General features: G+C 51.0%; 1 protein-coding gene across 3 annotated transcripts; it reads right to left on the reverse strand.

The window, feature by feature from the left end:
• Nucleotides 1-6,178: 6,178 nt before the first annotated feature.
• On the reverse strand, nt 6,179-50,213 carry LOC142246475 (uncharacterized). Of its 3 annotated transcripts, none has more exons than XM_075319535.1 (10): nt 49,917-50,213; nt 35,539-35,592; nt 22,984-23,167; nt 22,678-22,787; nt 21,772-21,979; nt 19,305-19,411; nt 15,425-15,644; nt 14,863-14,967; nt 6,494-6,578; nt 6,179-6,396 (listed from the first exon to the last, which is right to left on the reverse strand). In XM_075319535.1, the coding sequence occupies exons 3-10, from the start codon at nt 23,159-23,161 to the stop codon at nt 6,294-6,296; spliced, it is 1,116 nt and encodes a 371-aa protein (XP_075175650.1). In that variant the 5' UTR covers nt 23,162-23,167; nt 35,539-35,592; nt 49,917-50,213; the 3' UTR covers nt 6,179-6,293. The 3 variants fall into 3 exon arrangements, with proteins under 3 accessions (XP_075175650.1, XP_075175651.1, XP_075175652.1); XM_075319536.1 differs by lacking the exon at nt 49,917-50,213 and adding an exon at nt 49,738-49,781; XM_075319537.1 differs by lacking the exon at nt 49,917-50,213 and adding an exon at nt 49,552-49,731.
• Between the last annotated feature and the right edge of the window lie 8,015 nt (nt 50,214-58,228).

Raw genomic sequence — 58,228 nt, forward strand, 5'->3', positions numbered from 1 at the left:
GATCCAGGACTCAATGGCCACACAGTCAGGTTGAGGGCCGCAGAATTCAGATGGAAAAACGGCCCTTGAGATAGCAAGTCTGGTCGGTCTGGTAGTGCCCACGGTTGGCCGACCGTGAGATGCCACAGATCCGGGTACCACGACCTCCTCGGCCAGTCTGGAGCGACGAGGATGACGCGGCGGCAGTCGGCCCTGATCTTGCGTAACACTCTGGGCAACAGTGCCAGCGGAGGAAACACATAAGGGAGCTGAAACTGCGACCAATCCTGAACTAAGGCGTCTGCTGCCGCCATAGCTCTGGGGTCTTGAGACCGTGCCATGAACGTCGGTACCTTGTTGTTGTGCCGGGACGCCATGAGGTCGACGTCCGGCACCCCCCAGCGGCAACAGATCTCCTGAAACACGTCCGGGTGAAGGGACCATTCCCCTGCGTCCATGCCCTGGCGACTGAGATAATCTGCTTCCCAGTTTTCTACGCCTGGGATGTGAACTGCAGAGATGGTGGAGGCCGTGGCTTCCACCCACATCAAAATCCGCCGGACTTCCTGGAAGGCTTGCCGACTGCGTGTGCCGCCTTGGTGGTTGATGTATGCCACCGCTGTGGAATTGTCCGACTGAATTCGGATCTGCTTGCCTTCCAGCCACTGCTGGAACGCTTTCAGGGCAAGATACACTGCCCGTATTTCTAGAACATTGATCTGAAGTGAGGACTCTTGCTGGGTCCACGTACCCTGAGCCCTGTGGTGGAGAAAAACCGCTCCCCACCCTGACAGACTCGCGTCCGTCGTGACCACCTCCCAGGATGGGGGTAGGAAGGATTTCCCCTTCGATAATGAAGTGGGAAGAAGCCACCACCGAAGGGAAGCTTTGGTCGCCTGAGAGAGGGAGACGTTCCTGTCGAGGGACGTCGGCTTCCTGTCCCATTTGCGTAGGATGTCCCATTGAAGAGGACGCAGGTGAAACTGCGCGAAAGGGACTGCCTCCATTGCTGCCACCATCTTCCCCAGGAAGTGCATGAGGCGCCTCAAGGGGTGTGCCTGACCTTGAAGGAGAGATTGTACCCCTTTCTGTAGTGACCGCTGCTTGATCAGCGGAAGCTTCACTATCGCTGAGAGGGTATGAAACTCCATGCCAAGATATGTCAGCGATTGGGCCGGTGTCAGATTTGACTTTGGAAAATTGATGATCCACCCGAAACTCTGGAGAGTCTCCAGAGTAGCGTCGAGGCTGTGTTGGCATGCCTCTTGAGAGGGTGCCTTGATCAGCAGATCGTCCAAGTAAGGGATCACCGAGTGACCCTGAGAGTGGAGGACCGCTACTACAGTAGCCATAACCTTGGTGAAAACCCGTGGGGCTGTTGCCAGGCCGAACGGCAGTGCCACGAACTGCAGGTGTTCGTTTCCTATGGCGAAGCGCAAGAAGCACTGGTGCTCTGGAGCAATCGGTACGTGGAGATAAGCATCTTTGATATCGATCGATGCAAGGAAATCTCCTTGGGACATTGAGGCGATGACGGAGCGGAGGGATTCCATCCGGAACCGCCTGGTCTTTACGTGTTTGTTGAGCAGTTTCAGGTCCAGGACAGGACGGAAAGACCCGTCCTTCTTTGGGACCACAAACAGGTTGGAGTAAAAACCGTGACCCTGTTGCTGAAGAGGAACAGGGACCACCACTCCTTCTGCCTTCAGAGTGCCCAGCGCCTGCAGAAGAGCCTCGGCTCGCTCGGGAGGCGGGGATGACCTGAAGAACCGAGTCGGGGGACGAGAGGTGAACTCTATCTTGTAACCGTGAGACAGAATGTCTCTCACCCAACGGTCTTTTACCCGTGGCAGCCAGGTGTCGCAAAAGCGGGAGAGCCTGCCACCGACCGAGGATGCGGATTGAGGAGGCCGAAAGTCATGAGGAAGCCGCTTTGGTAGCGGCACCTCCGGTGGTCTTTTTAGGACGTGACTTAGACCGCCATGAATCAGAGTTCCTTTGATCTTTCTGAGGCCTTTTGGACGAGGAGAATTGGGACCTGCCCGCGCCCCGAAAGGACCGAAACCTCGACTGCCCCGTCCTCTGTTGGGGTATGTTCGGTTTGGGCTGGGGTAAGGATGTATCCTTTCCCTTGGATTGTTTGATTTCATCCAAACGCTCGCCAAACAATCGGTCGCCAGAAATTGGCAAACTGGTTAAGCGCTTTTTGGAAGCAGAATCTGCCTTCCATTCCCGTAGCCACAAGGCCCTGCGGAGTACCACCGAATTGGCGGATGCAACCGCCGTACGGCTCGCAGAGTCCAGGATAGCATTAATAGCGTAAGACGCAAATGCCGACGTCTGAGTGGTTATGGACGCCACCTGCGGCGCGGACGTGCGTGTGGCTGCGTCAATTTGCGCTTGACCTGCTGAGATAGCTTGTAGCGCCCATACGGCTGCGAATGCTGGGGCAAAAGAAGCGCCGATAGCTTCATAGATGGATTTCAACCAGAGCTCCATCTGCCTGTCAGTGGCATCTTTGAGTGAAGCCCCATCTTCCACTGCAAGTATGGATCTAGCCGCCAGTCTGGAGATTGGAGGATCCACCTTGGGACACTGAGTCCAACCTTTGACCACGTCAGGGGGAAAGGGATAACGTGTATCCTTAAGGCGCTTAGAAAAACGCTTATCTGGACAAGCATGGTGATTCTGGACTGCCTCTCTGAAATCAGAGTGGTCCAGAAACATACTCGGTGTACGCTTGGGAAACCTGAAACGGAATTTCTCCTGCTGAGAAGCTGGCTCCTCCGCCGGAGGAGCTGAGGGAGAAATATCCAGCATTTGATTGATGGACGCAATAAGATCGTTCACTACGGCGTCCCCGTCAGGAGTATCAAGATTGAGAGCGGACTCAGGATCAGAATCCTGATCAACTGTCTCCGCTTCATCAACCAGAGATTCCCCCCGCTGAGACCCTGAACAATATGATGATGTCGAGGGAAATTCCAAGCGAGCTCGCTTAGTCGGTCTGGGGCTGGGGTCTGTGTCAGAGCCCTCAGCCTGGGATCTATGAGACACCCCGGGAGGACATTGTTGGTCCAACTGAGGGGGGCCAGGGAACAATGATTCAACAGAGTCCCTGTGCTGAGATACCGGTCTGGACTGCAAGGCTTCTAGTATCTTAGCCATAGTCTCAGAGAGTTTATCCGTAAAGACTGCAAACTCCGTCCCCGTCACCTGGACAGTGTCAGCAGGTGGCTCCCCCTGGGCCCCTCTTAGCAGAGGCTCTGGCTGAGTAAGTGCCACAGGGGCCGAACAGTGCACACAATGAGGGTCAGTGGAACCTGCCGGTAGCGGGGTCGTACATGCGGCGCAGGCAGCATAATAAGCCTGTGTTTTGGCACCCCTGCCTTTTGTGGGCGCCATGCTATTGTCTTCCCTGAGCAACACAATAGGGTATATAGCCAGAAATCAACTGTGCACCATACAGTGTAAAGTATATACCATAAACATATAATGTATAATTACACTACTGCACAATGGGGCTAGCACCACAGGTGCTGCTTACCACCCGCTTAAAGCGGTTGTGAGGCCACCAGAGTCCCTGCCTGGGTCTCCCAGAATTTGACCCCTCTGCAGCGTCCGAGGAGCTGACAGGAATGGCTGCCGGCGTCCTGAGGAGAGGAGGGAGCCGTGGGCGTGACCCAGAAAGTGCGGGAACTGGTGCCCCACTGTGCACATTGAGAGGGGTGGAGTATGCAAAGCATGCTCCAGCCCTCAGTGCTGTTCGTTCTGTGCAGCGTCCCGCCCTTCCCCTGCCTGTCAGGGCCGGGGGTGGGAGGAAAAAAGACTAGGCCGCAAAAGCCGGGGACTCGAGTAATAAGCGCGGCCGCTGTATAAGCGCGGCCGGCGCGGAAGTCCCCGGCGCACTACAAGTCCCAGCCGCGCCGCAGTGTTTCCATGGCAGCGGCGGTCAGCGCGGTAGTCCCTATACATAAACACACTCAGCGACGCTGAGTGTGTAATGGCACATTTAACCCGGTCAGCGCCGCGGTCCCCGGTGCACTAGCACACCCAGCAATGCTGGAGTGTTGCTGTGCGCGGTCCCCACAGGGACACAGAGTACCTCCACGTAGCAGGGCCATGTCCCTGAACGAAACCCGGCTCCTATCCAGCAGGCTCCACAGGAGTTGTGGATGAAGCACGGTCTCAGTGCCTGGAGACCGATAGGATCCCACTTCACCCAGAGCCCTAAGGGGGATGGGGAAGGAAAACAGCATGTGGGCTCCAGCCTCCGTACCCGCAATGGATACCTCAACCTTAACAACACCGCCGACAAGAGTGGGGTGAGAAGGGAGCATGCTGGGGGCCCTATATGGGCCCACTTTTCTTCCATCCGACATAGTCAGCAGCTGCTGCTGACCAATCTGTGGAGCTGTGCGTGCATGTCTGCCTCCTTCGCACAAAGCATAAAAACTGAGGAGCCCGTGGGAGCACGGGGGGTGTATAGGCAGAAGGGGAGGGGCTTTACACTTTTAGTGTAATACTTTGTGCGGCCTCCGGAGGCATAGCCTATACACCCAATTGTCTGGGTCTCCCAATGGAGCGACAAAGAAAATGTAATTTTGGCATTTGGAATTTTTTCTCGCCCCACCATGTACCGATTAGAATACAGTGGTACCTCTCTTAGCGAGTAACCCAGTTAACGAGAATGTCGCTTAACAAGCAAAGATTTCTGTAAATTTGTAACTCGGTTTACAATAAAGCCTTGCTGTGCGAGCAAAATCCTCACCGCACACACTTCCGGTTCCATTCATCCACCGCGCTCTGACCCGCTCTTGTAGTCCACACAAACACACACAAGCATGCACAAAACACACACAAACGCACACACATATTATGCTCACCTTACCTTCCGTTCTGTCGCTGGCCTCATGGTTCTTGTAGTTCGCCGCTCCAGGATGTGTATCGGCAAGCATCGCGACGAGGCAGGAACTTCCCGTCAGCCGCTACCCAAAGACAGCGCTCTTGCCTTTGACGTCAGCGCTCTGGGTACGGAAATTCCTACCTCGCCATGATGGTTACCCGATACACAGCCCGTACTAGCGAACAGCAAGTCCCAGGAGGCTAATTCTTTCTTTTTTTTTTCGTTTTTATAATCCACTACAGTGCTTCATCACTACAGTGTATTATATCTGTACAGTTCACCTCACACAAAATGCATACAGGATGGTCTGTGAGGCTCTCTGTAGCTCAGTAACCAGTTGCCGTGATGGGGACGACCCATGGTTGCAATCGGGTCCCGGTGATCGCATTACAGGGACTCGATTGCCAAGGAGAGGTAAGCGATCCCTCTCCCTGCCTCCTAAATGGTGCAATCGCATTGATAGTAGCATTCAGGGGGTTAAACTGCCAGGAGCGGTGCAGGCACCACTCCTGGCAATGAGACCCGGCGGCGATCATGGGGTACAGTGCCTGAAACCCCCCACGATGGCCATGACTAAAAATGAAAGCAAAATACAGTATGGAAAAAAAACACGCAACCGCGATAAAAAAATGCACGTTTTTTTCAGCTGCTTTTTTCCCTCCGATAACATGCTTTATGTCCAGAAAATCTGCACACAAAAAAGCAATGTGTGCACATAGCCTAACTTTTATTTTCAATCTGATGAAAGGGGGCTGATTTGAACTTTTAGGATTTTTTTTTAACATTTTTCCTACATTCTGTTAGTCCCTCTAGGGGACTTTATAACTGCACAGTCCATTTGCCTGTGCATTTCTGCTGATCAGAGCAGCATCGCTCTGATCAGCAGAAATGCTCATCTCCTGTGAGTGTTGACATCTCTGTCGGCTCTCACATGAAGTGAGTCATGGTGGCGTTAGGGGTCATCAGCCGATCTCGCACTACCATGACAACACATTGGCGCCCCGTTATTGCGTCACGGGGCGCCAATGGTGGTGGAGGATGATGCGGCCCCTGCCGCAGACCTTTAAATCGCACTCTGTGTTTGACAGCGTGGTCTGAGGGGTTAACAGGCGTGGGTGGATCTCTCCACCCACGCCTGTTAGCCACACATCTCTACTGATCAGATCAGCAGATATAAGCAGGGAATATTACGGGCTTGCCGCCGGAGTCCGCGGTAACCGGAGGTAGGCGACCAAGTACATCCTTAGTCGCTAATGGGTTAAAAGGCGAGTCATGAGTGAGGCAGACCAACACTACAGAACAGATTTTAATTACTTCACAAAGAAATTCCAAAAAAAACCGCAACAATGAAAACAAAGATGTGAAACTTTACAGGTAGATTATGAAAATGAGACCCCGGTCACTGCCTCTACGCCTCCTCTCTTCTCTGGAACAAGGGAGGGCCGATCAGGGGTTCGTCTTGTGTCCGGATCCATTTGTAGACGTGTGAAGAAAACCACGGAGGCCTTTCGCTGTGGGATTAAAGAGGACGAGAAAACGTCACCGAGTCGTGGAGGTTGTGTGCGGCGGAGACGTGGATAACGCTTCACATTAATCTCTTCCACTTACTTGTTTGGGTTCAAAATGTCAGCCGAGGGAAAATCCTCCCAAAGCCTCCACGGAGAGCGGGTGGTCAGGAGCTCGGTCATCCCACCTGCAACATCAGTAGGACAACCCCTCTAAATGACTTTTACATTTTCCACCCTTTCCCAACAGGGCACGTTTCCAATTTTTCTTTATTGTCCTCCCCTTCTTCCAAAACCCTGAACATTCCCCCACCCGTCCTTCTTATCGTATCACCATTTTTTTTTTTTGCGGGACAAATTGCTATTTTGAATGAAGTCTGTCGTAAAATGTACTGAAACGGGTGGGAGGTGGGGAGAAGAAGGGAATTTTGTTTACTTACCGTAAATTCCTTTTCTTCTAGCTCCAATTGGGAGACCCAGACAATTGGGTGTATAGCTATGCCTCCGGAGGCCACACAAAGTATTACACTAAAAGTGTAACGCCCCTCCCCTTCTGCCTATACACCCCCCGTGCTCACGGGCTCCTCAGTTTTGGTGCAAAAGCAAGAAGGAGGAAAAAATTATAAATTGGTTTAAAGTAAATTCAATCCGAAGGAATATCGGAGAACTGAAACCATTCAACATGAACAACATGTGTACACAAAAAACAGGGGCGGGTGCTGGGTCTCCCAATTGGAGCTAGAAGAAAAGGAATTTACGGTAAGTAAACAAAATTCCCTTCTTCTTTGTCGCTCCATTGGGAGACCCAGACAATTGGGACGTCCAAAAGCAGTCCCTGGGTGGGTAAATAATACCTCATAATAGAGCCGTAAACTGCTCCGTCCTACAGGTGGGCAACCGCCGCCTGAAGGACTCTCCTACCTAGGCTGGCATCTGCCGAAGCATAGGTATGCACCTGATAGTGTTTCGTGAAAGTGTGCAGGCTCGACCAGGTAGCTGCCTGACACACCTGCTGAGCCGTAGCCTGGTGCCGCAAGGCCCAGGACGCTCCCACGGCCCTGGTAGAATGGGCCTTCAGCCCTGAGGGAACCGGAAGCCCCGAGGAACGATAAGCTTCGAGAATTGGTTCCTTGATCCACCGAGCCAGGGTTGATTTAGAAGCTTGTGTCCCTTTACGCTGGCCAGCGACAAGGACAAAGAGTGCATCCGAGCGGCGCAGGGGCGCCGTACGAGAAATGTAGAATCTGAGTGCTCTCACCAGATCTAACAAGTGCAAATCCTTTTCACATTGGTGAACTGGATGAGGACAAAAAGAGGGTAAGGAGATATCCTGATTGAGATGAAAAGGGGATACCACCTTAGGGAGAAATTCCGGAACCGGACGCAGAACCACCTTGTCCTGGTGAAACACCAGGAAAGGGGCTTTGCACGACAACGCTGCTAGCTCAGACACTCTCCGAAGTGAAGTGACTGCTACTAGGAAAACCACTTTCTGCGAAAGGCGTGAGAGAGAAATATCCCTCATTGGCTCGAACGGTGGTTTCTGAAGAACCATCAGCACCCTGTTCAGATCCCAGGGTTCTAACGGACGCTTGTAAGGAGGGACGATGTGACAAACCCCCTGCAGGAACGTGCGTACCTGTGGAAGTCTGGCTAGGCGCTTCTGAAAAAACACAGAGAGCGCAGAGACTTGTCCCTTAAGGGAGCCGAGCGACAAACCCTTTTCCAATCCAGATTGAAGGAAGGACAGAAAAGTGGGCAAGGTAAATGGCCAGGGAGAAAAACCCTGAGCAGAGCACCACGACAGGAATATTTTCCATGTCCTGTGGTAGATCTTGGCGGACGTTGGTTTCCTAGCCTGTCTCATAGTGGCAATGACCTCTTGAGATAATCCTGAAGACGCTAGGATCCAGGACTCAATGGCCACACAGTCAGGTTTAGGGCCGCAGAATTCAGATGGAAAAACGGCCCTTGAGACAGCAAGTCTGGTCGGTCTGGTAGTGCCCACGGTTGGCCGACCGTGAGATGCCACAGATCCGGGTACCACGACCTCCTCGGCCAGTCTGGAGCGACGAGGATGGCGCGGCGGCAGTCGGCCCTGATCTTGCGTAACACTCTGGGCAACAGTGCCAGAGGAGGAAACACATAAGGGAGTTGAAACTGCGACCAATCCTGAACTAAGGCGTCTGCCACCAGAGCTCTGTGATCTTGGGACCGTGCCATGAATGTCGGGACCTTGTTGTTGTGCCGGGACGCCATTAGGTCGACGTCCGGCCTGCCCCAGCGGCAACAGATCTCCTGAAACACGTCCGGGTGAAGGGACCATTCCCCTGCGTCCATGCCCTGGCGACTGAGAAAGTCTGCTTCCCAGTTTTCTACGCCCGGGATGTGAACTGCGGAGATGGTGGAGGCTGTGGCTTCCACCCACAGCAGAATCCGCCGGACTTCCTGGGAGGCTTGCCGACTGCGTGTCCCGCCTTGGTGGTTGATGTATGCCACCGCTGTTGAGTTGTCCGACTGAATTCGGATCTGTTTGCCTTCCAGCCACGGCTGGAACGCCTTTAGGGCAAGATACACTGCCCTTATCTCCAGAACATTGATCTGAAGGGAGAACTCTGTCTGAGTCCAAGTACCCTGAGCCCTGTGGTGGAGAAAGACCGCTCCCCACCCTGACAGGCTCGCGTCCGTCGTGACCACTGCCCAGGATGGGGGCAGGAAGGATTTACCCTTCGACAGAGAAGTGGGGAGAAGCCACCACTGAAGGGAAGCTTTGGCTGCCCGAGAAAGGGAGACGTTCCTGTCGAGGGACGTCGACTTCCTGTCCCATTTGCGAAGAATGTCCCATTGAAGTGGGCGTAGATGAAACTGCGCAAAAGGAACTGCCTCCATTGCTGCCACCATCTTCCCTATGAAGTGCATGAGGCGCCTCAGGGGGTGTGACTGACCGTGAAGGAGAGATTGCACCCCTGTCTGTAGTGAATGCTGTTTGTTCAGCGGAAGCTTCACTATCGCTGAGAGAGTATGAAACTCCATGCCAAGATATGTCAGTGATTGGGCCGGTGTCAGATTTGACTTTGGGAAATTGATGATCCACCCGAAACTCTGGAGAGTTTCCAGAGCAATGTTCAGGCTGTGTTGGCATGCCCCTTGAGAGGGCGCCTTGACAAGCAGATCGTCTAAGTAAGGGATCACCGAGTGTCCCTGAGAGTGTAGGATTGCCACCATTGTTGCCATGACCTTGGTGAAGACCCGTGGGGCTGTCGCCAGGCCAAAAGGCAGTGCCACGAACTGAAGGTGTTCGTCCCCTATGGCGAAACGCAGGAAGCGCTGATGCTCTGGTGCAATCGGTACGTGGAGATAAGCATCTTTGATGTCTATTGATGCCAGGAAATCTCCTTGGGACATTGAGGCGATAACGGAGCGGAGCGATTCCATCCGGAACCGCCTGGTTTTCACATGCTTGTTGAGCAGTTTTAGGTCCAGAACGGGACGGAAGGATCCGTCCTTTTTTGGCACCACGAACAAGTTGGAGTAAAAACCGTGACCCCGTTGCTGAAGAGGAACAGGGATCACCACTCCTTCCGCCTTCAGAGTGCACACCGCCTGCAGAAGAGCCTCGGCTCTGTCGGGGGGTGGAGATGTTCTGAAGAATCGGGACGGAGGACGAGAGCTGAACTCTATCCTGTAACCTTGAGAAAGAATGTCTCTCACCCATCGGTCTTTTACTTGTGGCAGCCAGGCGTCGCAAAAGCGGGAGAGCCTGCCACCGACCGAGGATGCGGTTTGAGGAGGCCGAAAGTCATGAGGAGGCCGCTTTGGGAGCGGTTCCTCCGGCGGTCTTTTTAGGACGTGACTTAGACCGCCATGCATCGGAGTTCCTCTGATCTTTCTGAGGCCTTTTGGACGAGGAGAATTGAGACCTGCCCGCGGCCCGAAAGGACCGAAACCTCGATTGTACCTTCCGTGGTTGAGGTCTGTTTGGTTTGGACTGGGGTAAGGATGAATCCTTTCCCTTGGATTGTTTAATGATTTCATCCAATCGCTCACCAAACAAGCGGTCGCCAGACAATGGCAAACCGGTTAAAAACTTTTTGGAAGCAGAGTCTGCCTTCCATTCACGTAGCCACATGGCCCTGCGGAGTACCACCGAATTGGCGGATGCCACCGCCGTACGGCTCGCCGAGTCCAGGATAGCATTAATGGCGTAGGATGCAAACGCCGACGCCTGAGTGGTTAAGGACACCACTTGCGGGGCAGATGTACGTGTTAGTGCATTGATCTGCGCCTGACAAGCTGAGATAGCTTGGAGTGCCCATACGGCTGCGAATGCTGGAGCAAAAGACGCGCCGATAGCTTCATAGATGGATTTCAACCATAGTTCCATCTGTCTGTCAGTGGCATCTTTGAGTGAAGCCCCATCTTCCACTGCAACTATGGATGTAGCCGCCAGTCTGGAGATTGGAGGATCCACCTTAGGACACTGAGTCCAGCCCTTGACAACCTTGGGGGGGAAGGGATAACGTGTGTCCTTAAGGCGCTTGGAAAAACGCTTGTCTGGACAGTCTCGATTTTTCTGAATTGCCTCTCTGAAGTCAGAGTGATCCAGAAACATATTTAATGTACGCTTGGGAAACCTGAAACGGAATTTCTCCTGAGAAGCAGACTCCTCAATTGGAGGAGCTGGGGGAGAAATATCCAACACCTGATTGATGGTCGCTATAAGATCATTCACTACTGCGTCACCTTCAGGTGTATCTAGGTTGAGAGCGGCTTCAGGATCAGAATCCTGATCTGATACCTCCGCTTCATCCTCCAGAGAGTTCTCCTGCTGGGACCCTGAACAGTGTGATGAAGTGGAGGGAATTTCCCAGCGACCCCGCTTGGGCGGCCTGGGACTGCGGTCCATGTCAGAGACCTCACCCTGGGACCTATGGGTTACCCCAGGGGCACATTGCTGTTCCAATTGAGGGGGACCAGGGGTCAAGGATTGGACAGTGCCCGGGGCCTGGATCACCGGTCTGTACTGCAATGCTTCCAGTATTTTAGCAGACCATTTGTCCATATTCTCAGACAGTTTGTCAGCAAAGGCTGCAAACTCCGTCCCTGTCACCTGGACAGTGGTAGCAGGTGGTTCCACCTGGGCCACCAGTAGCAGAGGCTCCGGCTGAGCAAGTGCCACAGGGGCCGAGCATTGCACACAATGAGGGTCAGTGGAACCTGCCGGTAGTACAGCTTTACATGAGGTACAGGTTGCAAAGTACTCCTGTGCTTTGGCACCCTTGCCTTTTGATGACATGTTGTCTCCTCTGAGAACAACAGGAGGGTATATAGCCAAAAAACAATAGAGCGACCGCACAGTGCAAATGTATACCTATATATATATATATATATATATATATACACTTCGGTACTCAGTGGGGCCTGCACCACAGGTGCTGCTTACCGACCGCTCAGAGCGGTTGTGTGATCACCAGATTCCCTGCCTGGGTCTCCCTGTGTTGTCTCTCCTCTCTAGCGTCTGAATCGCTGACTGGAATGGCTGCCGGCGTTCTGTGGGGAGGAGGGAACCGTGGGCGTGCCCAAGAAAAGTGCGGGAATCCAGTGCCCCAGTGTACTGAGTGAGGAGGATACTAATGTATGCTCCAGCCCTCAGCGCTGACGATCTGTGCAGCGTCCCGCCCTTCCCCTGACTGGCAGGCCTGTGGGCGGGAATATACGACACTAGGCCGCAGAAGCCGGGGACTAAAGTTATAAGCGCGGCCGGCAATGAGCGCGGTCGCGCGGTAGTCCCCGGCGCACTAACACACCCAGCAGTGCTGCAATGTGTATGGCACAAGCGCTCCATGCGCGGTAGTCCCTGGCGCACTAACACACCCAGCAGTGCTGCAATGTGTATGGCACAAGCGCTCCATGCGCGGTAGTCCCCGGCGCACTAACACACCCAGCAGTGCTGTAATGTGTATGGCACCAGCGCTCCATGCGCGGTCCCCACGGGGACACAGAGTACCTCATAGTAGCAGGGCCTTGTCCCTGACGATACCCAGCTCCTATCCTGCAGAATCCCAGAGGCTGCGGAGGGAGCACGGTCCCAGTGCCTGGAGACCGATCCGGATCCCACTTCACCCAGAGCCCATTAAGGGATGGGGAAGGAAAACAGCATGTGGCTCCTGCCTGTGTACCCGCAATGGGTACCTCAACCTTAACAGCACCGCCGACAAAGTGGGGTGAGAAGGGAGCATGCTGGGGGCCCTGTTATGGGCCCTCTTTTCTTCCATCCGACCTAGTCAGCAGCTGCTGCTGACTAAGCTGTGGAGCTATGCGTGGATGTCTGCCTCCTTCGCACAAAGCATAAAACCTGAGGAGCCCGTGAGCACGGGGGGTGTATAGGCAGAAGGGGAGGGGCGTTACACTTTTAGTGTAATACTTTGTGTGGCCTCCGGAGGCATAGCTATACACCCAACTGTCTGGGTCTCCCAATGGAGCGACAAAGAAATTCTGATTCCAATATAATACACTATGGTTTTTCGGGGATTTCATTGTTGTGAAAAAATAGTAAAAAAAGTGGGAAATTTATAAAAAAAAAAAAATAAAATAAATAAACGTTTCAATTGTGTTGCCATTTTCTGAGAGCCGAAACGTTATTTTCCTGTCGATGCAGCTCTGTGAGGGTTGATTATTTGGGTGCAGAGCTGGTGTTTTTATTGATATTATTCTGGGCTTTACGAGACCTTTTCATAATTGCGCTTTTTGTTTTTGCTGCCACTCAAAAAAACTCATTATTGTGTTTACAGTTCGGGGTGATAATTATATGTTTTGAGAAATTGGACGTTTATAGATGTGTAGATGCAACATATTAGTATTTTTTTTTTCTTCTAGTGGGGGAAGAGAAAGGGATTCAAATTTTTAATAAAAAAAAACGTAGTTTTTGGATTATAAGACACACTTTTCTTCCCAAAAATTTTGGAGGAAAATGAGGGGTGCGTCTTATAAGCCAAATGTAGCTTACGGGGAGGTGGTGGAGAATAGTCATAGGAGGCAGGGGGAATGCTGCGGGTGGTGTGACAGGGGCCATCCTGAAAATGTCGGCAGTGCGGGCTTCAAATAACGGCACCTAAAGTCGGTGCATGTGCAGATGAAGCTCTCGTCTCAATACCTCATCTGCGCACGCGCCGCCTCCGGCTCCTTGATCTCCCAGCAGCGGACTTAAGGGAAATGGTGCCTGGAGGAGGCGCGTGCGCAGATGGAGCTCTCGTCTCAACACCTCATCTGCGCACACACCGCCTCCGGCCCATTGATCTCCCAGCAGCGGACTTACGGAAAATGGTGCCTGGAGGTGACGCATGTGCAGATGGAGCTCTCGTCTCAACACCTCATCTGCGCACGCGCCGCCTCCGGCCCATTGATCTCCCAGCAGCGGACTTACGGAAAATGGTGCCTGGAGGTGACGCATGTGCAGATGGAGCTCTCGTCTCAACACCTCATCTGCGCACGCGCCGCCTCCGGCCCATTGATCTCCCAGCAGCGGACTTAGGGAAAATGGTTTCTGGAGGTGACACATGTGCCTATGACTTCTCGGCTCGTCAGTAAGCGCACACGGTGACTATGGGTGCCATATCTTTGAAGATGTTCCTGCCTCACAATGCTTGCAGCAAACATCCAGGACACCTACCGCACCATCGTCCTACTCCACACCGCCAAATGTCTCCTATGACCCCGCTCCACCACCAGATTATAAGATGGACTCCATATATATTTTTTTTCCTCTAAATTTTGGGTGCGTCTTATAATCCAGTGCCTCTTATAAAACGAAAAACACAGTAATTTTTTTTTTACTTTTCACTTTTAGTTTAGCAATATATAGTAAAAATCATGGTTTATGAACACCGGCCACAATCTGGTCTTTATAACCGCGCCATCATGAGGTCTTCAGTAGGCCATGGCAATCCATGGTGGCATGCTATGATCGTCTTTCTGGGGGACCGGCTCTCCGAGATTGATTGCTGGCTAACAGCAGTGAGAGGAGTTCAGCTCTACCCGCTGCTGTGAGAGCCCGATGCCGGCTGTGTGACACAGCCATTTTCTACCGGAAATGACACAGGCTCAGGCCTGAGACTGTATCGAGGATGGTGGCCCGACATACAAAAATCTGGTAATCTCTCATGTGAGAGGATCTTTTGATGCCTGATATTTATGTGACAATTTTAAGTACTAATGTACCACAGTCAGAAGTATGGACCAAGAAGACTAGATCGGCTGCGGGTCTTCTGACCTGAACTGCCCCATATGTGGCTTTGGAGGCTGTTGCGTTTGGAACAGGAGAGCCGTGACCGGTCCGCTCATCGGAGTCCGTACTTCTGACCATGATCCCTGGATGTCTGGGCTGAACGGTAACCAGGACTTATCGGCAAATACAGTGGCTGCCCAGATTACTGGACAGATTGTCTCTTAATCCCAGGCAACAATATGACGTACCCAGCTGCATTATCTCGCTCCTCAGAGGCCAGCATATCTCACAGTCGTACAGCAAGCAGCTCATGTAATGTATGAAGAGGAATCTGGTCTTGCAACACATCGGAACTGAAACATACAACACACGGTTACACATCATGGGGGTAAAAGTCTTTCAACTAGATATGAGCGAACGACTGGAGGTTCGGGTTCGCTGTACGTTGGATAAAGTTCGGTTTGGGTGCCGGACTTAAACTGAACACCAATGGAAGTCACTAATTGGGCAGTTCGGGTCCCTGACCACATGCAGCCGCCATAAACAGATCTCTTCCAGGGGTAGTTTTTTTTTCCCATCACGCTGTTGTTACCCCAATGTGAGCCGTCCAAACACTGTAAGCGGCTCGCATTGGGCTGAGCACCGAGCGTACCCGAGCACAGCATGAGTGTTTTGCATACGTAAAGCACCAGATCTCCGAACTCTGTTTTTTTTTTTGTAAAGTCTGTGCTCAGTATGAACACCGAACCTCGGGTTTGCTCATCTCTACGTACAACCCCTTTAACAGAGCGCTTGTTGTCAGCATCTTACACTTGCAGCGCGATCCATCCTCACAAGACTCCACGTGTTGGAGAACGAACTGCATTGTTTGGCACCGACGGAGGTCGCAGTCGAATTTTCCCGTGGACGTCTGACGATTGATGCAGTTCCAGGCGTGAAACATCACAAACAGAGACTGCCGGTAATACTTAGTCACCTCCCTACCGTAACGCAACGAAAATGGAAATAAGAGATCCAGACGCAGCTTCTTCTGTGAGGGATGACAAAAAAACAATACTATTGCACCCAAAATAGGAACATAATATACATTTTATATATATATATATATATATATATATATATATATATATATATATACACATACATATTGCAATAATTTTCAAGAAACTGAGTATTAGCTGACAGAATTGCAGGGGTGCCAATACTTTTGGCCAGCACTGTGTACACACACATATACACACACAGTGCTGGCACCCCTGCAATTCTGTCAGATAATCCTCAGTTTCTTCCTGAAAATGATTGCAATCACAAATTATTTGGTATTATCTTCATTTATTTTGCTTGCAATGAAAAAACACAAAAGAGAATGATACAAAAATCAAATCATTGATCATTTCACACAAAACTCCAAAAATGGGCCAGACAAAAGTATTGGCACCCTTAGCCTAATACTTGGTTGCACAACCTTTAGCCACAATAACTGCGCACAACCGCTTCCGGTCACCATCAATGAGTTTCTTACAATGCTCTGCTGGAATTTTAGACCATTCTTCTTTGGCAAAGTGCTCCAGGTCCCTGAGATGTGAAGGGTGCCTTCTCCAAACTGCCATTGTGAGATCTCTCCACAGGTCTTCTATGGGGTTCAGGTCTGGACTCATTGCTGGCCACTTTAGTAGTCTCCAGTGCTTTCTCTCAAACCATTTTCTAGTGCTTTTTGAAGTGTGTTTTGGGTCATTGTCCTGCTGGAAGACCCATGACCTCTGAGGGAGACCCAGCTTTCTCACACTGGGCCCTACATTATGCTGCAAAATGTGTTGGTAGTCTTCAGACTTCATAATGCCATGCACACGGTCAAGCAGTCCAGTGCCAGAGGCAGCAAAGCAACCCCAAAACATCAGGGAACCTCCGCCATGTTTGACTGTAGGGACTGTGATCTTTTCTTTGAATGCCTCTTTTTTTTTTCCTGTAAACTCTATGTTGACGGCTTTTCCCAAAAAGCTCTACTTTTGTCTCATCTGACCAGAGAACATTCTTCCAAAACGTTTTAGGATTTCTCAGGTAAGTTTTGGCAAAAGCCTGACTTTTTTGTCTCGGGGTAAAAAGTGGGGTCTTCCTGGGTATCCTACCATACACTCCCTTTTCATTCAGATGCCCACGGATAGTACGGGTTGACACTGTTGTACCCTCGGACTGCAGGGCAGCTTGAACTTGTTTGGATGTTAGTCGAGGTTCTTTATCCACCATCCGCACAATCTTGTGTTGAAATCTCTCGTCAATTTTTCTTTTCCTTCCACATCTAGGGAGGTTACCACAGTGCCATGGGCTTTACACTTCTTGATGACACTGCGCACCGTAGACACAGGAACTGTCAGGTCTTTGGAGATGGACTTGTAGCCTTGAGATTGCTCATGCTTCCTCACAATTTGGAGTCTCAAGTCCTCAGACAGTTCTTTGGTCTTCTTTCTTTTCTCCGTGCTCAATGTGGTGCACACAAGGACACAGGACAGAGGCTGAGGCAACTTTACTCCATGTCACCTGCTGCAAGTGTGATTTATTATTGCCAGCACCTGTTAGGTGCCACAGGTAAGTTACAGTGGCTGGTACTACACAAATTACAGAAGCAGAACAGGATTTTTCAAACAGTGCCAATACTTTTGTCCATCCCCTTTTTTATGTTTGGTGTGGAATTATATCCAATTTGGCTTTTTGACATATTTTTTTTATTTTTTTTCATTGAAGACAAATTAAATGAAGATAATAATGCCAACGAATTTGTGATTGCAATAATTTTCAGGAAGAAACTGAGTATTCTCTGACAGAATTGCAGGGGTGCCAATACTTTTAGCCAGCACTGTATATATATATATATATATATATATATATATATACATATATATATAAAAAAAATAACATGAAGGGGTTGTTCAGCTGTACCAAAAACTTAATGGAGGGCATAAAGTTAAAAGTAACGAGATTGGGTACAGTCATGTGCTGTCACTCCCATGGATCCAGCGCCGGCCGCTCCAGGTATTTTAATGTTACGAGTTTTGTAAAGCTAATTATTTTTACCACCGCTTAGTTTGGTATCGCTGTAATCATACTGACCTGGACAATCATATTCTTAACTGCAGAAGGAACTCCGGAAAAACTAAACCCAAAAATTTAGCTGTGGAATTGCATTTTTTTCTTCACAGTTTCACTTTACTTGTCATTTTTTCCCCGAATTGTCCAGTAAACCTTATGATCAAATGGATCACCTACTTAGATAGCATATCCCTCCTGCCCGTCCTCCCCAGAGGTGATTATTGCACCATGTTCTCCCCTGTGTAACTCTCTGTAATCCCCTTTATCTGACGTCACCACAAACCGCGGGCCCTCCCTCCTCATGGCTGCCCTCCCTCCTCATGGCGGCCCTCCCTCCTCATGGCGGCCCTCCCTCCTCATGGCTGCCCTCCCTCCTCATGGCTGCCCTCCCTCCTCATGGCGGCCCTCCCTCCTCATGGCGGCCCTCCCTCCTCATGGCGGCCCTCCCTCCTCATGGCTGCCCTCCCTCCTCATGTCCCTCCTCATGGCGGCCCTCCCTCCTCATGGCTTCCCTCCCTCCTCATGGCTGCCCTCCCTCCTCATGGCTGCCCTCCCTCCTCATGGCTGCCCTCCCTCCTCATGGCTGCCCTTCCTCCTCATGGCTGCCCTCCCTCCTCATGGCGGCCCTCCCTCCTCATGGCTGCCCTCCCTCCTTATGGCTGCCCTCCCTCCTCATGGCGGCCCTCCCTCCTCATGTCCCTCCTCATGGCTGCCCTCCCTCCTCATGGCTGCCCTCCCTCCTCATGGCGGCCCTCCCTCCTCATGGCGGCCCTCCCTCCTCATGGCGGCCCTCCCTCCTCATGGCGGCCCTCCCGCCTCATGGCGGCCCCCCCTCCTCATGGCGGCCCCCCCTCCTCATGGCGGCCCTCCCTCCTCATGGCGGCCCTCCCTCCTCATGGCTGCCCTCCCTCCTCATGGCTGCACTTCCTCCTCATGGCTTCCCTCCCTCCTCATGGCTGCCCACCCTCCTCATGGCTGCCTTCCCTCCTCATGGCTGCACTTCCTCCTCATGGCTTCCCTCCCTCCTCATGGCTGCCCTCTTTCCTCATGGCTGCCCTCCCTCCTCATGGCGGCCCTCCCTCCTCATGGCGGCCCTCCCTCCTCATGGCTGCCCTCCCTCCTCATGGCGGCCCTCCTGCCTCATGGCTGCCCTCCCTCCTCATGGCGGCCCTCCCTCCTCATGGCGGCCCTCCCTCCTCATGGCTGCCCTCCCTCCTCATGGCGGCCCTCCCTCCTCATGGCGGCCCTCCCTCCTCATGGCTGCACTTCCTCCTCATGGCTTCCCTCCCTCCTCATGGCTGCCCTCCCTCCTCATGGCTGCCCTCCTTCCTCATGGCTGCCCTCCCTCCTCATGGCGGCCCTCCCTCCTCATGGCGGCCTTCCCTCCTCATGGCGGCCCTCCCTCCTCATGGCTGCCCTCCCTCATCATGGCTGCCCTCCGTGTCCTCCTCCTTCGTCAGGTTGTATTGGTAATTATTACAAACGCTGCTTCTAGAAGACACCGTCATACCCATCTTCTACATAAACACAACCCGGATTTATAAACACGGACACAATAAAAATTGGATGATCTCAAAACTGCCAACAAGTGATTGTATGATCAAACCTTCACTGGCTTGCGATCCTTCCTCAGGCGCCACACCACCAGGCAATCCTCCTGTCTGCAAATCTTCCAATGAGAAATGATTGATCGAGAGGCTGCACATCCGGGAACTGTCAATCACACACACTTATCATAAGTTTACATGCACTTAGGATGGAGCCGGCACAGGAGCTGTGTTAGATGACCGGCAAAAACTTACAACAGCAACGACCGGAGCTGAGCTCCAATCGCTGCTGATAACTCTTTTTAAAGGGAACCTATCACCAGGTTTTTCCCTTATAAGTTGCAGCCAGAACCAATGAACGTTTATATAAAGCATTCCAGAATACTTTATGCATAGCAACCTGGGCTCTTGTATAAAGTAAAAAAACATCTTTATAACACTCACCTAGTGGGCGGTCCAGTCCGATTCGATGGATGTCACTATTCTTCGTCCAGCACCTCCTCCATCTTCTGCCTCCTGCCCAGCCCCATGTGCATGATGTGTCCTGCATCATTCATACAAAGGCCGCCATTGAGCTCCTTGATCTGCCCGGCTGAGGACAGAGCACAGTACTGTAATACGCAGGGACGGGGAGAGGTCAAAGACCGCCCGCACATGTGTACTACAGTACTGTGCTCTGTCCTCAGCAGGGCAGATCAAAGTGCGCAAGCGCAGGAGCCCAATGGCGGCCTCTGTATGAATGACGCAGGATGTGTCATGCACACGGGGCTAGGCAGGAGGCAGAAGATGGAGGAGGCGCTGGACCGAGAGCAGCAAGAACCGGACCGCCGCCTAGGTGAGTATTATAAAGGTGTTTTTTATGTTATACAGAGCGGCCTGGGTTTTTATATATAGTATTCTAGGATACTGTATATAAGGGCTCACTGATGGTGGCTGCAGCTAAGGGAAAAACCTGGTGACAGGTTCCCTTTAAAGGGCTGATGGCCCCTGTGTCAGCCAAATCAGTACTCCTGTGAAGACCGGCCTGTGGCCAGACTACAGGATACCATGATTTTTTTCTATATACTGTGCACTACAGCTGTATTGCAATATATAGTGAAAGTAATCATACGCTCACATGCCAGGGGAGGGGCTTAAATAACAAATTCAATAACTATAATATATGCAAAAAAAAGATGTGGTTCTGCACCACCGCGGTACGACCTGTTTACAATCCTGGAGAGGAGTGGATTAGAAGCAGTATTTCCTTAGTAAGCTCCGGTCCTGGGTGCTCGCTGATGAAACAGGATAGCTGTAGGTGTGTGGAACCACATACAAAAAAAGACCAGCGGCACGCCAAATCTACGGTAAAAAAACTTTTCTTTTTTATTAAATTAAGCGGTGCATATTAAAAAGGCAGTGCAGGATCCCTTACGGACGATGGCCGTTTCGCGTTAAACAAGCTTCCACGAGTCTGACTCGTAGAAGCATGCTTAATGCGAAACGGCCGTCGTCCATGAAGGATACTGCACCCGGTTCCTTCACTGCCTTTTTAATATGCACCACTTAATTTAATAAAAAAAAACAATGGTTTTTTTTACTGGAGATATAGTGTGCCGCTGGACTTTTTTCTATACGGTTCCACATAACTATAATATATATATATAGATTTATATATATCTATATATATAGATATATAGAGATATATTATAGATGTATATATTATATATAGATATATTATATATATATATATAGATATATTATATTAATAATCTTTAAAATATAATGAAAATTTCAAAACTAACCCCTTTTCCACATCGACATTAAGAAATATTTAAAAAGTCTGATCAAAGTGAAATCAGAATAAATACCGCAAAGCGGAAAAAAAAAAGGAATTGACTTTTTATTGGCCCCGGCACTTTTGCAAAAAATAAATAATAATAAAAAAATAAATACGGTAAACAAGCAAAACATTGAATGTACTCAAAAACAGAATATAAAAAAGTCAGTGCGCCCCTCAACACACAAAAAAAGACCTCACAAAACTCAAGATAGAAAAGTAAAAAAAAAAAAGTATCTCACTCTCAGGTCTCACTAATCAAATTTGTTTTCTTTAACTTCAGACTTTTTGTCACCACTAAAATAATATTAAGAAAAAACCTTATAGGTTTCGTATCGCTGTAATCGCACTGACCTGGATAATCGTGTTATCAAGTGACTTTTAATACACAATGAACGTTGTAAAAACAAAACAAACAAAAAAATAAAAATGGCGGATGTGTTTTTTTCACCATTTTACTGCGCTTGGCTTTTTTTCCTCTGTTTTTCAGTACATTTGCAGTCTGTATTTTTATATAAGTTCAAAAATAAAATTGTGGCCACGACTGTAGATTTTTGACCTACATTCATCTGCTTTGTTCACGTAAATGTAGCTAATTGATAAAATGCATCTTGAAGTACGGACCCCTGAAGTGGCAACCCCCCCCCCAAAAGGTAATTGTGCTTCCAGAGTGTTATGAAATAATAGGCCATCCGTGGCGCACTCACATCGGCAGGACATCCCGGCCATGCAGTACTTCATGTGGCTGAGCTCGGCGTCCACGCTGTGGCAGGAGGGCACTCCGACCTTGCAATGTTTTGTCTTGCACATTTCACATTGGTGGTTGCGAAAAATGAGTATGAGCTGCTTGAAAAGTATTTTGCAAGGGGTTTCCAAAGACTCGAAGAACGTCACCACCGCTGCTTGTAAGTGCACCTACGCAATAGGAAACACTAAGTCATTAATAAATTGGTCGTGAGATGAAGAAGCGGATTACCTACAATTAAACTTTATACCAGTTGGTGGATTGACCGTTGCGATCCCACTGCTCCCATCAGGAATGAGAACACAGCCATCGTTCTAGCATTCGGAGGTCAGAACGGCACTAATCACACGTTATTATTATCAATTTTTATAGTGCCATTTATTCCATGGCGCTTTACAGTGAAGGAGGGTATATGTACAACAATCATTAACAGTACAAAACAGACTGGTACAGGAGGAGAGAGGACCCTGCCCGCGAGGGCTCACAGTCTACAGGGAATGGGTGATGGTACAATAGGTGAGGACAGAGCTGGTTGCGCAGTGGTCTACTGGACTGAGGGCTATTGTAGGCTTGTTGGAAGAGGTGGGTCTTGAGGTTCCTCTTGAAGCTTTCCACGGTAGGGGAGTCTGATATGCTGAGGTAGAGCATTCCAGAGTATGGGGGAGGCACGGGAGAAATCTTGTATGCGATTGTGGGAAGAGGAGATAAGAGAGGAGTAGAGAAGGAGATCTTGTGAGGATCTGAGGTTGCGTGCGGGTAGGCTAGGTTTATGGCATATTCATAAATAAGGAGTATGTGAATGCACTTGGGTTGTGGGGACGCGATCGTGTTTTTGTAGCGACGGGTTCACACTTCACGTTTCTCTTACCCTGACCCTTTGCTTGCGATCCTCGCTGAAGTTCCGGACCACGGGGCACATTTGCCTTTTGCAAGTCTTCACATGGGACACAATAACTCGAGCAAAAGAACAACCAGGAACTAATGAAAAAAGGAAAGTAAAAAAGTTCTTAGAATCAGATCTAGAAGAAGGGGCAACGTCTCTGAAGTAAACACGCGAATCTGATCGTCTGACATGAGCCCTCCTCAGAAACTCCCAGAAGTAGGGGAAACCGTATCCTGGATATAACCTGCCGATGTTGGGTGACGGGGTAAAGGGTGTTGGACATGTTCTTACTCTGACAAGACATGCCAGCCTGGCAATACTTCATATGGCTGAGTACGACGTCCACGCTGTGACAGGTGGGTATGGCGCTGTACTGGAGGACGCTGCCCTCTTCCTTGCACTCGGCACATCCATGGCTGTGGAATAAGATGACCAGCTGCTCATAGAGGTGACTGCACTGGTCGTCCATGACTTCCTGGAGGAGCAATGAGAGAGGGAATGGTTACTCAGCTTCTAATATACTCAGCATTTCACATCCTCACTCTTATCCAATTGCTGTCGATGAATGAAACATAGGGGGGGGTCTGTGTTATTTTGGCTAGGTTCACATTTCCGCTAAAAGGTATCAATCTTAATCCGCTGCTATGGTAAACAACGGAATCCGTTTAGCGGATTCCGTTGTGTCCCATAGACTTGCATTAGTGGCGGATTGCGACTGATGACCCTGTGTTGCGTCCGCTGCGTCGCGGTCCGTTGTTTTTTGACTGACCGCTGGGCGGGGAGCAACGCAGAATGTAACGTTTTTCTGGCCGTTAAAATTGATGCACCACGCAGGAATCCGCCGCAGTCCATCACGCTTGTAATGTATGTCTATGGTGCTGGATTCCGTTATGCTCTACTGAGCATGCCCAGCAGGTTTGGCACATCCACTGGGCTGTCCCAAACACAAACGGATCATGGCTGATCCGTCAAAAAACAGACGCACAGCGGATGCAACGGATCAGTTTTTTCACAGGATTCCTGTGAAAGGAATCCTGTGAAAAAGACATCCGTTGACAACTTAAAAACGACTGAGGCTACTTTCACACTTGCTTTGAACGGTATCCGTTGCATTGCGTTGTGTAACGGATGCAACGGATGTGTTGCATATAGTGGCACAACGGATGCAACGGATGCTGCAAAACAACGGAATCCGTTTTGATTTTTTTTTTTAACAGTTTTACCGGCGGTAGACTATTGTGAACGATCAGCTGATCCTCCCAGTAGCCGGCCGCCGAGTGATCAGCTGATCGCTCCCAGTAGCCGGCTGCCGGGTGATCAGCTGATCGCTCCCTGCAGCCTACCACCGGTCGCTCAGCTGAGCGCTGTCACTTGCCGGCGGGCGGGCGCTCAGCTGAACGTTCGGCCCCCGCGAGCCAAAATAAAGTTTGTGATTTAAAAAAAAAAAAAAAAAAGAGCATGCGCAGTGAAATCCAGAGGATTCCGCTGCTCAAAACAACGTTACATGCTGCGTTCCTCCCGCTGGGCGGAAGCAACGGAGCGTCGCCCAGCGGAAGCAACGCAGGTCCTTTTGGTACAATCCGTCACCCATACAAGTCTATGGGAAACAGCGGAATCCGTTATTCCGCTGTTTTCCAAAAGGGCGGATTGTAACGGAAGGAAAACAACGCAAGTGTGAAAGTACCCTGATCCATTGCTGACGGACTTAAAACAACGGAAGTGTGAACCTAGCCTTTTATATTTTCAATGGATTGTGCCATAAAAATGAACAAAACAAAAAAAATAAACCAAAAACCACACAGGTACCGTACTTTTAGTTTTATAAGACACACCCCAAAATTAGAGGAAAAAAAAGGTAAAAAAAAAGAAATTTGGGGTCCGTTTTATAATCCGGTGGTGTGTTACCAGGGAGGGGGGGCAGCAGCGGTGGAGCGGGGTCACAGGAGGCAGGGGCGGGGCTGGAGTATGGCGATAATGGGGACCCAGATGCTCAATGCGGCGCTGTGCTGGAGCGGCCGGCGCTGCTCTGTGCTCACTGCGGGCCATTCTGAAGATGTCGGCGGTGCGGGCTTCAAAGAAATGGCAGCCGGAAGTCGGCGCATGCGCAGATTGAATTATCGGCTCAATGACAAACTGAGATCTCATCTAACCACGTGTCACCTCCGGCTGCTATTTTCCTTTAATCCGTTGCTGGGATGTAAATGGACCGCAGGCGTGTGCACAGATGAGAGCTTAAGCCGAGAACTACATCAGAGCACAAGCCGACTCTGGGCACCATGATTTGAAGCCCTCACCGCCGACATCTTCAGAATGGCCCATGGCTCACTGCCCGCGGCACAGAGTCTCAATTGCCACCGCACAGAGCAGTGCCCACAGCCCTGGCACAGTATTGCCTCTGTCTCCTGTGACCTCGCTCCCCCACACCCCCCCCATAAGCTACATTTGGATTTTAAGATGCACCCCTCATTTTTCTCCCAAATTTTTGGAAGGAAAAGTGCATCTTATAATCTGAAAAATACGGTATCTTAATAGTTGTTTTTAGTCCATTTAGGTATATAAACCCCTCGCGGGTCCACGGCTGATCTTCCACGGTCCGTCACTATGCCGGTGACATATTGCGTCACCCGGTCAAGTAGTGATGCCGACATAAGTTTGTGGACAACTCAGAGAGCTGGAAATCAGCGATGACAACAGAGGAAAGTCCCCGGCAGCTCCCGCATGAGGTCACCTTCACTTCTCGGTGGCTTTTGCTTTCATTCTGTCAGAGTTACTATCGGATCTTTCAGTTTATCAGCTCCTCTCCAGACTAATTAACCGGGATTTTCTGTGTGTGGATTTCCTAGGTTTCCGTCCCGTTGCAGACATTTATGGCATCTCCCCTGGATTAAGTGTCATTATAGAGTAGTATATCCACACCAGATCTGACTAACAGCAAACCCCGCTGACTTCATACAGGGTCCGCCAGATCCCACCGCAGTGCTCGTCAGTTTTACAGGACATATGTGAAACGTGACTGAATGTACGATGGATGCCAAAATGAACAAAGCCTTGTGTTGAATTCTGCAGATATGGGGAAGGGGGGGGATGCCAGAGAAAAGAGGGATCAGAAGAAAACAAGTCTTGTAGTATCCAGGTCATTGCCCGATGCTCCCATGAGAAATCACCTCAAATACAGTATATGCTCTGTCCTGAGCTCCGTGTCCGTCCTTGAGCTGTATATTTCCACCTCAGCCTCTATATTAATGTACGACCCTGGAGCCTCACGGGATGACATATAAGATAAGAACAGGGGTCTCAAACATGCGGTCCGAGGCTGCTTCTTGTTGTCCGCAGGCATGTGGCGTGATAGGGACAAGAATGAGCATAGTACTAAAAGAAGAGGCCTAGCAGGGGCGCATTGCTACAAGATAGGGGACCAGCATGGGGACATTACTACAGGATGGGGACATCGATGGGCACATTACTACAAGATGGGCACTAGGATAGGGCACATTACTACAGGATGGGACATGGATGGGCACATTACTACAGGATGGGACATGGATGGGCACATTACTACAGGATGGGACATGGATGGGCACATTACTACAGGATGGGGACCAGGATGGGCACATTTCTACAAGGTAACCAGGATGGGGACAAGCATGGGCACACTACTACAAGAGGACCAGCATGGGCACATTACCACAGGATGGAGACATTACTACAAGATCTTGGTCAAAATTACTATATGGTACTAACTGCAAAACAATATTACAGTGGAACCTTGGTTAACGAGAACAATCCGTTCTGGGAGTGCGCTTGTTAACCAAGTTACTCGTTCAGCAAAGCAAGATTTCCCATAGGAAATCATTGCAATGCAGACCATTCGTTCCACAACGTGTTAAATGTCCCATCCTGGTCCCCTATTGTGTCATTCCACACATGCACAAACACACACAAACAATTACAAACACACACAAACTCACACAAACACACAAGCACGCATGCACACGCACATATTATGCTCACCTTACCTTCCGTTCCATTGCCTGTGTCCTGGGACTTGCTGTTCTCTGGTACGGGCTGTGTATCGGGTTACCATAACGACGAGGGAGGAACTTCTGCTGCAAGAGCGCTGACGTCAAAGGCAAAGCCGCTTGCCTCTGATTGGGCCGCGTTGCCGATGCACAGCCTGGAGTGGAGCGGCGAACTACAGGACCCAGGAGGCCGGCGATGAAACGGAAGGTACACTATATTATATGCTCACCTTACCTTCCGTTCCATCACAGGCCTCCTGGGTCTTGTAGTTCGCCGCAAGGCCGTCGCAATGTACCCGGGAACTTCAAGAACCATGAGGCTGGCGATGGAACGGAAGGTAAGATGAGCATAATACTGTATGTGTGTGCGTGCGTGTGTGTTTGTGTGGACTGCAAGTGCGGGTCAGAGCGCGGTGGATGTAAGGAACCGGAAATGTGTGCGGTGAGTGTGAGGTAAATCCGGAGATATGACGATAAATCATGATATTCAAGTATGTCAGGAAGCCCTCTCCTGGTGTCACCCCCCCTTTCCTTCACACAACTGGTTTAGCAACAAATCCCATGGCCATGTCCTGTGATATGGAAATGAGGTGGTGTGGGAACAATGGACACAGGATGACTCCCTGCCGTCACCCTGTAACAAGAGTTGTATCTCATTAGCAAGGCTATGGAAATAGCCAGACAGAACGACTCCAGTAAAAAATGGTTCATATCTCGCAAGCCATATTTCCGATAAATATGGCAACCATAAAAATGGTGTCTCCGCATGTGGACGATGCCGGCACCCCCTTTTATGGGAGCAGGACATTGGGAAATGCCCCAGGCGTGATATCAGCCAATGGGGAACTGGCAGACAGGTCATGAGTCCCCTCGTTCTGTAGCTAAATTCATAACTGTCACAATGAGAGCATTGGCGTCCGCCTACGACGCTCCCAGGCAAAGTTATGGCCAATATCCCCTTTGCTGGATAATTCTGATCCATGCAGGGGGAGTGGCAGTGCTTCCCTGTGAGGTCACTAAGGTAGGAGGGGACCTGGATCTGCCCAGGTTGATAACCCTACTTCGGCCATTTTCCAGTGTTCTTCTGCTCGGGGGCCTGGTTGGGAAAGACCTGTGAGGGAGTTCCTGGAAACCTGGTCTACAGCGCCCCCCTGTGGCCAGACGCAACAAGGTAACTGCTGGAACTGTGTATGCCTGTTTGTAACCCATGCTTTGACTGTAACTGTACTCTGACATATGTATATTCTGTAGATTCCCTATTGTATATATTGTAGTTTCTAGTGTGCTTTAGGCTGATTAAATTATATAATTAATCTTGGGCTGTTCTGTTATCTCGATCTTGAATCCCACGTCTGTGTGTTCGGCTAATAGTTACCGTAAATCGGTTGGTGGCAGCGAATTGTGCCAAGGATTATTGTGGGGAGGCCAGTGAGATTTGGGGAGATTTTATATATTCCGCCCGCGGAGGTCGGGGGAATATATACCCTACTCTCACCGGGGACCCTTCAATAATCGGCATAAGTAGTATAGCGGCCTCCTTGCTTATTGTCGGGCAATTCCATAATTGGCCTGACTATAAGAGGGGCGCTAGAGAGCGCATCACGTGCTCTGTCGGTCGGGAGGTATAAAGGAGGGGTGACCCCCCACTTGTTACCCCCCGATTGTGACGTACTGGTAGCCAGCGCGGGGGATTTCTGAGTGACCCCCCGGTGGTTTGTGACATATTGGTGGCATAGCGGTGGGATCGAGATAATAGTGTGTGTGAGTGTGAGACCCATACTCCCAGACACTAAAGACTGCCTGCAGCAGCTGTGGCTGCTGGGGTCTTCAGACTAGCTCAACACTAGAGTGTCAGAGTGCAGATACTGTAAGGTGTGTGGAGGCATCAGGTGTCAGTTCTGTGTCAGTGACCAAAAGTCTGCAAGAATGGCTGATGGCACCAGGAGCAGAGCTATGCAACTGGCCAATGCTAAGGCAGGAGCCGAAGAGAGGGAGGACGGTGCTGTGGACAGCAATGAGGAGGTTGCCCACGAGTCCTCCAGGAGCTCGACGCCAGAAAACCGTTCTGCCGAGGACATTGCGCAACCTGGCACTGCTGGACAAGATGAGGAGGAGCTCACCCAAGGTTCCTCAACGAGCCAGATGCCAGCCCTCCGCTCTGAAAGGGACAGTGAATCACCAGGCTCCGCAGCGTGCCGCAGATCACCACGTGCCATTCCACCGAGCCTGGGAGGCTCGGATAGCCTTCTTCAAATGGCTATGGCCCTTCTCCAGGCTGGAGACCAGAAGGGCTACAAGGAACTGCTGGCAGAGAGCAGGGCAGAGCGGCACGCAGAGCGTGAGGCTGCGGAGCGAGAGCGGCAGGCAGCGCGTGAAGAGCGAGAGCGACAGGCAGACCGTGACTACCAGCTGCAGCTAGCTCAGCTCCGGCCCTCATCAGCCACATGTGACCTTCGAGACACCAAACTTCCAAAGGTCCGTGTTGAGGACTTCCCAGTGCTGGAGAAGGATGGAGACTTGGACTCTTTCTTGACTGCTTTTGAACGGACTTGCTTGCAGCACCATCTGGACAAGGACCAGTGGGCCAAATACCTGACCCCCCGTTTAAGGGGTAAGGCCCTGGATGTCCTTGGGGACTTGCCTGCTGAGGCAGATCAGGGCTACGACACCATCAAGCGGGCCCTGATCCAACAGTACAACCTCACTCCAGAGTCCTACCGCAAGAAGTTCCGGAGCCTACAGAAGGGACCAAAGGACTCCTGGGCTGACCACCGGCGGGCACTTGCCCGAGCTGCCGACCACTGGACCCAAGGCCTGCAGCTTTCCACCGGACCGGAGATCCTGGACTTGTTCATCACGGAGCAACTCTTGTGGAACTGCCCTGAGGATCTCCGCCAGTTCATCCGAGACCAGAAGCCAAAGGGGTCCACGGCTACAGCTGCCCTTGCCGATGACTACACCAACAACCGGGCCCCTGAGGCCAGGAGAGCGGCCACCAGCAGCACCTGGAGAGGGGGTAAGATGAATTCTGCGACTGCCCCACCTGCCCCTAGACTGCAGGGGGTGTCCCCCTCAACTCCCCTCTCCAGGCCCGTGGCAGAACCAAGACGGTGCCACCAGTGCAACCTACCTGGACACTTCAAGGCCATGTGCCCTCAGCGTCCCAAGGCCCCGGCTCCGTCCCCGTCCCAAGGGCCGCCCAAGGTGTATTGTGTGGGTGGGGGTGGTGGTAGGTCCCTGGACAGCTTCCAACCTGTCACCGTCGGCCGGTCTGTGACCATAGGACTGCGAGACAGCGCCTCGGAGGTGACTCTGGTGCGGCCTGAGATGGTGTCCCCCCAAGACTTGATCCCTGGAAAAACCCTCGCTGTCTCCGGGATTGGAGGCACTGACCCGGCGCTGCCTGTTGCTGACATTTATGTGGACTGGGGCGCAGGGCGAGGGGTGAGGGAGGTGGGGGTAACTGATCGGATCCCTGCAAACGTGCTACTTGGGACAGATTTGGGGCAGATAACCTCCCAGTTTGGGCCCCAACCAAGGGCTGAACCTTCAGCCAGTACTGACATGACTCCTGACAATGTTAATGTGTTATCTATGAATGATGTAAGGGAGGAGGGAGTGAACTCTGATATTTCTGCTTGCATAGACACCATAGACACACACGCAGCTGCAGCTGTGACAGGAGGGGAGGGGGTCAGAGAAAGGTGTGACAATGCCTCTACAAGTAATCAGCCTGTGAGCTGGGATCTGTTGCCCTCTGCAGGGATAAGCAGAGAGCAGGGTGCTGCGGGGGGAGGACCAGTGTGTGGGGTGGGGGCTACCACAGCAAATGTGGGGTCCCCAGAGATTTCACAGCGGGGTTCTGTTGCTGCAGGAGGGGAACAGGCAGGTGAGATTGGGGCCGGTCCAGGAGCGGAAGTGCTCCCAGGTAAGATCTCGGTGCATGGTTCCCCCACAACCGGGGTGTCAGGAAGCCAGGTCGGTCTGCCTGAACCGGCGACTTGGTCAGGAACGGAGGAGGAGCAGGCACGACCCACGGTCGCAGCGGCTGTGGCCGCTGTCACCCGCAGTGGGAGTGCTGGAAGCCAAGGGACCTCCCGGAGGTCCGATAGCTCTTCCCCTTCTGACCAAGTGGCAGCCGAGTCAGGTGGAGGCCAGGACACAGGTCCCGGGGTACTGACCGAAGATGTGACAGTCTCGTCGATTCTGGCCACATCTAGTCAGGGGTTTCAGGCAGCGTTAGAAGCTGACGACAGCCTGAAAGCTCTTAAGGAGCAGGCGGCACAGCCTCCCTCGGACTCGGACCCGGAGCGAGTGGTCTGGGACCAAGGACGGCTGTACCGGGCCACGGTCCAGCAGGGTTCACCGGAGGCGTGGCCCAGGGACCGACAGTTGGTGGTACCCTATCCGTTCCGGACGGAGTTGTTGCGGATCGCACATGAGATTCCGATGGCCGGACACCTAGGGATCGCTAAGACCAAGGCCAGGTTAAACCAGCATTTCTACTGGCCAAAAATGGGGGCCGATGTGGCTGCCTACTGCCGTTCGTGTGAAACCTGTCAGAGAGTGGGGAAGGCGGGGCCACGCCCCAAAGCCCCACTAGTATCTCTGCCAATCATCGATGAGCCTTTCAGGAGGGTGGCTGTGGATCTGGTCGGCCCGCTGGCCATCCCCAGCAGCTCCGGGAAACGCTTCATACTGACGGTAGTGGACTATGCCACCCGGTACCCAGAAGCAGTGGCCTTGTCGTCCATTCGGGCTGACAAGGTGGCCACCGCATTGCTGGAGATTTTCTCCCGAGTGGGTTTTCCCCAGGAAATGCTCACTGACCGGGGGACCCAATTCATGTCCCAGCTGATGGAGGCCCTCTGTAAGCAAGTCCAGGTGCGACATCTGGTGGCCAGCCCGTACCATCCACAGACTAATGGCCTGTGCGAGCGGTTCAATGGCACCTTAAAGCAGATGCTTAAGATGTTGGTCGACTCCCATGGGCGTGACTGGGAGCGGTATCTCCCACACCTGTTATTTGCTTACCGGGAGGTTCCACAGGCCTCAACAGGATTCTCACCGTTTGAGCTCCTGTACGGGCGACGTGTGCGGGGCCCCCTGGCTCTGGTGAAAGAGGCTTGGGAAGGGGATTTGGCCACCCCTGGAGTGTCGGTTATCGAGTATGTCATGCGCTTCCGGGACAAAATGCAGGCCTTGACGCAACTGGTACACGACAATATGGCTCAAGCCCAGGCCGATCAGAAGCGTTGGTACGACCAGAACGCTTGTGAGAGGACCTACCAAGTGGGTCAAGAGGTGTGGGTACTGGTCCCCGTACCACAGGACAAGCTTCAGGCAGCCTGGGAAGGCCCATACCTCGTGTACCAGCAGCTCAACCCTGTGACGTACCTGGTCACCCTGGACCCTGCCCGTGGAAGGCGGAAGCCCTTCCATGTGAACATGATGAAGGCACATCATGAGCGGGAGGCATGTGCGCTCCCCGTGTGCAACCTGCCCGAGGAGGGAGAAGCGGAAACCCTCTTGGATATGCTAGCCCAGGTTAGGGCAGGCGGATCCATTGAGGATGTGGAGGTTGGCCACCAGCTCTTGGAGGACCAACGGTCCCAGCTGTGGGCCACCCTACACCCCTTCCGGGGGTTGTTTACCAACCAGCCCGGAAGGACTGACTTGGCTGTCCATCACGTGGACACTGGGGATCATCCCCCGATCCGGCGTTCAGCATATCGGGTCTCCCTGGAGGTGCAGCAACACATGCGCCAGGAGATTGACGAGATGCTGAAGCTGGGGGTGATCCAGGCATCCAACAGCGCTTGGGCCTCGCCTGTAGTCCTCGTCCCTAAGAAGGACCGAACCACTCGGTTCTGCGTGGACTACAGGGGGCTCAATGCTGTCACGGTCGCCGATGCGTACCCAATGCCACGCATCGATGACCTGCTCGATCAGTTGGCCGGGGCTCAGTACCTGACCATCATGGATCTGAGCCGGGGATATTGGCAGATCCCCCTGACTCGCAAGGCCAGGGAACGCTCTGCCTTTATTACCCCATTTGGACTGTACGAGTCCACGGTGATGCCATTCGGGATGAGGAATGCCCCTGCCACTTTCCAGCGGATGGTCAACACCCTGCTCAAGGGACTTGAAGGGTACGCGGCCGCGTACCTGGATGACATTGCCGTCTTCAGTCCCACCTGGGAGGACCACCTAGAGCATCTAGCACAGGTGCTCAGGCGGGTCCACCGGGCAGGTTTGACCATCAAGCCGGGCAAGTGTCAGCTGGCCATGAGCGAGGTCCAGTACCTCGGTCACCGGGTAGGCGGGGGAACACTGAAGCCCGAGCCTGAGAAAGTGGAAGCCATCGCATCCTGGCCCACCCCCAGGACCAAGAAGCAGGTGATGTCCTTCTTGGGGACCGCTGGGTACTATAGGAGGTTTGTTCCATGCTATAGTAGCCTGGCAAAGCCCTTGACGGACCTCACCAAGAAGAAGCTGCCCTCTGCAGTCGATTGGACAATGGACTGCGAGACAGCCTTCCGGGCCCTAAAGGACGCCCTGTCCAGCCCGCCCGTGCTACAGGCAGCCGACTTCACGCGGCCGTTTGTAGTACAGACCGACGCCAGTGACTTCGGCCTCGGTGCGGTGCTCAGCCAGGTGGACTCTGCGAGCCAAGAGCACCCAGTCTTGTACCTGAGCAGGAAGCTGTTACCAAGGGAAGTTGCCTATTCCACGATGGAGAAGGAGTGCCTGGCCATAGTGTGGGCCCTGCAGCGTCTGCAACCCTATCTATACGGGCGCCACTTCATCGTGGAGACGGACCACAATCCCCTCAGCTGGTTGCACACCGTCTCTGGGACGAATGGGCGATTGTTGCGATGGAGCCTTGCGCTCCAGCAATACAACTTCACCATTCGCCACAAAAGGGGCCGTGACCACGGTAACGCAGACGGGCTGTCCCGACAAGGAGAGGTCGCGGACGGGCGCACGGGGGAACACCGGAGTGTGCTGCCCCCTAGCGCCCTCAAAAGGGGGGAGGTGTGAGGTAAATCCGGAGATATGACGATAAATCATGATATTCAAGTATGTCAGGAAGCCCTCTCCTGGTGTCACCCCCCCCTTTCCTTCACACAACTGGTTTAGCAACAAATCCCATGGCCATGTCCTGTGATATGGAAATGAGGTGGTGTGGGAACAATGGACACAGGATGACTCCCTGCCGTCACCCTGTAACAAGAGTTGTATCTCATTAGCAAGGCTATGGAAATAGCCAGACAGAACGACTCCAGTAAAAAATGGTTCATATCTCGCAAGCCATATTTCCGATAAATATGGCAACCATAAAAATGGTGTCTCCGCATGTGGACGATGCCGGCACCCCCTTTTATGGGAGCAGGACATTGGGAAATGCCCCAGGCGTGATATCAGCCAATGGGGAACTGGCAGACAGGTCATGAGTCCCCTCGTTCTGTAGCTAAATTCATAACTGTCACAATGAGAGCATTGGCGTCCGCCTACGACGCTCCCAGGCAAAGTTATGGCCAATATCCCCTTTGCTGGATAATTCTGATCCATGCAGGGGGAGTGGCAGTGCTTCCCTGTGAGGTCACTAAGGTAGGAGGGGACCTGGATCTGCCCAGGTTGATAACCCTACTTCGGCCATTTTCCAGTGTTCTTCTGCTCGGGGGCCTGGTTGGGAAAGACCTGTGAGGGAGTTCCTGGAAACCTGGTCTACAGCGCCCCCCTGTGGCCAGACGCAACAAGGTAACTGCTGGAACTGTGTATGCCTGTTTGTAACCCATGCTTTGACTGTAACTGTACTCTGACATATGTATATTCTGTAGATTCCCTATTGTATATATTGTAGTTTCTAGTGTGCTTTAGGCTGATTAAATTATATAATTAATCTTGGGCTGTTCTGTTATCTCGATCTTGAATCCCACGTCTGTGTGTTCGGCTAATAGTTACCGTAAATCGGTTGGTGGCAGCGAATTGTGCCAAGGATTATTGTGGGGAGGCCAGTGAGATTCGGGGAGATTTTATATATTCCGCCCGCGGAGGTCGGGGGAATATATACCTTACTCTCACCGGGGACCCTTCAATAATCGGCATAAGTAGTATAGCGGCCTCCTTGCTTATTGTCGGGCAATTCCATAATTGGCCTGACTATAAGAGGGGCGCTAGAGAGCACGTCACGTGCTCTGTCTGTCGGTCGGGAGGTATAAAGGAGGGGTGACCCCCACTTGTTACCCCCCGATTGTGACGTACTGGTAGCCAGCGCGGGGGATTTTTGAGTGACCCCCCGGTGGTTTGTGACAGTGAGTATTTTGCTCGTACAGCAAAGCTTTCTCGTAAATCGAGTTACAAATTCACAGAAAGCTTTGCTTGTTAAGCGAAATTCTCGTTAAGTGGGTTGCTCGTTAAGCGAGGTACCACTGTATTTACAAGAAGGGGATAAAATGTAAACAAAAACTTCAAAATAAAGCATTTTTTTTAAAAAATATTAAAAATGCTTTTTTATATATCGACTAAAATCAACAAAAACGTGCAAGTTTGTTATCACCACATCCGTAACGACCCAAGCTATGAAACTGTACCATAACCCATATGATGAATGTCATTTAAAAAAATAAATAAATAAAATAAAAAATTAGCAAAAATGTTTAAAAGTGATCAAAGGGTGTATAGAAAAAAAAAATGGTATCACTAAAAATGTCACTATGTCCTGCAAAGAATGTGGCCTTCAAATTTTTTTTTTCTATGTGCGACCCTTATACACAGCCGAATTTGAGACCCCTGGATAAGAAGATAGGAGAGATATACTCACAAGAGCTGAGACCGAGGAACCCGGCTTCTGCTACTTCAGCCGGTGACGACCAACCTGAAAGTGAAAGCACATTTACTATATGAGTCACCAGATGACACATAAAGAAAAGCCCAGGTATCGTCCCAAAATGTCGTCACATCGCTGTTACCTCAGGCAAAGTCAGACACCGTCACAGAGACAAGGGAGATCAAGCACATCTGTAAACCAGAATTATATGGTCTGTTCTTTGCCTTTCCATTGACCGACGTACGGCACATACCGCACTGTACCATCTAGTCATCAAGCATTCAGGTAAATAACACCACAGTGTCCAGATAAAGACGTAGTCACCACGTAAATAACGCCACACAATGACCACATAAATAACGCCACACAATGGCCAGTTAAATATCAATGCGCACTGATAATAATATTTATTCATTTATATAGCGCTATTAATTCCACAGCACTTTAATACATTTGTAAAGCTGGGTTTACACACTGCAACATCTCAAAGGACATCGCTGTAACGTCACCGGTTTTGTGACGTTATAGCGACCTCCCCAGCGACATTGCAGTGTGTGAAACCTATCAGCGACCTGGCCCCTGCTGTGAAGTTGCTGATCGCTACAAATCGTTCAGGACCATTCTTTGGTCCTTTGTTTCCCGCTGTGCAGCAAAGTCTCAGTGTGTAAAGCGGACTTAGGCTCTGTGCGCACTGGGAAATGGAATTTTCTTGAGAAAATTCCGCATGCTCTCAAAGATTACCGCACCCGCGGTAAAAAACCGCGGGAAACCGCACCCGAAAACCGCATGCGGTTTGCCGTGGTTTTACCACGGTATTGTTCGCGGTATTGCCGCGTGCGGGTTGGGATGTGCTTTATTGCATTCAATGCAATAAAGCACATTGAAGAAAAAAGAAAAAAAAAAAAGTCATTTAATCCTGAGATAGTAGATAGATAGAGGGATAGATAGATAGACAGAAGAATAGATAGAGGGATAGATAGACAGACAGAGGGATAGAGGGATAGATAGAGGACAGATCGCTACATTTCCCTCGGTTGGCAGTGAGTTCACATTACCGGCCGTGGGAAATGACCGGTAATTACCTCTGCTGTCTGCTGCATTCATTCAGCGCTGTGTCTGTGACAGTCGCGGCTGGATGGAAGCAGCGCAGGACCTGTGGATTACGCCGGAGCGGTGGATTACGCCGGAGCTTTGGTGCGGGAGGGGTTAATAAAATGGTGAACGAGGCTTGTTTGTTTTATTTAAAATAAAGGATTTTTCGGTGTGTTTTATTCACTTTACTTACAGGTTGATCATGTCAGCTGTCACATAGACGCTGCCATGATCAAGCCTGGAGTTAATGGCGGTGATCCACCACCATTAACCCCTTGTATTACCTTGCTGCCACTGCTACACGGCGGCAAGAAGAGCCGAGGACACTCCGGTAGTGCCGCATAATGCATGCGACAGTGCCGGGGCAGCTGCGGCTGATATTCTCGGCTGCGGGAGGGGGAGTGAGGCGGGGGACATTAACCCTGCCCCTTGCCCTCCCCAGCCTGAGAATACCGGGCCGCCGCTGTGTGCTTACCTCGGCTGGACGGTAAATATGCAGCGGAGCCCACGTTCTTTGTTTTCTATATTTCCGTTTTCTTTCTATGTGTGTTCTATGTGTCTGTGTCTATGTGTTCTATGTCTGTGATGTCTGTGTGTGTGTGTCTGTGATGTGTTTTGTGTTTACTCTCTGCTTTGCTTCCTCTTCCTGTAATGACATCACTTCCCTGCAAAACCGCAGACAAGCGATGCACATTACCGGAGGTAAACCGCGAAATACCGCAGGGAATAACGCAGGAAAACGCAGTGAACCGAACAGAATTTGCTGCCTGCGTTATTCCCTGCGGGATTTCATGATTAACATTGGAGTCAATGGAGTGAAATCCCGCAGCGATGTGCGGAAAAGAAGTGACATGCACTTGTTTTTGCTGCGGGATTCCCGCAGCAAAACATGCAGCTGTCAAATTCCGCCCAGTGCGCACAGGATTTTTTTTCTCCATAGGATTTTCTGGTGATTCACTGCAGAGATGTTATGAACATTTTCTGCAGCGAAACATGCAGCAAATCCACGGCAAAATCCGGTAAGTGCACACATAGCCTTAAAACACTGGAAACGAGTGATGTGTCACAATATCTGTCAATCACTATTCTCTGTCAGTCGGTCTCTCCCTCTCAGTCTCTATTCTCTCTCTGTCGGTCGGTCTCTCTGTCCCTCTCTCACAGTCTGTCGGTCATTTTCCCCTCCTCTCTCATACTCACCGTTCCCCGATCTCTGGCGCTGCGCTGCACGGCATTCACACTGCTCCGGCGGCTTTTACTATTTTGAAAAAGCCGGCCGCTCATTAAACAATTTCGTATTCCCTACTTTCCCCGCCCACAGGCACCTATGATTGGTTGCAGTGAGACACGCCCCCACGCTGAGTGACAGGTGTCTCACTGCACCCAATCACAGCAGCCGGTGGGCGGGTCTATACTGTGCAGTGAAAAAAATAATTAAAAAAAACGGCGTGCGGTCCCCCCCAATTTTAATACCAGCCAGATAAAGCCATACGGCTGAAGGCTGGTATTCTCAGGATGGGGAGCTCCACGTTATGGGGAGCCCCCCAGCCTAACAATATCAGTCAGCAGCCGCCCAGAATTGCCGCATACATTAGATGTGACAGTTCTGGGACTGTACCTGGCTCTTCCCGATTTACCCTGGTGCGTTGGCAAATCGGGGTAATAAGGAGTTATTGGCAGCCCATAGCTGCCACTAAATCCTAGATTAATCATGTCAGGCGTCTCCGCGAGATTCCTTCCATGATTAATCTGTAAATTACAGTAAATAAACACACACACCCGAAAAAATCATTTATTAGAAATAAAAAACACAAACACATTCCCTCATCACCAATTTAATAAGCCCCAAAAAGCCCTCCTTGTCCGGCGTAATCTACGGACCTCCAGCGTCGCTTCCAGCTGTGCTGCATGCAGGTGACAGGAGCAGGAGAATACACCGCCGCTCCTGTCACCTCCACGCAGCTAATGAAGACAGCTGCGCGATCAGCTGAGCTGTCACTGAGGTTACCCGCTGTCACTGGATCCAGCGGTGGATGCAGCGGTGGCCGTGGGTAACCTCAGTGACAGCTCAGCTGATTGCGCTACTCACCGCCGCTCCAGTCAGCTCCAGGCAACAACTGAGGTGAGTAGCGCGATCAGCTGAGCTGTCACTGAGGTTACCCGCGGCCACCGCTGCATCCACCGCTGGATCCAGTGACAGCGGGTAACCTCAGTGACAGCTCAGCTGATCGCGCGGCTGTCTTCATTAGCTGCGTGGAGGTGACAGGAGCGGCGGTGTATTCTCCTGCTCCTGTCACCTGCATGCAGCACAGCTGGAAGCGACGCTGGAGGTCCGTGGATTACGCCGGACAAGGAGGGGTTTTTGGGGCTTATTAAATTGGTGATGAGGGAATGTGTTTGTGTTTTTTATTTCTAATAAATGATTTTTTCAGTTGTGTGTGTTTATTTACTGTAATTTACAGATTAATCATGGAAGGTTTCTCCGGGAGACGCCTGACATGATTAATCTAGGACTTATTGGCAGCTATGGGCTGCCAATAACTCCTTATTACCCTGATTTGCCAACGCACCAGGGCAAATCGGGAAGAGCCGGGTACTGTCCCAGAACAGCCGCATCTAATGGATGCGGCCACTCTGGGCGGCTGCTGACTGATATTGTTAGGCTGGGGGGCTCCCCATAACGTGGAGATCCCCATCCTGAGAATACCAGCCTTCAGCCGTATGGCTTTATCTGGCTGGTATTAAAATTGGGGGGGGGGACCGCACGCCGGTTTTTTTAATTATTTATTTCACTGCACAGTATAGACCCGCCCACCGGCTGCTGTGATTGGGTGCAGTGAGACACCTGTCACTCAGCGTGGGGGCGTGTCTCACTGCAACCAATCATAGGCGCCTGTGGGCGGGGAAAGTAGGGAATACGAAATTGTTTAATGAGCGGCCGTCTTTTTCAAAATAGTAAAAGCCACCGCAGCAGTGTGAATGCCGTGCAGCGCCGGGGATCGGGGGATCGGTGAGTATGAGAGAGGAGGGGAAAATGACCGACAGACTGTGAGAGAGGGACAGAGATAGTGACGGACCGACAGAGAGAGAATAGAGACCGAGAGGGAGAGACCGACTGACAGAGAATAGTGATTGACAGATATTGTGACACATCACTCGTTTCCAGTGTTTCACTAGCTAGGTCGTTCTGCAGGTCCGGATCGCTGTTGCGTCGTTGGCCAGGTTTGCCTGTTTGACAGCTCACCAGAGACTTTGTAGCGATCCTGGCCAGGTTGGAATCGCTGGTGGGATCGCTGAAAGTCTCAGTGTGTAAAGGGGCCTTAACACTGTCCCCATTGGGGCTCACAATCTAGGTTCCCTATCTGTATGTCTTTGGAGTGTGGGAGGAAACCGGAGAACCTGGAGGAAACCCACGCAAACACGGGGAGAACATACAAACTCTTCGCAGATGTTGTCCTTGGTGGGATTTGAACCCAGGACCCCAGCGCTGCAAGACTGCAGATCTAACCACCGAGCCACCACAAGACTGCAGCGCTAACCACCGAGCCACCACAAGACTGCAGCGCTAACCACCGAGCCACCACAAGACTGAAGCGCTAACCACCGAGCCACCATGCCGCCCTGATTAACTGATCAGATACCTAACACTGTACAGTGACCATATGAATAATGCCACACTGATTTAGGGGTGTATGCTACTCATACACAAACTGTTTCTTATTGTCCGTACTCCAAATCATGAGTGTGATATATGTACAGTATGCATACAACACTAAACACACCAATAAGATCAATAACTAGAGTCTGCTCCGATCTGTGCGTGAAAAAGAAGGGAATTTTGTTTACTTACCGTAAATTCCTTTTCTTCTAGCTCCAATTGGGAGACCCAGACAATTGGGTGTATAGCTATGCCTCCGGAGGCCGCACAAAGTATTACACCAAAAGTGTAAAGCCCCTCCCCTTCTGCGTATACACCCCCCGTGCTCCCACGGGCTCCTCAGTTTTGGTGCAAAAGCAAGAAGGAGGAAAAAAATTATAAACTGGTTTAAAGTAAATTCAATCCGAAGGAATATCGGAGAACTGAAACCATTCAACATGAACAACATGTGTACACAAAAAAACAGGGGCGGGTGCTGGGTCTCCCAATTGGAGCTAGAAGAAAAGGAATTTACGGTAAGTAAACAAAATTCCCTTCTTCTTTGTCGCTCCATTGGGAGACCCAGACAATTGGGACGTCCAAAAGCAGTCCCTGGGTGGGTAAATAATACCTCATAATAGAGCCGTAACGGCTCCGTCCTACAGGTGGGCAACCGCCGCCTGAAGGACTCGCCTACCTAGGCTGGCATCCGCCGAAGCATAGGTATGCACCTGATAGTGTTTCGTGAAAGTGTGCAGTCTCGACCAGGTAGCCGCCTGACACACCTGTTGAGCCGTAGCCTGGTGCCTCAAAGCCCAGGACGCACCCACGGCTCTGGTATAATGGGCCTTCAGCCCTGAGGGAACCGGAAGCCCAGCAGAACGGTAAGCTTCGAGAATTGGTTCCTTGATCCACCGAGCCAGGGTTGATTTGGAAGCCTGTGACCCTTTACGCTGGCCAGCGACAAGGACAAAGAGTGCATCCGAGCGGCGCAGGGGCGCCGTACGAGAAATGTAGAGTCTGAGTGCTCTCACCAGATCTAACAAGTGCAAATCCTTTTCACATTGGTGAATTGGATGAGGGCAAAAAGAGGGTAAGGAGATATCCTGATTGAGATGAAAAGGGGGTACCACCTTAGGTAAAAATTCCGGAACCGGGCGCAGAACCACCTTGTCCTGGTGAAACACCAGGAAAGGGGCTTTGCATGACAATGCTGCTAGCTCAGACACTCTCCGAAGTGAAGTGACTGCTACTAGGAAAAACACTTTCTGCGAAAGGCGTGCGAGAGAAATATCCCTTATTGGCTCGAACGGTGGTTTCTGAAGAACCATCAGCACCCTGTTCAGATCCCAGGGTTCCAACTGACGTTTGTAAGGAGGGACGATGTGACAAACCCCCTGCAGGAACGTGCGTACCTGTGGAAGTCTGGCCAAGCGCTTCTGAAAAAAAAAAAAAAAAAACACAGAGAGCGCAGAGACTTGTCCCTTAAGGGAGCCAAGCGACAAACCCTTTTCCAATCCGGACTGAAGAAGGGACAGAAAAGTGGGCAAGGCAAATGGCCAGGGAGAAAGACCCTGATCAGAGCACCATGACAGGAATATCTTCCACGTCCTGTGGTAGATCTTGGCGGACGTTGGTTTCCTAGCCTGTCTCATAGTGGCAATGACCTCTTGAGATAATCCTGAAGACGCTAGGATCCAGGACTCAATGGCCACACAGTCAGGTTGAGGGCCGCAGAATTCAGATGGAAAAACGGCCCTTGAGACAGCAAGTCTGGTCGGTCTGGTAGTGCCCACGGTTGGCCGACCGTGAGATGCCACCGATCCGGGTACCACGACCTCCTCGGCCAGTCTGGAGCGACGAGGATGGCGCGGCGGCAGTCGGTCCTGATCTTGCGTAACACTCTGGGCAACAGTGCCAGCGGAGGAAACACATAAGGGAGTTGAAACTGCGACCAATCCTGAACTAAGGCGTCTGCCGCCAGAGCTCTGTGATCGTGAGAACGTGCCATGAATGCCGTGACCTTGTTGTTGTGCCGGGACGCCATTAGGTCGACGTCCGGCATCCCCCAGCGGCAACAGATCTCCTGAAACACGTCCGGGCAAAGGGACCATTCCACTGCGTCCATGCCCTGGCGACTGAGAAAATCTGCTTCCCAGTTTTCCACGCCCGGGATGTGAACTGCGGAGCTGGTGGAGGCCGTGGCTTCCACCCACATCAAAATCCGCCGGACCTCCTGGAAAGCTTGCCGACTGCGTGTTCCTCATTGGTGGTTGATGTAAGCCACCGCTGTGGAGTTGTCCGACTGAATTCGGATCTGCTTGCCTTCCAGCCACTGCTGGAACGCTTTTAGGGCTAGATACACTGCCCTGATCTCCAGAACATTGATCTGAAGTGAGAACTCTTGCCGAGTCCACGTACCCTGAGCCCTGTGGTGGAGAAAAAACTGCTCCCCACCCTGACAGACTCGCGTCCGTCGTGACCACCGCCCAGGATGGGGGTAGGAAGGATTTCCCCTTCGATAATGAAGTGGGATGAAGCCACCACCGAAGGGAAGCTTTGGTTGCCTGAGAGAGGGAGACGTTCCTGTTGAGGGACGTCGGCTTCCTGTCCCATTTGCGTAGGATGTCCCATTGAAGAGGACGCAGGTGAAACTGCGCGAACGGGACTGCCTCCATTGCTGCCACCATCTTCCCCAGGAAGTGCATGAGGCGCCTCAAGGGGTGTGATTGACCTTGAAGGAGAGATTGCACCCCCGTCTGCAGTGAGCGCTGCTTGTTCAGCGGAAGCTTCACTATCGCTGAGAGGGTATGAAACTCCATGCCAAGATATGCCAGCGATTGGGCCGGTGTCAGATTTGACTTTGGAAAATTGATGATCCACCCGAAACTCTGGAGAGTCTCCAGAGTCGCGGTGAGGCTGTGCTGGCATGCCTCTTGAGAGGGAGCCTTGACCAGCAGATCGTCTAAGTAAGGGATCACCGAGTGACCCTGAGAGTGGAGGACCGCAACTACTGCAGCCATGGCCTTGGTGAAAACCCGTGGGGCTGTCGCCAGGCCGAACGGCAGTGCCACGAACTGCCGGTGTTCGTCTCCTATGGCGAAGCGCAGGAAGCGCTGATGCTCTGGAGCAATCGGTACGTGGAGATAAGCATCTTTGATATCGATCAATGCAAGGAAATCTCCTTGGGACATTGAGGCGATGACGGAGCGGAGGGATTCCATCCGGAACCGCCTGGTCTTTACGTGTTTGTTGAGCAGTTTTAGGTCCAGGACAGGACGGAAAGACCCGTCCTTCTTTGGAACCACAAACAGGTTGGAGTAAAAACCGTGACCCTGTTGCTGAACAGGAACAGGGACCACCACTCCTGTCTTCAGAGTGCCCACCGCCTGCAGAAGAGCATCGGCTCGCTCGGGAGGCGGAGATGTTCTAAAAAATCGAGTCGGAGGACGAGAGCCGAACTCTATCCTGTAACCGTGAGACAGAATGTCTCTGACTTAGACGGCCATGGATCGGAGTTCCTCTGATCCTTCTGAGGCCTTTTGTACGAGGAGAATTGGGACCTGCCCGCACCCCGAAAGAACCGAAACCTCGACTGTCCCCTCCTCTGTTGGGGTAATTTTGGTTTGGCCTGGGGTAAGGATGTTTCCTTTCCCATGGATTGTTTGATGATTTCATCCAGCTTCTCACCAAACAAACGGTCGCCAGAAAATGGCAAACCGGTTAAGCACTTTTTTGGAAGCAGAATCTGCCTTCCATTCCCGTAGCCACAAGGCTCTGCGTATTGCCACCGAATTGTCGGCTGCAACCGCCGTAGGCTCGCAGAGTCCAGGACAGCATTAATAGCGTAGGACGCAAATGCCGACGTTTGAGAAGTTATGGACGCCACTTGCGGCGCAGACGTACGTGTGAGTGCGTCAATTTGCGCTTGACCCGCTGCAATAGCTTGGAGTGCCCATACGGCTGCGAATGCTGGAGCAAAAGACGCGCCGATAGCTTGATAGATGGATTTCAACCAGAGCTCCATCTGTCTGTCAGTGGCATCCTTGAGTGAAGCCCCATCTTCAACAGCAACTATGGATCTAGCCGCCAGTCTGGAGATTGGAGGATCCACCTTGGGACACTGAGTCCCGCCCTTGACCACGTCCGGGGGGAAGGGATAACGTGTATCCTTAAGGCGCTTGGAAAAAACGCTTATCTGGACAAACTCGGTGTTTCTGGACTGTCTCTTTGAAGTCGGAGTGATCCAGAAACATACTCGTTGTACGCTTGGGGAACCTGAAACGGAATTTCTCCTGCTGAGAGGCTGACTCCTCCACTGGAGGAGCCGAGGGAGAAATATCCAACATTTGATGTATGGACGCGATAAGATCATTCACTATGGCGTCACCATCAGGAGTATCAAGGTTGAGAGCGGCCTCAGGATCCGAATCCTGATCAGCTACCTCCGCTTCATCATACAGAGAGTCATCCTTCTGAGACCCTGAACAATGTGATGAGGTCGAGGGGATTTCCCAGAGAGCTCGCTTAGGCGGTCTGGGGCTGCGGTCCGTCTCAGAGACCTCACCCTGGGATCTATGAGACACCCCGGGGGAACATTGTTGTTCCAACTGAGGGGAACGAGGGGGCAATGATTCCACAGTGCCCATGGTCTGAGATACCGGTCTGAACTGCAAAGCTTCTAGAATCTTAGCTATAGTTTCAGAAAGTCTGTCAGTAAAAACTGCAAACTCCGTCCCTGTCACCTGGACAGTGTTAGCTGGTGGTTCCCCCTGGGCCCCCCTTAGCAGAGGCTCTGGCTGAGCAAGTGCCACAGGGGCCGAGCAGTGCACACAATGAGGGTCAGTGGAACCTGCCGGTAGCTAGGTCGTACAAGCGGCGCAGGCAGCATAGTAAGCCTGTGTTTTGGCACCCCTGCCTCTTGTGGGTGCCATGCTGTTGTCTCCCCTGAGCAACACAATAGGGTATATAGCCAGAAATCCACCGTGCACCATACAGTGTAAAGTATAGCCTATAAACATATAATCTATAATTACACTTCAGCACAAGTGGGGCCAGCACCTCAGGTGCTGATTACCGCCCGCTTAAAGCGGTTGTGTGGCCACCAGCATCCCTGCCTGGGTCCCCCAGAGCTTGTCTCCCCTCTGCAGCGTCAGGGGAGCTGACAGGAATGGCTGCCGGCGTCCTGAGGAGAGGAGGGAGCCGTGGGCGTGACCCAGAAAGTGCGGGAACTGGTGCCCCACTGTGCACAGTGAGGGGGGTGGAGTATGCAAAGCATGCTCCAGCCCTCAGTGCTGCCGCCCTTCACCTGACTGGCAGGGCTGGGGGCGGGAAGAAAAAGAGACTAGGCCGCAAAAGCCGGGGACTCGAGTTATCAGCGCGGCCGCCGTATAAGCGCGGTCGGCGCGGAAGTCCCCGGCGCACTAACAGTCCCAGCCGCGCCGCAGTGATAACAATGGCAGCGGCGGTCAGCGCGGCAGTCCCCATACACTAACACACTCAGCGACGCTGCAGTGTGTAATGGCACAAACGCAGTCAGCGCCGCGGTCCCCAGTGCACTAGCACACCCAGCAATGCTGGAGTGTTGCTGTGCGCGGTCCCCACGGGGACACAGAGTACCTCAAAGTAGCAGGGCCATGTCCCTGAACGATACTCGGCTCCTATCCAGCAGAGTCCTCAGGAGCTGTGGATGGAGCACGGTCTCATGTGCCTGGAGACCGATAGGATCCCACTTCACCCAGAGCCCTAAGGGGGATGGGGAAGGAAAACAGCATGTGGGCTCCAGCCTCCGTACCCGCAATGGATACCTCAACCTTAACAACACCGCCGACAAGAGTGGGGTGAGAAGGGAGCATGCTGGGGGCCCTGTTATGGGCCCTCTTTTCTTCCATCCGACATAGTCAGCAGCTGCTGCTGACTAAGCTGTGGAGCTATGCGTGCATGTCTGCCTCCTTCGCACAAAGCAAAAAACTGGGGAGCCCGTGGGAGCACGGGGGGTGTATACGCAGAAGGGGAGGGGCTTTACACTTTTGGTGTAATACTTTGTGCGGCCTCCGGAGGCATAGCCTACACACCCAATTGTCTGGGTCTCCCAATGGAGCGACAAAGAAAGACTATTTATTTTGCAGAAATTAAAGGCATTTATACCTGACACTTGGGAAAGACTTGGAATCCTTCCAAGGGAACAATAAATACAATATACTATTAATGTTTCCAAGCAATTATTGTGTAGTTGATTATTGCAATATTAAAAAACAGACAAGGAGACAGACAGATATGTCCCAACATTCCCTGATAATGTTGACAATGTGTTCTTCTAAGACTGCTTTCACACATCCGGTTTTTGCACTGCGGCTTAATCCGGCTCAAAAACCTATGCAACGGATGCGGCGAAAAAAACCGATCTGTTGCATAAGTTTTTCCATGCGGCCCGTCCGTTTTTTGACGGATGCAGCTTGATACGGAGCATGCGCATTGCAAAAAACCGCATGCGGCGGCCGGATGCGTTTTTTGCTGCAGGACGCTGCATCCGACATCCATAGGCTTGCATTGTACAATGCCGCACAAAAAAACGTGCCGGGCAACGTTCCATCCGGCCGCCACATGGGTGGCCAATTATGCAAAAAACGGACGCAACGCAAGGCCATGCAGCACAATACGGCGCTAATGCAAGTCTATGCGGAAAAAACGCAACCGGCGGCAAACAAAAAAGTTTGCGTTTTTTTCTGCAAAGCGCCGTATTGTGCCGCACTGCAAAAACCGGATGTGTGAAAGCAGCCTAAGATGAAAGGAAGCATGAAGCAAGATATATGTGACTCCATTAGGTACATTCCAGACACGAAAATATAAGAACAAAACATATTTCTAATGTCCCTGTGTTCAAATGCAATGCAAATATGGGGGCAAGCGCCATCTTGTCCTGTATTTCGGATGGCTTCATATATATATATACAGTGGTACCTCGGTTTTCGTTGATCTCGGTTATCGTTATTTTTTTTAAAAAAAATTTCCACTAAAAATTAGCCTCGGCTTTCGTTGATTGCCTCGGTTTTCGTTTGTTTTGTCTGCATGCCCATGTGACTACGCTGCTATATTTTTTCAAAAACAAAGGGTGATCCATGCGCTCTCCGGCTCTGTGTGGCATTATGTGAGTGTCGCCCCGCTCATCAGTTTCAAAACGTATGTATTAAATGTAAGATAAAATGTATTTATCCTTTATATTAGTGTTTTATATTCATTTAATATTCCTTTGATATTCATTTCTTATTGTTTTTAGTATTAAACACTATCTTTATTCCCTATAAAATGTGTTTTTGGCCTGTATTTTAGAGCGTCTAAAGCAAATTAATTGGATTTACATTGCTTCCTATGGAAATAATTGCTTCGGGTTTAGTTGGTTTTCATTGATTGTATTCAGACGAATTACCAACGAAAACTGAGGCATCACTTAGTATATATATATATATATATATATATATATATACACACACATATATATATATATGAAAATACTGTACAGTATATACGACCATGTCCATAACAACAGATAAATAACGCGGCGCAGTGGTCAGATACCTACCACCACCCAGTGGCCAGATAAGGCAGTGAGAAGATAAATAAACCCATAAAATTACAACAAAAATAACGCAATACAATTACCAGATAAACATGTCATACAGCGTCAAGATGAATAGTGTCGTACAGCGTGTATGCACGTCAACTCCATATTTATAATGCCCTCTTAAGCCATGTTCACGTTACGTTTTTGATGCAGTTTTTTTTCTGCAGCAAAACCTGCTCTCTTGGCAGTAAGGCCTTGTGCCCATGTTGCTTTTGTTGTGCTTCTTTTCTGCATGCCCCCAGTGAGCGTATACTCCCGAAAATTGTGCACAACAGAGCACACGGTGACTCCGTCTGCACCATTAGGCTGGTTTCAGACGTCCGTGTTTAATCAGGTACCAGTCACACGCATGGTTATGGTCATACGTGTGTTACATGTGTGCCACACGTGTGACACGTATTCGGTAAAACACGTGTCTCTGTAATGAAAAGATGTTCTATATTTACCTGTATCCAGCGATGCTGTCTCCGGCTCTGCTTCCTCTCGCTCCTGATCCCCGCTCATTATTTTCATTGATTATTCATTGCCTGAGGATCTGGAAGCCGGGACATCGCGGGGACAGGCTGGGTACAGCACAGCCGAGGACAGCACCGCCGGGGACATCACCGGGGACATCGCCAGTGACAGGTGAGTATACAGCAGTTTGTGCAGTGACATCCAGGGACTCATCAGGGTTCCCAATGAACTCTCATGAACCCCTGGAAGTCACCATCGTGACACTCGCTGTAGCGCAGTTGTCGCAGGGGTGTCATCAGGAGGTCATCAGAGTTCATTGAGAAATCCGATGACCTCTTGGACGTCCCTGCACACACAATACTGGCAGGATACTCACCTGTCACTAGCGATGTCCCCAGCGATGCTGTCCTCGGCGGTGCTGTCTGCTGCGCTGTCACCGCGATGCCCCTGCTCCCAGTTGCTCACTGTGGTGCATAATCAATGAAAATAATGAGCGGGGATCAGGAGCGGGAGGCAGCAGAGCCGGAGACAGCATCGCTGGATAAAGGTAAATATAGAAAATCTTTTTATTTAAAAACCTGTGCTTTCTCCGGTACGTGTCACACTGATGTCACATGGATCACATCAGTGTGCGGTCCATGTGACATCCGTGCTGCTGGAGAAAAAGCGGGCACGTCTCCGTGTGAAATAGCGGGGCCACACGGTCCATGTGAGAGTGCACAATACGGTAACATGGGTACGTGTGACATCCGTGTTAAAAACAGATGTCACACGTACCTAAAACACGGACGTCTAAAACCAGCCTTATAGTCAGTGGCCCCGTTGGCGTATACGTCTGAAACCCGTTTTAAGGGGGTTTGGACAGGACCACTGAACGGGGAGAGGGACGCAGTATGAAAGTGGCCTCACACTTTTTAAAATGTGGAATATGCAACTTTTTTTTTGTTAAATGGACTTATAAATGCAAAGTACTTCACATCAAAGATGTTATGCACACCATTTTCCCTCAGTTCTAAATAACGGGTGTAATAATAAGGCGTATGACATTAATTTGGAGCGCAAATTTACAAGGAAATGTCCCAAATTGCGCAAAATTTTCAGCACAAACGCAGTGATAGGTCCTCCAATGTGCGCAGGGAAGGATTTTCTGAGGTAACATATGGCATTTGGGTCAAGGGACACATTTATGAAGAACCTGCCTCACTTTATCAATCAGTTATTCCAGGACAGTTAGTTGTATTTTTGTTTTAATCGGTTGCATAATCTGAAAAAGGCTTAGCACGGCCTCCCATTAGCAAGATCAGGCCCTGAGTGTGAGGCTGGGGGAAGAAGACGCTCCTTGTGAGCACAGAACTGCAGCTAAGCAGACGGGCCGCCATTTTAGTTGTACCGAGTCCGCCATTTTGGGTGTTCTGAGTCCGCCATTACGGCGCAACATGGAGGACAAGCCCCGCCCACCGACAGCGAGCGGGAACCGAGAGCTCCAGTCAGTCTTCCCGTGCTCCCGCACATGAAGAGTCTTAAAGATGTTATTTAGGAATTGATGAGGATACCAAATAAACAAATTACCTCTGACGTAGAGCCGAGAACCTCTCTGTAATGGCTGCTCCTCTGAGGTGTGTCTCGTTCAGCCTCAAGCTTCTTTTTCCGGTCTGCAACGACTAATTGTGAGGTAATTCCTGTCAGGGTTGTGGCCGGGAGCTCCTCCCTGAGGTGAGATATGGCAGTCAGTGGGCGGGAGATTTTCCCTGAGGTGAATCTGCCAGGTTTATGGCCGGGAGCTCATCCTTGAGGTGAATCCTGTCAGGTTTATGGCCGGGAGCTCATCCTTGAGGTGAATCCTGTCAGGTTTAGGTTCCTCTCTGCCAGACTTTGTTTTTGAGACAGCAGCTTCTCATTGACAGTAGGTTTTACAGTCTCAGCTTGTGTCATCCATGTTGGGACTGTATCACGTGTGTGAATTTCATAAAAATGGAGGCTCCAGCCTTTTGCTTGGCTGTGTTCACATGTTGAATTTTTTTCATCAGTTTTATGGAAATAAAAAGCTTTTTCAGTACTAGCAAAAGTTATGTCTTTTCAGAAATCTCATACATACACACGCACTTTTGGAAAACTGCATTTTTGAAAGAAGGACCATGTCAATTCTTTGGTTATGTGCACACACTGCAGTTTTCTTCAGCAAAAAATGCAGCCACTGGCAGAAAAAAAAACATAAAAAAGCATGCGTTTTTGACGTGTTTTACTTGTATTTTTGACGCGTTTCGGTGCGTTTTTGCCCATACGTTTTTCCACTGTATTAAATTAAAAAAATGCAGAGAAAATTGCAAATAGAAGTGACGTGCTGCTTCTTCCAACCGCAGGCAAAAAAAAAAAAAAAAAAAGCAACGTGCGCACAGCCTTTCTGAATCTCATAGATTTTGCTGAGGAAGAAAATGCATGCAGTTTAGGACCACAAACTGCACTGTGCGCGCAGGGCCTTACGGTATGTGCGCACACAGCATTTTTTTTACCACGTTTTTGCGTTGCGTTTTTGGGCTCAAATGTGGTTGACTTTGCTTTTCCAGCAAAGTCTATGACTTTTCATTTTTGCTGTCCGCACACAGCTTTTTAAAGCTGCGTTTTTTAATTGAAAAAAAAAATGGACATGTCAATTCTTTTCTGCGTTTTGCTGCGTTTTTCCACTCATCCAATGCATTGGAAAAACGCAGCAAAACGCAGTGGTCAAAAACGTAGCGAAATGCAGTCAAAAACGCACAAAAACGCGGCGTTTTGTGCCGCGATTGGGTTGTTGTACGTTTTTAGTGGCCAGTAAAGCAGCGTTTTTGCCGCGATTGGGTTTTCGTACGTTTTTAGCAGCCAGAAACGCAGTGTTTTTGATGCCACAAAAAATGGTTAGGTGCGCTCATAGCCTTATTCTGCCTTTTTGCCGCTTTTGTGGTGAATGAAACTATTTAAAGGGAATCTGTCAGGTGTAATATGCACCCGGGACCACGAGCAGTTCTGGCTGCATATTGCTAATCCCTGCCTCACGGGCCCTGTATACACGAGCATAGATAAAGAGATCTATAGGAAAAGTTTTTCTAAAGATCTTTTATCTTATGCTAATGAGCGCGGGGACAAGTCTCAAGGGCGTTATATCCCCCGACTAGCCGCCCCGTCACACTAAGCAACATCGCTAGCAACATCGCTGCTAACGAACAACTTTTGTGACGTTGCTAGCGATGTTGCTGTGTGTGACATCCAGCAACAACCTGGCCCCTGCTGTGAGGTCGCTGGTTGTTGCTGAATGTCCTGGGCCATTTTTTAGTTGTTGCTGTCCCGCTGTGAAGCACAGATCGCTGTGTGTGACAGCGAGACAGCAACAACTAAAGCTGGGTTTACACACTGAGACTTTCTAGCGATCCAACCTGCGATCTCAACCTAGCCGGGATCGCTACAAAGTCTCTGGTGAGCTGTCAAACAGGCAGACCTGGCCAACGACCTAACAGCGATCCGGACCTGCAGAGCGACTAGCTGGTCGTTGGGGACGTGTCAAAAAAGCAGGTGAACTTCACCCGACTTCATTTAATGCCGCGCGGCTCTGTGTGCCGTGTAAATAAATAAATAATTAAAAAATCCGGCGTGCGGTCCCCCCTATTTTAATACCAGCCAGATAAAGCCATACGGCTGCAGGCTGGTATTCTCAGGATGGGGAGCCCCACGTTATGGGGAGCCCCCCAGCCTAACAATATCAGCCAGCAGACGCCCAGAATTGCCGCATACATTAGATGCGACAGATCTGGGACTGTACCCGGCTCTTCCCGATTTGCCCTGGTGCGTTGGCAAATCGGGGTAATAAGGAGTTATTGGCAGCCCATAGCTGCCAATAAGTCCAAGATTAATCATGTCAGGCGTCACCCCGAGATACCTTCCATGATTAATCTGTAAATTACAGTTAAAAAACACACACCTGAAAAATCCTTTATTAGAAATAAAAAACACTAACAAATTCCCTCATTACCAATTTATTACCCACAACAAAGCCCTCCTTGTCCGGCGTAATCCACGGTCCTCCAGCGTCACATCCAGCTCTGCTGCATGCAGGTGACAGGAGCAGCAGAAGACACAGCCGCTCCTGTCACCTGCACGCAGCTAATGAAGAGAGCCGCGTGATCGGCTGAGCTGTCACTGAGGTTACCTGGATCCTGCGGTGGATCCAGCGGTGGCCGCGGGTAACCTCAGTGACAGCTCAGCTGATCGCGCTACTCACCTCATTTGCTGCGTGGAGCTGACCGGAGCGGCGGTGAGTAGCGCGATCAGCTGAGCTGTCACTGAGGTTACCCGCGGCCACCGCTGGATCCACGTAACCTCAGTGACAGCTCAGCCGATCACACGGCTCTCTTCATTAGCTGCGTGGAGGTGACAGGAGCGGCTGTGTCTTCTGCTGCTCCTGTCACCTGCATGCAGCAGAGCTGGATGCGACGCTGGAGGACCGTGGATTACGCTGGACAAGGAAGGCTTTGTTGTGGGTAATAAATTGGTAATGAGGGAATTTGTTACTGTTTTTTATTTCTAATAAAGGATTTTTCGGGTGTGTGTTTTTTAACTGTAATTTACAGATTAATCATGGAAGGTATCTCGGGGAGACGCCTGACATGATTAATCTAGGACTTATTGGCAGCTATGGGCTGCTAATAACTCCTTATTACCCCGATTTGCCAACGCACCAGGGCAAATCGGGAAGAGCCGGGTACAGTCCCAGAACTGTCGCATCTAATGTATGCGGCAATTCTGGGCGGCTGCTGGCTGATATTGTTAGGCTGGGGGGCTCCCCATAACGTGGAGCTCCCCATCCTGAGAATACCAGCCTTTAGCCGTATGGCTTTATCTGGCTGGTATTAAAATTGGGGGGGACCTCACGCCGGATTTTTTAATTATTTATTTTACTGCACAGTATAGACACGCCCACCGGCTGCTGTGATTGGGTGCAGTGACACAGCTGTCACTCAGCGTGTGGGCGTGTCTCACTGCAACCAATCATATTTGCCGGTGGGCGGGGAAAAGCAGGGAATACGAGATTGTTTAATGAGCGGCCGGCTTTTTCAAAAAAGGAAAAGCCGCTGGAGCAGAGTGCACGCCGTGCAGCGCCGGTGATCGGGGATCGGTGAGTATGAGAGAGGTGGGGACACTTCAGTCACTCGGGGGATTAGCGGTCACCGGTGAATCCTTCACAGGTGACCGCTAATCAGGACGCTACACAGACAGAGCCGCGGAGTCGCTGTAAAGTCCCCTTTACACACTGAAACTTGGTAGCGATGCATGCTGCACAGCGGGAAACAAAAGACCTAGGAATGGTCCTGAACGATTTGTAGCGATCACAACTTCACAGCAGGGGCCAGGTCGCTGATAGGTTTCACACACTGCAATGTCGCTGGGGAGGTCGCTGTAACGTCACAAAACCGGTGACGTTACAGCGATGTCGTTTGCGATGTTGCAGTGTGTAAACCCAGCTTAAATGTGCAGGCAGCAGGAGCCGGCTTCTGCGGAGGCTGGTAACCACAGTAAACATCGGGTAACCAAGAAGCCCTGTCCTTGGTTACCCGATATTTACCTTTGTTACCAGCCTCCGCCGCTCTCACTGTCAGTGCCGGCTCCTGCTCTGTGCACATGTAGCTGCAGGACACATCGGGTTAATTAACCCGATGTGTGCTGTAGCTAGGAGAGCAGGGAGCCAGCACTAAGCATTGTGCGCTGCTCCCTGCTCTGTGCACATTTAGCTGCAGGACACATCGGGTTAATTAACCCGATGTGTGCTGTAACTAGGAGAGCAGGGAGCCAGCGCTCAGTGTGCGCTGCTCCCTGTTCTCTGCAGGTGTAGCTCCGTGCGCTGGTAACCAAAGTAAATATCGGGTTGGTTACCCGATATTTACCTTAGTTACCAAGCGCAGCATCTTCCACGCGGCGCTGGGGGCTGGTCACTGGTTGCTGGTGAGCTCACCAGCAACTCGTGTAGCGACGCTCCAGCGATCTCTGCCAGGTCAGGTTGCTGGTGGGATCGCTGGAGTGTCGCAGTGTGACATCTCACCAGCAACCTCCTAGCAACTTACCAGCGATCCCTATCGTTGTTGGGATCGCTGGTAAGTTGCTTAGTGTGACTGGACCTTTATGGAAACACATCTATGCGAGTAAAATCGGTCCGACTGGGCTGAAAAAAACTCGGCTGATTTTAGTTCACGTTAAGTCCGAGTGCAACACAAGTGCAATGCTTTTTCTGAATAAATTAATGATTTTACTAGCGTGTGTAATGTGTATTTTTTACTATGTCATCTGCCATTCAGCTCTGCTACATGGCCGCTGACAGCAGACACAGACAGCCATGTAGCAGAGCTGAATGGCAGATGACAGCAGACACAGACAGAGCCGCACAATCAGAATGAACTCGGGTGAACTTCACCCGACTTCATTGTCATGCTGCGGCTCTGTCTGTGCCGCGTCCTGATTAGCGGTCACCTGTGAAGGGATCACCGGTGACCGCTGATCCCCTGAGTGACTGAAGTTAGCAGCCCTCTCTCATACTCAGCGATCCCCGGCGCAGCGCTGCACGGCGTTCACACTGCTCCGGCAGCTTTTACTATTTTGAAAAAGCCGGCCGCTCATTAAACAATCTCGTATTCCCTGCTTTCCCTGCCCACAGGCGCCTATGATTGGTTGCAGTGAGACACGCCCCCACACTGAGTGACAGGTGTCTCACTGCACCCAATCACAGCAGCCGGTGGGTGTGTCTATACTGTGCAGTGAAATAAATAATTAAAAAACCCGGCGTGCGGTCCCCCCCAATTTTAATACCAGCCAGATAAAGCCATACGGCTGAAGGCTGGTATTCTCAGGATGGGGATCTCCACGTTATGGGAGCCCCCCAGCCTAACAATATCAGCCAGCAGACGCCCAGAATTGCCGCATACATTAGATGTGACAGTTCTGGGACTGTACCCGGCTCTTCCCGATTTGCCCTGGTGCGTTGGCAAATCGGGGTAATAAGGAGTTATTGGCACCCCATAGCTGCCACTAAATCCTAGATTAATCATGTCAGGCGTCTCCACGAGATACCTTCCATGATTAATCTGTAAGTTACAGTAAATAAACACACACACACACATGAAAAAATCCTTTATTAGAAATAAAAAACACAAACATATACCCTGGTTCAACAATTTAATAAGCCCCAAAAAGCCCTCCATGTCCGGCGTCATCCAGGATGGTCCAGCGTCGCTTCCAGCTCTGCTGCATGAAGGTGACCAGAGCAGCAGAAGACACCGCCGCTCCTGTCAGCTCCACGCAGCAAATGAAGGGAATAGCGCGCTCAGCTGAGCTGTCACTGAGGTTACCCGGCCGCGGTGTGAGAAGCAGCCCTGATCATGTTAATATGCCCACAGGGGTGTACTAACATGCTATTCAATGTAGCGTCACGAGCAGTAAACCTCTCTGAAGCTGGGACGTGTACACCCGGCTTCATACTGCGCACGACTGGAAGTGCCGAGTATTCAGAAGTACAAACACAGGTATGCGCTGCACCGCTGGTGATACTGCATTGAATAGCATGTTAATACACCCCTGTGGGCATGCTGCCATACTAAGACGGCTAGTCAGGGGATATAACGCCCTTGGGACTAGTCCCCGCGCTCATTAGCATAAGATCTCTAGAAATACTTTTCTTTGTCGCTCCATTGGGAGACCCAGACAATTGGGTGTATAGGCTATGCCTCCGGAGGCCGCACAAAGTATTACACTTAAAAGTGTTAAGCCCCTCCCCTTCTGCCTATACACCCCCCGTGCTCCCACGGGCTCCTCAGTTTTTTGCTTTGTGCGAAGGAGGTCAGACACGCACGCACAGCTCCACAGATTGGTCAGCAGCAGCTGCTGACCATGTCGGATGGAAGAAAAGTGGGCCCATATAGGGCCCCCAGCATGCTCCCTTCTCACCCCACTCTTGTCGGTGGTGTTGTAAGGTTGAGGTATCCATTGCGGGTACGGAGGCTGGAGCCCACATGCTGTTTTTCCTTCCCCATCCCCCTTAGGGCTCTGGTGGAAGTGGGATCCTATCGGTCTCCAGGCACTGAGACCGCGCTTCATCCACAACTCCTGTGGAGCCTGCTGGATAGGAGCCGGGTATCGTTCAGGGACATGGCCCTGCTACTTGGAGGTACTCTGTATCCCGGTGGGGACCGCGCACAGCAACACTCCAGCTTTGCTGGGTGTGCTAGTGCACCGGGGACCACGGCGCTGACCGGGTTAATATGTGCCATTACACACTCAGCGTTGCTGAGTGTGTTTATGTATAGGGACTGCCGCACTGACCGCCGCGGCCATGGAAACACTGCGGCGCAGCTGGGACTTGTAGTGCGCCGGGGACTTTCACGCGGGCCGCGCTTTTACGGCGGCCGCGTTTATTACTAGAGTCCCCGGCTTTTTGCGGCCTAGTTTCCTTTCCTCCCGCCCACAGCCCTGACAGGCACACAGACCCCAGCCCCAGACCGACTAAGCGAGCTCGCTTAGATTTTCCCTCGACATCATCATATTGTGCAGGGTCTCAGAGGGGGGAATCTCTGGTTGATGATGCGGAGACAGCTGATCAGGATTCTGATCCTGAGGCCGCTCTCAATCTTGATACTCCGGACGGGGACGCCATAGTGAACGACCTTATTGCGTCCATCAATCGTATGTTGGATATTTCTCCCTCAGCTCCTCCGGTGGAGGAGTCAGCTTCTCAGCAGGAGAAATTCCGTTTCAGGTTTCCCAAGCGTACACCGAGTATGTTTCTGGACCACTCTGATTTCAGAGAGGCAGTCCAGAATCACCATGCTTGTCCAGATAAGCGTTTTTCTAAGCGCCTTAAGGATACACGTTATCCTTTTCCCCCTGACGTGGTCAAAAGTTGGGCTCAGTGTCCCAAAGTGGATCCTCCAATCTCCAGACTGGCAGCTAGATCCATACTTGCAGTGGAAGATGGGGCTTCACTCAAAGATGCCACTGACAGGCAGATGGAGCTCTGGTTGAAATCCATCTATGAAGCTATCGGCGCTTCTTTTGCCCCAGCGTTCGCAGCCGTATGGGCGCTACAGGTCAAGCGCAAATTGACGCAGCCACACGCACGTCCGCGCCACAGGTGGCGTCCATAACCACTCAGACGTCGGCATTTGCGTCTTACGCTATTAATGCTGTCCTGGACTCGGCGAGCCGTACGGCGGTTGCAGCCGCCAATTCGGTGGTATATAAACCTACAATTAGACCTGCATGATTGTATGGTGCATTAGAGGAAATACACAAAATTTCAAAAAGTATACAAATTTTATTAACATGATTTAAACAGCATAAAGTATCACATGATTAGAGACGGATGTCAAAAAGGACACAGTTAAAAATCATTCCCCTTAAAAACACAGAAAGAACAATCCTGGGACAGTGTGGTACAAAGTTGGTATAGTTTCAGTGGTCAAAAGGAATTTGGGATATGTACATACACCCTAAAGTACATCAAGGCTGATTTGCACAAGAACACCAATCTAATGTGCTTCAGCAGTCATAAGAAGGTGTATGATTATACCCCTAATCCATCAAAAATACTAGTACTGACAATCCAGCAGATGTAGTCAGAAATTGATACACAGGGTTAATACAACATGCAGATGCAAGCATCCTAGACATATAAATAACCATCATGAATTACAGAGATCAAGGCATGCATTACTGCAGTTGTGTTATTAATCATTACTCATATGATAATTAACCAACCTTCAGGTCAAGATATATAATACCAAATGCATACCATGCCAGCCTACCACCCAAAAGGGGAGGGGGGAGAGGTAAGCAAGGGGTTTGACCATAAAGGGGTTGGTAATCTGCTG

Source organism: Anomaloglossus baeobatrachus, chromosome 7 (assembly GCF_048569485.1).
Source record: "Anomaloglossus baeobatrachus isolate aAnoBae1 chromosome 7, aAnoBae1.hap1, whole genome shotgun sequence".
Taxonomy (NCBI): domain Eukaryota; kingdom Metazoa; phylum Chordata; class Amphibia; order Anura; family Aromobatidae; genus Anomaloglossus; species Anomaloglossus baeobatrachus.

Excerpts from the sequence above, each read along its gene's own strand:
- LOC142246475 (XM_075319535.1), bottom strand. The coding sequence starts at position 23,161 with ATGGACGACCAGTGCAGTCACCTCTATGAGCAGCTGGTCATCTTATTC. Across the intron at positions 6,579-14,862 it reads GAGCGAGATAATGCAGCTGG|GTGGGATGACCGAGCTCCTG; the intron begins GTACGTCATATT and ends CTGATGTTGCAG. Across the intron at positions 6,397-6,493 it reads GACATTTTGAACCCAAACAA|CGAAAGGCCTCCGTGGTTTT; the intron begins GTAAGTGGAAGA and ends TTAATCCCACAG.